The sequence below is a fragment of the Mixophyes fleayi genome, chromosome 4 (assembly GCF_038048845.1).
Source record: "Mixophyes fleayi isolate aMixFle1 chromosome 4, aMixFle1.hap1, whole genome shotgun sequence".
Taxonomy (NCBI): Eukaryota; Metazoa; Chordata; class Amphibia; order Anura; family Limnodynastidae; genus Mixophyes; species Mixophyes fleayi.
Genome location: NC_134405.1, coordinates 147036747 through 147097694, shown reverse-complemented (window position 1 = coordinate 147097694; position 60948 = coordinate 147036747). Strand labels below are relative to the sequence as shown.

Here is a 60948-nt window from a genome sequence, read left to right as displayed (position 1 = left end):
GTGCTATGAATTTGTAAAAAACACATGAAAAGTAACATATACTTAAGATGTGTTCTAGTCATGTGTTTTTAACACTTTCATTTTTATTTATTTGTTGCACTTTTACCAATACAGTCAAAAACTTTAGAACATGGCATGACGTATTTCTCGTGGTAACGTGCTACAGTACAATAGATGTGAAGTTAAAATTTTAGAATGCAATGGTACGAATAGCACAATGTACTCTTAATAGACCTTAATAGACCTATATTCACGTACTTTTCATGTGTTTAACTAATTTAACTGTTGTGTTTAACTTATTTAACTTGTTAACCTATAAAATTTAATTAACCAATCCAGCATTTTATCTACTGCATGGAAACATATTTTATATGTAGTCCCAGAAATGAAAAAAACTTTGGTGCACTTCACTTTTTTTTTTACTTCAAAAGGAAAATGTGCAGACTATATGTGTTGAAAATCTGCCTTTTTATATTGCAAATGTACAATTGTAGCCTTTTGCTATGATCCATAACATGACTCATCTGTAGCGGTAAGCCCCTCCAAGTTTGCATAATTGGCCTTTTTCACAATTTGAGCCAAATGCATTCACCATTTTAGTTTTGCAAACTCAGAGGCAAACTAAACTAATTATGCCTACTGACTGTATTCATCCTCAGCCTCATCAAACAACCAATTTCTGTGTATTTGCAAATGCTGCCATCGTTGCTCACATAGATGGTAACTCTTGTGCATTTCTAAGTAGCTGTGATGCAAAGGCAATTAAGTCAAATTTGAGCAAATGCGCTTGCATTGTTGGTCCCAAATAACTAAGGCAGTGAGAACTCTTCTCTTTTTGTATTAATGACATGGTCAGTTATCTGTATGAGGGTGAGGGATGTTGTATATTTTCTCAAGGTTTTATTTATTATACAAAAATGCTAAGAAAGTAAAGCAAGTTTATGTGATGATTTACCTTTGTACTTATTCACAATTTCCCCAAACGTAATGCTTTATTTTATCTACATGAACAGAAACTGCAGATGTACTAATTATAATGGATTAAAAAACACACAGTGGAAGAGAATTTCATGAAAATTGTCACTTCTACAAACCTAACCTCTGATACATTACTACAGACCCATTCATATTTTTACAGAATTCAGAAAAAATGTTCACTACTTAAGGCCATGTAGTCACAAATAAGTATAATACAGGTTACACAAAATTAGAAATACAACAAATAAAACAAATGCATATGGAATTCCAGGCAAAAGGGTAATTTTACCCATTAAACCCCCTTTCCCTTTAATTTTGGCATTGAAAAAAAGTAGTACTCTAAATAATGCTATATGAATGTCAGGATACTACATAACCTCAAACTATTCAGCAGTCAGTGAATTAATGGCAGATTTCATAATGAACAAGAGTATCATTAGCTGACCTTCACCTCTTCTGGCTTCGTAAATAGCATTTCCTATTAGTCTTACTTATTTATATGCCTGACATATAGTTTGTCCTTGTTTGATTGTTTGACTGAGCTGTTGCATTCTGTGACAAAGCAGTTGGTATATTTTCTTTTTAATATGGGCCTATTTATTGTCAGGGCTGTTGCAGGATTCAGAGATATTGATAATGTAATGTAGATATTTTATTTCTTAAAATACTTGAGTTCCATTTCTGTACATGGAAGTGTGTCAATACTCCATAATGAACAATCTACATAACACTTTTCTCAAATTATAAATGTATACTTTAATTTACATAAATATTTTTCTTTTTTCAATGCAAAGCTTTATATCATTTCCGTTTCCAAGAGTCAATGGGCTAGATTTACTAAGCTGTGGGTTTGAAAAAGTGGGGATGTTGCCTATAGCAACCAATCAGATTCTAGCTTTCATTTATTTTGTACCTTCTACAAAATGATAGCTAGAATCTGATTGGTTGCTACAGGCAACATCCCCACTTTTCAAACCCGCAGCTTAGTAAATCTAGCCCTATGGGTTTAAATGCAAGCTAAGTCTAAAATGTGTGGACTACAGCTAGAAGGCTTTTGAGAAATGTACACCTTTTATATTACAGCCATGTTTATTTTATTATAATGTGTTTTTCTGTAGTATATTATTGTTATCTGGAAAATATAAATATAAATTGGCCTAACTATATTGCTTTTTATTCAATGTAAGACTATATCTGTAGCAATTTGTTGTGCAACTAGTGTCGCACACAACAATTGGCACTTGTGTTTTTTTGTGTAACTGAAACAGAATGCAACATGGGTATAAAAAATGTTAATGCAATATCTATGCCAGGTCCTCGTAAGATATTCATTTAACTGAGAGATGGCATCAGACTCCGGAAATCTAACCTGTTCTAGTGACTGTAAGGCTCTAAAGGTAAAAGTTTATTTTCATATGAGAGAGAGAAAAATCTCAGTGTCATTTTACATATGATTTGACAGAAGGTAAGGTGACCTATTGGTAATGGAAACATTAGTAATGTGTTTTGCTTCTTTGTGTTTTGTGAAAACTGAAACTTGATTTATGCATCATTCTAACTAATACATATATTATAATATTGCACTAAGTAAATAGTTTCATGGATTGTAAATGTGTATTATAAAATAAGTATGAATATCTTTATTACTGTAGAAAGTGGACAAGCCATTATACTTGTCCACTGCCCTTTTAAAAATTGTATAGTACAGTATATCCAAGTGAAAAATTGAACATTAACCAGTGGTATTTAAAAATTGGGATTTAATAATATTTTTGTGGAACTAATTGAATATTTGCCTAAGAAACTTGTCATTGAAATAGTTATAAAAAAAACCAGAAAACATTTCCTATTTAATGAAATAACATTTGTTTAACCACTTAATTGCTTAAACAATTTTCATTGCTGCATTAACCATTTTCTGGTGCGTGGCACACTTATTTTTAATTAACTTGGATGTTAGTCCATGGTTGTACAGTATGGACTATGTTTTAGATCCCATTATAAAATCTTATAATTGTAAAACATTGCTTAATAATTTCAGTTCTTTATTGCAAAGCCCAAACTTTGAGCATATCATAAATCCAATTATACAACTCCTTATTTATAAAGGTTACTGCTGAACAATTCTGCTGTCAGCACAGCATTTGGAGAGCTGTCCTCTTGATGCAGGGACATAAATACCCTTGTTTTCCGGTGGCCAGACATCACAGGTTGTAAGAATCAAATTTGTTTTATATACAATAATGTTTAAATTAATGCGGTCACTTCTCAGGAGCACTTTGGTTATGTATGGGCATAGCTGGAGGTAGGATGGACCTTTTCTTTACAAGTCTGGCACTCCGATGAATATGTTGGCCCAGGTTTGGCTTATATTGTTGACTAACCATTTAATGCACTTTGTACTGCTGGATTTTCCAGTCTGTCTTATTGTTCTTTACTTGATTTATAAATGAGTGTCCTCTTCATCTAGATCTTCTCTTGTTAGGTTGTCAAGTGGAACAATCCAGCTGTCCCCAAGCTCTCCATTCGGGCCACCCTTTTTCTCCTGCATCTCTGGAGAGGTCTCCATGACTTCCAGGGTTGGATTATCATGATAACCATTTTCCATGGTCTGAAGCTCTTCTGTAAGTCTCTGGAAAAATTCAGGAAGAAAATCAATAATTTGTAAACCAATACAGTAAGCAAAATATTTGACATTGCAAGTTTGTGTGTCTTGAACAACCTTACAAATTAAAAAGTTAAGATATCAATAATAATATCAAGTAGTTAGTATATTATGAAACCAATGCAACAATAGGCAATAAATAGGCTTCTAGGGATGGTTCACCACATATTAATGTAATGGTCACCTTCCATTTCTGGAGGCATTAAATAATGTGCATTGGGACAGTTTAACAAATTATTTAAAGGAATAGAGTTGTGTTATGAACTATTTGAAACTTTTTGGTAACAATAAAATCAATTTTCAAGATAGTTCTGGTTTCTGAGTATGATTTGCAGCATTATTTAGCACACATTTCCATTACATAGGACTATCAGAAACTTGTGTATGCTTCATACAATCTCCTCAGCTTGTTCAACAGTAAAGCTGGGTACACACTACACTGTTTTCGTCCAATTATCGGCTCAAACAGCAGACATACGACCGTTCGTTCAAAAGTCGGGTCAGTGTGTGCAGTGACACGATGGTCGAAAGTCTGCCCAAATGGACGATTATCGCCTCATTTGGTTGGTCGTACCGTTTAATATTTTCGTTCCAACCTCGTTTCCGTTGTGTAGTGTGTATAAACTTCCGACCGATCCACAACAGTGAGTATGAAATTACAGTCATTGCTCACGACAACATGACTGTAAAAAGTCGCTAAAGGGACGTCCTCTCTTCCCTTTATCATCCTAAACAAGGCTAGTGTGTATGCAGTCCATGGACCGAGCGATCGGAACATCGATCGCATGTAAAATCGCGCGGCATAAAAAGTTGGTCGAAATTTCTGTAGTGTGTACCCAGCTTTAGTCTGTTTTGCAGAAAGTTAGTATTTGTGAACCTGTTAATTAAACAAACATTGTAAATACCTGTAAAAGTCAGGTTTACCTGTTCTCTCTTCCAGGTTTTCCTCTGGTGCCAACACCCATAAATAGCTGCAATGATCAGTAGAAGCACAGCTAGGCAGACAATGGCACTTATAAGGGGAATGCTCACATTATCTTCGTCTTTGTTATTTAACGAATCATATAAAAACAATGACTTGTTTTCCTGAAAATAAAATGGTGAAGACATGTTCTGTTACATGCAAAGGCATAATACATAAAGCAGACCCTAGCATGTGAAATGCTGAACCTAACATGCTTGCTAGAGGACATGTTTGCTGAGCTATAATAAAGCTTTGCTTATTGAAGACAATGGTACAAATTAACATTTATTTACTTAAGCTCGAGAGTTTTCAAGTGTCCTAGCCACATTAGCATTTTCCCCAGACTAGGGGTGGATTGCAGTGCCTGTCGGGGAACTGTGCAGCTAGGACTGTTAAGGCAGCAGCTACTGCTGCCATAATAGCTCCGGTGGAAGCTGTTCCCGGATCCGACTGTGTGCAGGGGATGGTGGCACCCTTAATTGTCACAGTTGTGGTGCTTAAGGGAGCCTCACTCTGCGTACAGCACAGACAGAAAAAAGTCTGACAGACTGTCAGTCAGAATGTATTATGATTCACTAGGATCATACAACTGACTAGACCAGCGGTTCCCAAAGTGTGTGCCGTGGCCAGGAAGAGAAAAAATACCCACAAACTTGCCAATCCGGTGGTACCTGGTACCCAGCATCCTCCTCGCTTCTCACTGTATGTCTTCACATCCAACATATTCAGTGAGAAGCGGCGGGAGAGAGGAGGATGCTGGGTCCTGGGCGCCGCCGGATTGGTAAGAAGACAGAAAAGAAGACAAAAGAAAGAAGGCCAAGTAGGGTAAGTAAAGAAAGCGGAGGGGACATAGTGATAGTAAACAGCAATAGAGCTGCAAAATAATGAAGGAGGGAGCAGAGTGCGAGTGAAGAGGGGCAGAGTGTGTGGATGAAGGAGGGCACAGAGTCTGTGGATGAAGGAGGGCACAGAGTCTGTGGATGAAGGAGGGCACAGAGTGTGTGGATGAAGGAGGGCACAGAGTCTGTGGATGAAGGAGGGCACAGAGTGTGTGGATGAAGGAGGGCACAGAGTGTGTGGTTGAAGGAGGGCACAGTGTGATGATTTTTGTACATTTTGTTTTCTTTGATCTTATTCCTCTTAATATTAGCTGTAAATTATTCTTTGACAGATATATAACTGAAAAAAATATATAAAAATATTCTTTTCCCTTGGATTATGTGTATTATTTTTGCAAACAACTTATTAAGTATTTCTGTCCTGACCTAAATATTTATTATGTTATTTTGACCCAACTACTTATAAAATGGTACTGCCTGGTAATTATTTTAGAGGGGTGCCTTGAAAAAATTATGGAGACTCTAAGGGTGCCGCAAACTGAAAAAGTTTGGGAACCACTGGACTAGACTGTTGGAGAACTGATCACTTTAGTTGTATTGACGGGTACAACTCTGTAAAAGAGTTGGGAGAATTTTATGTGAATGAGAATTTCACCTAATTTTCCTGTAATGCTATGAACAACTGCTCCATGTAAAAATATGGTGTTGATGTTTGCGATAAAGAACAGAAAGGACTGTCTGTGTTACTGTTATGTGTGGAGAGAGCCAAGTCTCTAAGTGCGATCACACTAGCCACATCTCATCTAGAGGTGGGTGGGATCTATAGATTGTTTCTTTGCACAGACATGTTTATTGTACTACACTATTGTTGAGTGTCCTCCATTAGTTTATTTTTGTATATGCTGTATTCTAAGTAGTGTATAAAACTACATATATACACAATGAAACACTGTAAATTTACAAATCAACAGAGGTTTTTTTACCAACTGAAAATGGAAGAAAATATTTTACCTGGTTTTTGATGCCTTTTAATTGTTCATATAAATCTTCTGGATCTAGGCGATCTTAAAGAAACAGAAATTGGTTATATAATGTAACTACAGTGTCGGGTACGTTTTGCTCTAAAGTGAACCTAACAGTAATAATTCCATTCTATAATCTCCCAGAGCATGTTTTCAAGATAAAAGTCTGTTCCCGCAATATATATAGTCAAATCTGGTGAGCGACGTAGATTTCTTGACTTAAACACCAGAAAACAGTAGTTTTTACAAGTTGGCCATACTTACAATCCTATCATTCAATGGAATAAGCCTTTTATTCTTTTAATAAAATAGTTAAAAAAAAATACACTTGTTGGGCGGAAACAAGGGAAAAGGAGGCCTGTATTTATTTGTTTAAAGCTTATCAGAACTGAACATATTAAAGATAATGTTTTTGGGAAGAGATTTTATTTATAAATGGCAGACTTAAGCTGGGTACACACTACAGAAATTTCAACCAACTTTTTAGGCCGAGCGATTTTACATGCGATCGATGATCTGATCGCTCGGTCCATGGACTGCATACACACTAGCCTTGTTTAGGACGATAAAGGGAAGAGTGGACGTCCCTTTAGTGACTTTTTACAGCCATGTTGTCGTGAGCAATGACTGTAATTTCGTACTCACTGTAGTGGATCGGTCGGAAGTTTATACACACTACACAGCGGAAACGAGATTGGAACGAAAATATTAAACGGTACGACCAACCAAATGAGGCGATAATCGTCCATTTGGGCAGACTTTCGACCATCGTGTCACTGCACACACTGACCCGACTTTTGAACGAGTGGTCGTATGTCGGCTGTTTTGAGACGATTATTGGACGAAAACAGTGTAGTGTGTACCCAGCTTTACTGTCTGTAAAACCACTGAAGGATACTGTTCCAGCCTTCATGGGTATATTTAAAAGGTGTGCAAACCTGCACATCCATGCTGCTTTCCTGCCTCTGACACACTTTGATGTATTTAACAAGATAGCACGTTATAGGAGGAGTGCCACATGGAAACGCAGGTCCACAGATTCTTGAATACTTGCTATGCGTAGAGTATTTTAATCATTAAGAAAAGTTCAAAAATGGTATGTTTTGCCTATACTCATGACTAATATAGTGTTGCTATTTTTTGTTTTTATGGTTTTGACTGTTTTCCTCTATAAAATGCCCAATTAGGAAATGTACTTCAACACACTACCAAATAAAACTCTATTTATTCTGATTAAGCAAATGTTATATTGGTCTTGTTAGGCTTTCAAATAAGTTAATCATAAAAATAAATGCAGCCCAATCATGCAAACGAAATGTTAAGTTGTTAAGAACCCCTAGTTGTAAAAGGATTAGCAAAGTTTGTAGTTGTATGCTGTGGTACTCACTTTCCACAAAGGCATCTACTATCGCTACTTGATCATGGCTGTGAAAGCCCAACACTATTTTGCAATTATCCTTGTTTGGCTGGTATCCTGGCTTTACCGCTTTGCACAGATGCATGAACGTATTCTCTTCATCCTCTTTGTCCTTTGCAACCTTTTCGGAATTATTTGTCTGGAAAACAGTTTTTTTGCTTTCAGCTAAGAACAACGCAATGCAGAAGTGTAAACAGATTTTTTTTTGTAATGGCATATTACATATTGACTTACAGTATAAACATTATGAACCTGTGCCATCAACAAGCTCACAGACCCTATAAGGTTTCTTGTTTGTTGCAGGACCCATTGTTTGTTTTTGCATTAAGCTAGTTCACATCTATACACTATTCAGTTTTCTGGAGTACCATTCACAAGCTTCTTTTGACACAATCATGTGTTGTATTTCTCCCTTATAGCTAGTATCTGATTGGTTGCTATGGGCAACATCTCCACTTTTCCTTTTCCGAAGGTTTGATAAATCTACCCCTTACTCATTAAAAAAACACATCAAAAATATATATCCTTTTGAAGCATTTTTGGTGTTTTCACTTAAAAACACCAAATGTATAAATAGTGAATGAGTCCTCAATATGTTAGCTTTTAAATACTTGACTGTTCACTACAAGAATGTCAATTCTGGGTCATTGTTCCTCTAATTCCCACCATAACCACTTATGATTGTAATGCACCTCATGCATTTATTTCTGGAAAATATGCTAATGCATCATACTGAGATTGGCTAAGAACGTAGGCATTCCTTTCAATTTGCTGCACCATTCTCTCCATCAAAAGTTTGCCCCCTCTGCACAGGAAAAGTTGCCATTATATAAAATAATCAGGGGCTGGCTGGCAACTTTTAGTCTGGGGGGCAAACAGTGCAAGTGATCCAGGCTTTTCAGCCAGTGCAGCACATAAAAAAAAATGGCGGTAACAAACCCATGCAGGCATTCCATCAGTTTGAAGCTTAGGAATAGGATGTTTCTTCTAAGAGTCTCAGGGTATGTTTAAAGGTGCCCATATTTCTACATTAGGGGAATCAAACTATATGTATCAAGGGGATACCTACTAGAATTTATTTTTGTGTATCAAATTGATGGACCAGGGTATTTTATGGAATGCAACATTTTTTTTAAATCAAGGTAAATAGATCTAATAAAACAATTTTAGGGTTCATCAGGTAGGAGGCACCCTATATGTATGCATGCTAGATCAGTGTTGGCTAACCTGTGACACTCCAGGTGTTGTGAAACTACAAGTCCCAGCATGCTTTGCCAATATATAGCAGCTTATTGCTGGAAGGGTATGCTGGGACTTGTAGTTTAACAAAACCTGGAGTGTCACAGGTTAGCCAACACTGTGCTAGACAGTAGATGTAGACTATTCATTCCTTTATTCTGCATAGGGGACAGAAAAATACTGAAACTTTAAAATAAGTCAAAGCCCATGTACATTTTAACTATTTTTATTATTTTTATTTAGTAATTCCCCTTAGCTTTGCTACTTATACCATTAATCATTAAATAAAATAATTCCATCACTTTAATTTGTATTTTTTACTACCTTCCCACCATAATCTTTGAAGCGCAACATACAGATTTCAGTTCGCTGGGGGCTGCCCAATTAAATTACTTATCCATCCTCCAATCCCTTGCTGATTCCCGGCACTCTGTAGAGTCATCTAACAGCTTCATAAACTGTGATTGACGGATGTTTCCAGCCATTTACCAATCATTAAGTGGAGACCTCCTTCTAACCTAATTTTGACTTTCGTTAACTAGTTTACTATTTATACCTTGATATATTATGTGTGGACTCATCAGATCATGCTCCCCAACATTGCTCTAGCAGTACCCATTTGTGCTGCCGCATGCTATAATAATGAAGACCCCCTAAATTAGCAAATGTGTTTTTCCCAACTGTCCCTGAATTCCAAAGATTGTCCCAGGTTTTACTTTGAAAGGGTTTGCCCCTAGACATGCTCTATATTTTAAGGCTGATAAACTACAAATTATAGCCTTTGTATGCTAAATAATGGAAAGGATTTTTTTCACATATAATGGCCATGTTAGGGTTGTTGTATCCTATAATGTGCACTATGACTGCTATGCATAGATTAATTTACTCAACAGCAGGGCCCCTGGAAAATATAGTGGAATGAGACAATTGTACATCTCAAATGATCAAGGACTGCTGTCTATCATATGAACATTGCATGGATTTGCCAGTATATTAAAGTGAATGATACAGAATAATGAATGAAAAGCAAAAATCTCCAAAAAACTAAGTCTGTTTTTCTGATGTCATAGTAAATATAACATGTTTAAATGAAAATATTTCTGTGGTAGAAAGCTATTAAAGACCACAGGCAGTATCTACATTTTGATAATACATGTATGGCAGCCTCCGTTTTGTTTGAGTCCGTAACAGTGGCAGTGCAGAATGGCAGAGTACCAGATACAGCAATTAAACACTAATGGATCCAGGTCTTCCTGATTTATCAGTTAATATTAGATATTTTTCACACTAATTGTGTTATCTATAAAGTCAGTTATGAAAAATAAATTCTACCTTTTGTTCTTGGCCCTATGACTGTAATAACTATATAAAGTACACATATACAGTGGATATAAACACTCTACACACCCTAATTGAAATAGCACATTTTTTGTAATGTTAGGCTGAAATCAAGATAAATTATTTCAGACCTTATCTACCTTCAATGTAACCTTGCAAACCAACAAAATGCAAGTGAAAAACAAACAGACATTTGTTGGGTATGATTTGGCGACACTGAAAATGTCGACACTGTAATGTCTACGGTCATACTGTCGACATGTTCATTGTGTAGACATGATTAAAATGCTGACATTGTGAATGTCGACAAGTTGTACTGTCAACAGTCACAATGTCGACATTCAAAGTGCAATGGATGCTGCCTGTACAATACAATAAATGAATAAAAACAAAAACAGCGTGACAATCCCTCACCCCGTACACATTAAATCTAGTGCTAGCAAAAACAAGTTGTAAAAGAAAATCACAGGAACCGTACTTGGCAAAAAAATATCTAGATCGCTGGCAAATATCTCTTCACTGTAGGAACTCCTCTCACGTAATGAAAATATTACACTGTCAGGGCTATTTATAACATATGGAAATTAGTGCCTAAAGTAGATTCAGCTATAGCCAGTCTTTCAATCAGAACCACTACTCCATTGGATGCTCGTTAAAAAAATCACATGGATAGAAAAATGGAAAGCTGTTTCAAGAAATTACACAATTTTTTTGGTATTGCACTTATTCTGTGATGGTGACTTCAGTATCAAAAGCACTCAGATTGTGGAAAAATATCCTAAATAAGGGATGTAAAGGGGGAAATTAGTAGACAATATCTACTAAAATGTGTTCTACAAAAACATATTGATTTTCTTTGTGAAGCATCCCTTGACACAGTGGATCTACAATAAAAGTGTTGCCTAGCAATCCTTTCCTTTACAGGGCACTTGATTCTATGATTCAAAATATCACTTGAGATAAGTCCAATCACTTATCACAAGATAAAAGAACAGGACTAGACAACAATTCAAGGAAGCACATAGTTATCTGCTTGCGAAACAATATTTTAGATGGTGTGGTAGCAGCTCATTTAGACAGCCCTTTAAGGCTAATAGAGTATGGCGAGGGCAGCAAACACAATGACTCTCTCCAGACTCAACCTCTATTAACTTCTGTGAGTTGCAGAATTGCAAAGTTTTCAGGGGTCTGGATACTAACTACCCAGGATCAATGAATTTGAGATATTATTATCAATAGTCTGACATTGAGTTTCATCAAATAACCAGAGGCAACAAGTTCATAAAGACCCAATCCCCATCCTCCTCTCTGGAGTTGCAGGCATTACAACACAGCCTACAAACTTTGTTAAAAGCAGAAATCACCTCTACTGTACCTTTTATTCCAGAGAAGTACTGGCTTCCATTTACAACTATTCCTGGTAGAAAAATCATCTGAAGGTTTTGGAACTGTTCTCAATTTGCACAGACTCATTCAGTTTGTCCAGACATTTCCATGTGGAATCTATAAATTCCATTCTCAATGCCATAGGGAGGGGAGATTTCCTTTCCTCTATAGACTGATAAGATGCTTATTTCCACATTCTTTTTGCAACACACTGTCATCAGTGTCTCCAGGGTTTTTTTTGTCCAATTTTCAGTCCACCTGTCTTCCATTCAGCCTGCAAGAAGCTTCACCAAAATTCTGGTGTCTTTATGACTGCTCTCAGAAAGCATGGAAATAGCCCTTTGGCCATATCTGGCCATAGGAATGTCTGGCCTAGAATAGTCAAACATTGATTGTCATACTGAAAAGCTCAGGGTCTGTCAATGTGGTGCTGTCAGTAAGTGCCCAAAAGCCTCATTTTTTTTCAAGCAGTAAAGAAAATGCCCCTGTATCAAACCTTGTGTAGCACATGTTGGATTTCAATATTGTTTTAGAAGCTCAAATGTTTGATCAGTTTGAATCACTTTGAGTGTTCCTTTTACCAATTACATCTGCTTTTCACGTTAGAGAACTACATTATGGTGTAAAGAACCATTTCTAAACCTTTATACACACAAAGTGGATATTAAGAATTAACCCTTCTCCTTTTTTGTTTATACTAAGATTTCCAATTCAATCCATAGGTCATACTACCCTCTCTCCATCCACAGCCAACTATTGAAAACGATGAACACACTCTAAATCTAATTCTTAGAGCTGTCTGTTTTCCTTTCCAGAACAGATAAGTTTAGGAAGATGGAACAATGATTTGACTTTCCACAAGGTTCTCATAAGGAACATTCTCCATCCAAACCTACTCTTGCAGATGTATTTGAGATATCATTGCACAGGTTTATAAAAGTAACTGGTGTAAAGTGCCTGAAAGTTTAGAGGCACATTCTACAAGGGTGGAAACAACCTCCTGGGCAAGAACATATAACATCTGCAAAGCAGCTGGATTGCCATGCATTCACATTTTCACCAGACCTAATCTACTGCATGTCACATCGTCTGCTGATGCACAGCAGGAAAAGTTTTTTAAATAAGTTTTGTTTTTTTTTAATAAAAAGAAGAGACGAGCAATTCTGATTCAGGGAAACTTGACAGATCCAAATATTGGGGTACCGAGTCTAAGTGAATCATGACTCTGTTTCTCCCACCATATTCATATCTGAAAACAAGACAAAAAGTAATTGGATCTCACATGTTTTGGATCTTCTATGCTGCCGCTTTAGAACTGATAGCATGGGGAGAGGTCATTTACTGCAATTGTGTGCTGATTAAGTGGGTTGGAGAGGGTGAAAACCGTGTGCTGGACTACCTGTGATTTTACTGCAGAAATCTTTACCGTTTATTTACAGATTAGTCTCCTAGAATTATGTGGTGATAAAGTGGATGTGAAAGTGAAGAATAAACAGTTAGTTACTACTGGTAGCAATACTAGTATGTTAGTAAACTAATTGAGTGGATAAAAAACAGGGTGATGTGGGAAGAAAGTGTAAAAAGCGGTGCTTCAAATCCAAACACTGATTGTCAATCTCAGAGAAACACCAGCTCTTGATGTAATCATTAAGGGAAAAGTTACTGATGAATGCCGTGATTTGTCTTTTCAATAAAAAAAAAAAAGGAAAATAGTGGACATTCATAACCACCAGTAGTGGCAAGAAAAGGCTCAGGCCATGGCCACTTTTTACTAGTAGTGGTCCTGCTACTACTGTTACACTTACTAGAATGCCCATTGTAAGAGTGAGTGCCCAACATGGCCATGGTCTTTTGTAACTTCCTATACACCACCTTCTTGCTCTGAGTGTAGGTCTATCATGTCCAAAACAACCACATCAGTGCCTGACCAGAACACTGATTCTGAAGAGCAAATTGGGTGCTCACAGAATCCGGAGGAGAGTCCAAGGGTGTCTATGAGTGCTATATGTGAGTCTGACAATTCAGATTCTGACACTGTAATTATAGAGCAGCCACCTTCCAAAATTTCACAACCGTTTGGAAATGTGAGGACGATTTAGGTATAGAAATTGAGGATGCTATTTTGGAAAAATGGAATATATACCTCATGCAATCTTCACCATCAACACCTTCATTACCAACCTCTTCATTGACTTCCCCAATGCAATCCATTATTCCCAAAAAGAATCCTTACACGCTATGGCTGCTGCTGCTGCTGGGGATGAAACTTCTATACAAAAGGGGACCAAGAGGAATAAGCATAGTTTTTAACAATAATTGTCTGTGAAACAATTATTTGTAATTGGAACCAATTACAACAGCCAGCATCTTGTTAGACAGCAGATCACTAAAGCCATAACAGCTATGTTAGCATTGCATATGCATCCCATTTCTGCAATTAATGCATCAGGTTTTAGCAGATTAGTTGAGGTCATGTGTCCAAACTACCAAATTCCATCTCTATTCCATTTCTCCTGTACAGCAATTTCTCAGCTGGTTAAACAAAAAGTAATTAATTCACTAGAAAATGTCATTGTACTGACTATCCACTTAACTACGGCTATGTAGACAAGCAGTACTGTTCAAACAAAAGACATGACCGGACACCCCACTGGGTAGCTGTATTGCCTTCAGCAGTAGGACCTGTAACATCATCTCTCAAAGCTAGGTCGTTCACAGGCAAGCTACTCTCTGTATCACTGACTTCACTAAGGAACATACCAAAGACAATCTGTTGCAAAAACTGAGGAATGTACCAGCAAAAAGGCTCACCAAGACTCTGCTCATGTCTCATTGTTGATCATAATGTAGTGAACATTGAGTGTGCATTAAGATTGGGTAAATGAAAACACGTACCATGCTTAGCGCACACTAAACTTGTTGGTTCATAATTTCTAAAAACAAATTAGAGGTCAGTGTAGGGGAGATAAGGTCTGTCGTCCTTAAAATTTATTTTCCATTTTCTAGAAAATTGTAGCTACATGAAACAAGAATTAACTGCCATGCCACCAAGTGATGCATGAGGTAGTAACGAGGTTGAATTCCACACTTTATATGCTTCTGTGACTGGAAGAACAGCAACATCAAGACCTACACATCAAGCCAAGATATAGGGAAAGGGGGGACGTTACCTAACGCCAGTACTCTAGAGAATTCTTTTGGTCTTTTGCAAGCTACTCAAACCATCAAATTGTAACAAATAACGTGTGTTCAGACAATGTCAGCCTGAGTTATATCCTTAATCAAACTAATGGAAAAGCAGCTAGAGAAGCTGAAGGAGGATATGAAGGTTAGTGATTCTGTGAAGAACGTTGGCCTTGTAGATGTTCTTTATTTGGCTTCAACAGGACCCTGGGGTTTTTGTAGCATCTTGAAACTGCATCACTACATTTTGGCAACCATGCTTGATCCTAGGTTTAAGTAAGTCATATGTGATGTCTTTCTTTCCAACTGACACAGATCTTCAGATGCAAACAGCTCCTTGTGAGCAAGCTGTCGCTCAAGTCACACATGTCCTGCTTCAGCTTCTTCTATAAATGGTACTGCCAGAAAAAAACTTCCCATTTAGAAGAGTCACACTGATGATCAGTTAACATAGTGTACCAATGTGAAAGATTATTATGACATCTGGTCAGCCTTAACAGAAATGCCTAAATATATTGACACCTTTAGCACGTCTCAATCTGAAAGACTTTATATTGGTAGAATGGTGGAGGTCTACTAATTACAAATTAGCATCTCTGACACTTCCCTTTCAATTCTGGGAGAAAAAAAGGCAACTTGGAGTCCCTTGTACAAACTAGCGTTGGTGTTCTTAAGCTGCCCCGCCCTCCAGTGTGTACTCTGAAATAGTGTTTAGCACAGCCAGGAGCATTGCGAGAGATCCTCATAGGAAGATATGTCCCAAAACGTGAACTAAAAATTGCATGAGGAATGCAAATTACATACAGAATGTCGAACGCTGGATTTCAGTGGGGATGGGTTAGTATTTTGTGATGATGATATTGCCATCAGTGATAAGGATGATGATGAGGGTAATGACATGTTCAACATCGATGAAGACGACCACTGTTAGCCTAAAGCCCATTAGTAAATTGTTAAAATTCCTATCTATTCTACAGTTCAACAAGGCACAATAAAAATGTTTTCTTTTGTGGTGATTCAAGCAAATCAACTACTTCAGCCACAAAAATAGGATTTCCAGTCACTGAAATACTTGTTTTATTAAACTATGCATGTCCTTTTTAATATATAACATAATTCCCAAAGGCACTTCCATCTTGCACTATTTCACATTATCTGCTTTCTGACATTGATGTATCTTATTTTCTAAAATTACTTTAATTACTGCCGCTCTTCTTTCTGTTCTCAATGTGTCACACATGCTGTCTAATGTTAAGAATAAAAACATGTCCATTGTCTTCCTCTAACCATTTTAATTCTGGGTGAGACTCACCTTGGTGTATCCTCTTTTCTAAAATGACAATTTATTAATTCTGGTGCTATCCGTCTAATGAGGTTTTATTACTGCCTCTGCCTCTGTTACATACGCTGTATAACATTGAGAATAAAATAGGATGATTTTCTTAAACAATTTCACTTGTGGGTTGGCCCCACGGATATCTTCTTTTCTAAAATGAGCATCCTATCGGCTAGTGCTCTATCTGTATGTTTTAAAGGTGTTTTTTACTTTATTAAACTGCCAACCTATCTGCGGCTGCTGTGCTACTTTGTTTCACAGGTATCTGATATTTTCTTTAACTGCCATGTGTTTGTGCCACTGCTCTGCCAGCTTGCTGCAGTCTTTGTCCAGTAATGGTGAAAATATTGACAGTTGGTCATTAGAAATACTGTAAATGAATGTTAATGATATAAATACTAATGTAGGAAAAAAAACGCTCAAAATAACGTAGTACCTGTTTTCCACCATTTTTAATGAAATCCAGATATCCAAAACCAAAAACAAACAGGGGTCTGCGCACATTTATGAATGATTAGTGTTTGTTCTTAAGCACACCTTATTTGATTATACTGCTTGGTTACATCCCACTGTAATGGCTGCCATGGTGTATGAAAAATAAATATAAGAATTATACTTGCTGTTAATTTTAATTTCATTGAAATAATCAATGACAGGTTTATATTTCCACCCACGTTCTCTGCTTATATTTTCGCAGGACAGCTTGGGAAGTTTCTCAAAGACCTAAAAATAAAACCTAAAGGTAGGAGGAATTAACTTATATACCTTAATGTGTTTTTTTTCCTGGCTCTCGGAGTTAACCTCATTGCAGTGGCTGCCATGGAGTATAAATTAAATTGGTACAAGGTATAATTTTCTTATTTCAAAGGCATTACATGTACCATGGAACACTGAAGACTATCATCAAGAAGTGGAGACAATGTGGCACAACATGGATATTGGTAAGACCAGGACATCCATCCAATGTTGATGTACAAGGAGAAAACCGATCTGGGAGGCTACCATAAGGTCTACAGCAACATTTAATGAACTGCAGGAACTTCTGTCAAGAACTGGTCAGTCCCTGCATGTTATAACAATCTCCTGTATTCTGCACATATCTGGGCTATCGGGTAAGGTGGGAAGACGGGAACTATTTCTCACAAAAAAGAACATCCAAGCCTAAATGTTGAAAAAATACATTCTATCACACAACAATTTGTGAGGAAAGAAGTCTTATAGGCTGAAGAGACCAAGGTTGAACTTTTGACTTTCATTCTAAAACGCGCATATACAACACTGCTCATCACCCACCATATCTACTGTGAAGCATAGTGATGGTGGCAGCGTCATGCTTTGGGTCTGCTTCTCTTCAGCTGGGACAAGGGCTCTTGTCGGGATAAGATGGCACAAAGAATAGCTCCAAATATCAAGATATTGTGGCACAAAAGCTGCTGGCCTCTGTCAGGAAGCTGAAGAGGAATTTCACCATTCAACATGATGATGATCCAAAGCACACTTCCAAGACATCCAAGGGATAACTTCAAAAAAGGCAGCTGTAAGTCTTGGAAAGGCCCAGACAGAGCTCAGACCTCATTCACATGTGCAGGAAATCCCCTCGCAGTTTGATAAGCCTTCAACTTTTTTACAGGGAAGAGTGGGATAGAATGGTCTAGATGTGCAAACTGATAGACTTATTCAAAAAGAATCACAGCTATAATAAAAGTAAAAGTTGCTTCCACAAAGTGTTTGTTTAGGGGTGTGCATACTTATGCAACCGGAATTGTAGGTTTTTTGCTTTCATTTTTTCCTGAAATTTGTCTTTGTTTTTCACTTGAATTTTGTTGGTTTCAAAATCATATTTAAGGTGGAAAAAGGTATAATGTGATGATTCTTGATTTCAGGCTTTACATCAAAAAACTTGCAATGTCAATAAGGGTGTATAGACTTGTTATATCAATTGTATCATATCATTATAATAAAAACTATGTAGGTCACTTTCACATTCGCCTGCTTTTTGTTCTACATATTGTGCAATTTATATTTGCCCTAATATGCTACATAGAGAAAGCATTAGCAACTAAGAAAAAACACATTTGCTTGGGTTGAGTAAACAAAACTGAGAAGATATTACCAGTAAAATTGGCACATCACACACACAAGAAAACTGATCTGATCATTGACTGACACAAATCTTTGCTCATTTAGGTGTTCAGACTATTGTTATGTTATTACAAAAGGAAGCAAAGTAGATTCATTTTATGGCTGCTGGCTATTATATTACAGGTAAGAATTGATCAAACTACACATCACGAAAAGAAGAGGGAGTGCGCATGCAAAAAGATTAGGTGCCAAATGTGAATGGGAGCAACAGGAAATTGCCAATTTTGAAACTGAAAACCAAATGGGTCTTGGCTTTCAGTTTATCAACGCCACAAAAAGCTATCTAATTCTTTCTTTTGGTAACAAATACAGTAAAACAGTTACTGGAACCTATTCCAAATATTTCGGATGGTAAAATCTGAAAATGGTACATGATACCAGGGCACACCAGAGTTAGAGAAATAGCAAGCATTGCTACAAACTCAAAGGGGTAAATGTATCATACCCCGGTTTCTTCAACTCCCGCGAGTTTGGCGAGATGACAGCTAAAATTTAAAGCGGCGCTGCCTTGTAAAGGGAAACTTGAATTTACAAGGCAGCGCCGCTTTAAATTTTAGCTGTCATCTCGCCGAACTCGCGGGAGTTGAAGAAACCGGGGTATGATATATTTACCCCAAAGTGTGCAAATAGTGAGTCAAGAAATAAAGGTATAGACACATTCTGTGACCTTTTTAATTTTTCACTTTGTATAAGTGTGTAAATTGCCATTGCAAATATCTAGGTCTTCAGTGGGGAAAAAGAGAATAGAAGAGTAGAGGTTGTTTGTTCCCTGCATTTTCAGTATGGTACTTACACAAATTCTTGAGAACTTCATGTTAATCTTCACAGGTGATCCGCTAAAATAATTTTGACATGTGACCTAGAGAGAAATTAAGTTTTTAGTAGTGCCTTGATTATGTAATTGATTTATTTGCATTTCATCTGAGATTTCTAGCTAATACTCAACCTGTTATGTTTATGCTGTCAAGTAAATAAAATATTTAGCATATGTTGAGAGGACTAAATTTACTAGCCATGGGGTGCCCAATTTTCTAGGCACTGGCAACTGGGCTTCCAAATGGCAAATGTGCCGTGTGTGTGTGTGTATATATATATATATATATATATATATATATATATATATATATATATATATTGTATGTGTGTTTAATATGGCTATGGTAAAGATATTTATATAGTTATTGGGAGTGAAGATGATATATTTATAATAATACTGGGTTTGTGTCCTCCATTTTATCCTGTTTAAATTCTATAATGGTATAATGCATAAACTATTTACCACAATTGTATCTTTATACGTGTGTTCTGCATTAAAAACAGGTGACATAGTCCTGGATGAAGTGACTGGAGTGGTCAAGCTATAGGTTGTAACATCTGCTGTACTCTTGCTTGTAGTGGTAGAAAACATCATCGCTGGATGTGGTGACACCGTTAGTTTTAATGTTGGTGCATTAATGTTTGTGCTATTTGTGCTATTTGTAGCATCGGTCACATTGCTTTGCTGTGATGTTACAGGTGCTGTAGGTGAAGCTGTAGAAGGTATTCCAGTTGCAGCGCTATGTGGCTGTGATGTTGCTGTAAGAAGCCAGAAAACACATGGAACCTTAGTTATAGTAACTATGGTATGTATAAAAATATTCAACAAAGCTCTTTGTTTCTGTATAAAGTATTGGTAAAATTAAAAGAAATGTAAAAATGTCCCACTTTTTACAAATGTATGACATCAGCTTTGATTTATGTTTATGTACATGTTTGCACATATGTTATGTTTTAGGTCCCGTTGACAAAAAAAACACTTTAATAGAAAAATGCATACCTACTGTACTGGTTTTGATAAGACCAGTTGCATCTTTTTTTGGTGTAGTAGAGTTATCAGGATCTGTTACATTCGACGTAACTACCTTGCTACTAAGAGTAGATTGGTGAGTTGTGCTCACAGGTCCAGGGATGGGTGTCTTTGTTGATAGTTGTTGGCTTTGTTGTGCAGTGATGTTTACTATTACAGCCTGACTAGTAGTTGGCTGTGTTAAGGATGTTCCAGTGATTGGTTTGATGGTTGTTGGAACAGTACTAGCAGTGGAACTGAGACCTGGTTTGGTGGTTTTGCTTACAGTATTAGCAATATCTGCAGTAGTTGTTTTAATAGTAGTAGCAGTATCTGCAGCAGTAGTTGGTTTAATACTAGTAGTAGCTGCAGAAGTAGGAGGAGCTTGAGGAGTAGCAGCAGCAGTAGTAACTATAGGCGTCTCTTGAGTTCCAGTTGGTGGTGCAGTAACAGTTGTTGAAGTAGCATCATGTCCTAGAAAATAGAATATTTTTTGTATATAATTTATAACTGTACATTCTATTTTGTATAATTAAATATACTTTGCGCTTGTCTGACTGTGATTTATGCAAAATTAACAACAAAAAGGTATCGTTACCATAGGTTTAGTATGTAGTGAATTACTCATTTAAAACCCCATCACAGTGGGCTGAGCTCAGACAGGAGAATAGAAAAAAATGATGCTATTAAATTGATAAACAGCTTGTAGAGTATTATAGATGATGCCATTTAGTGTCACCTGGAGGACCATAGAACCATGTTGTTCTCTTTCAAGTCAACTGCTTCAAATTATTCATTAAGGATGCACTGCTTTCAAATATTGTTTTATAAAATGGTGTTTCTATGCATTCTGTGTAGCACACTCATGGGACAATTTGGTTAATTTAGACCTAGCTGGTCAAAATCATCATGTGTGGGTCTAGTGTTATTAAAACCCTCTTGATTTGGATTTTACCTACCACCCTAGAGGGATCCCATGTGATCTACTCGTTTGGAATGACTGCCCAATGGCTGGATCTGTCCCTCATATCTACCAGTGTGTCATTGAATTGAGGCTTAGGTGGTTATTCAGCAATTTGGCTGATTGACTGACTGTACCTTAACATATGTGGCCAGGTTAAAGCTATATGATAAATTAGTTTCACAATGCAATGTCATATGTGCAATGTCAATGCAATGTTTGAATTTGAAATGGAATGCCTAATGTATTTTTCAATGTATTGTTTAAATAAAATTTAACTTTGCCATGAGAGAGACTGCACTAAAGCCGCATACTCATCCCTCACTTGCATGGAGAAGTTAGATCTGTTTTCCATGAACAAAAAGAATACATTGTACTTTTGCTTTAAAAAAAGTTATGGTTAGCAACAGAAGTTTTCAAGGGCAAGTCTTTAAATTCCTTTAATCCCCCACAACTCAAAGGCAGCTAGCAAAAATGATTATAGGTTAACATCAATCAATATATATGCAAATCTAACAGGTTTACTCTGATAAAATAAATCAGCCAGTCATGTTTCAAATATTGTGACTTGTCATTGTGCATTTTTAATCATTTGTATCAAATCTATAAATAGATGGGGGATGTGAGAATAGTATAATAGGAAATTAGGTGAACACACCCCATTCAGACAGGCAAACGGACACATTTTTATGCACAATTCTGGCAAACATTTTTTTTTTTTTTTTAAAGTGACGCACATAGAAAAGTAAGTGGCAAGAATGGGTTCAGCAATGAAAAGAATCTAGCTGTATGGTGGACAGTAGGCTTCACTTATAAGATTTTTCTACTTTGTGTGGAATGAGTGGAGGAGGTCCTTATAGTAGAATCTCATCACAAATAAAGTGGTAGAAGCACTGAAGTCATATTTAATGTCAAGTGTACAAACAATATAAACAATGGCTCAGCACTTTCATGGGAAACACTTCACAATATAATGTTTGTTTTCTTATATATATTATTATGATTTTTCTCAGCGGAGACAGGAACAAGTAAGCTATGAGTCTGGGTTAAAATAATAGATTTACAGTTCTAATCAAAGTTGAGTCAACTAGTTGGGGAGAAATTATTCACATTCAAGTCACACCTAGTTTCCCATGTAAGTATATATAATGCAGTATTTCCAATATTACCATTGCAATCATACTGAAGTCATACGTTAATTAAGATTCTACACTTCTTTTCTTAACATACTCTAGTTACCATCATACCTGTCATAATACTTACTATAGTTTTTACAGAATTGTTGTTGATTGATTTTGTTTGGACTGGGTGTAAAATCATATAGGCAACTTAACATATTTCAAGTCTTATCAACCAATCAGAAACGGAAAAACCTTGCAGACTTTTCATTCAGCCTCCCACCAAATACCCAGGCATTACGATGGACAAATGTCTAGCCTTAGATGGACGTTTCTTTTTCTCTATGTGATGATGTACACAGGGCTGTTAAGAAAGGTTATTGATGGTAATTGTTAAGTAAGTAATAATAATTAAAGTAAGAGCATCCATAATGCCCAATAAAAATAAAAAGGTCTACATTGCTTAATACAGCCTGGGATGGTTCCCATTAATAACAAAGAAACTGCAGCACAAAATCCCCCTGTCATAGGTGTACCTGCCCAGGCCAGTCAGCACATTGTTTGCGCATCTACGGCAGATGCGCAACTTCCCTTTCAAAGATTAACTGCCCCGAATTCAAAAGTGCTTTTTTTCTTTCTTCCGCCCCTGGGATGTGAATACCAGGGTAATGAGGAATTTTGGATCCACTGAATGCTGCATGACCTTAATGCCCCAACTATCCTTGCGGTCAGACAGCCACACACACTTGGGACTATCCCCCCAGAATCAGGATAATTGGCTACTATTGCCCATGTATTTTACAGCAATAGGAAGAGTTGGAGAGCAGTCTAGCACTGCCTCAAATAATAGCCACTCCCCTTGCATACACTCTGGTGACGTGGCATGGAAACCCCCTATAGAAATCCTGTTTGTCTCTGCTTTACATAATTTGATGGTGTACATGTGATTTTAATACTCCCCTTCAATTGATTTTACCTCCAAAGTGCAGTCAATCAGAAAAAAGACAAAGGGGTAAATTTATCAAGCTACAGGTTTGAAAGAGTGGAAATGTTGCCTTTAGCAACCAATCAGAAACTAGCTGTCATTTATTTAGTACATTCTACAAAATGACAGCTAGAATCTGATTGGTTGCTATAGGCAACACCTCCACTTTTTCAAACCTGCAGTTTAGTAAATTTACCCCTAAGAATGAGTACTAAGAATTTCATCAAATTGCATAAAGAGGGCTTTTATTGTGAAGTTGGTCAATTCTGAAAAATAGGGTGAAATGTTAAACACCTGGGACTGAGGATGATGACAATATTTCACTTAACTCTTACCCTGGGTACCACTGCCATTATAGTAGTGACCAGCAAGCACATGTCTGCTTTGGGGCATAGTAGCATTCTCTCTACCTGTGGGGATCCTGAGTGTGGGATGCCTACGGTTCTGCTATTTCGGACAGGCTATGAGTTCCTGGGAAAAACTCAGGATCCCCACAGGTAGATGAAATAAATGGTGATGATGATGTTGAAAAGCTTTCCCTGGGTTGAGTGCTTATTTAAGTAAAATAGTTCTAGCTGCACTTTATCTGGATAGAAAATTACTTAAGTATTCGTTCTGTAATTCTCTGTCTACATCAATGATATATCTTAAAGGAATGATCACAATGCATTTCGACATTTGTTTGATTAACATGTAATTATATTCAGGAAAGTTATGTCTCAGCAATCAAAACTGAACATGCACAGGGAAGATGTGTATTTGTTTCAACATTACCATTAAGCAAAATGAATGATGATGTCAGCATGGTATGCTCCCCTACAGAGATAACAGGCAGTTATTCCTCACTTGTTGAATGGAGCTGTCCTTATCACCCTAGCACACATTCACCATGAAAAACTGTGCATTGTGTCCTTATCAGGTGTGTTAGATGACATTTACAACTATCTATTGACACAATGTAACAACTCCTCTTTGAGTACAAAAAATGCAATCAATATCTATTCAGGAAGAATGCCTTTTTGTCCATTTTACTGTTGCAAAATAAAGTTTATTGTATAATTATTACGTTTGAATACTTACCAAGGGCACCAAAAACAAAATTATAGAGGTAGCAGGAAATATATCACTAAGGAGCATATTTAATTCTTTAGTTTCCCCACGGCGTTAAAACTATTACCGTTATTACGATAATAGTAAGCTGGATTACAACTCGCAGCTCCCTGAGCCGCAAGCTGAAATCCAGCGAGAAAACTACCATAATAATAGGTAATAGTGCGCGTGCCGCAAGATTTTTGGCTATAACGCCAATAATTGAATATGCCCCATAGAGTCCTAATATCGTGGGGGACCATTATCTATATGATTAGCCCTTCTTTGTACCTCTTAGGCAGGTGTTTCCTAGACCCAGTCCTCAGGAGCTCCAACAGTGCATGTTTTTCCATATCTCCTTGCTGGAGCACAGGTGTAATCATTACTGACTGACACATTGTAACAGATCCACAGGTGGTATAATTTTTTTTGTGACCTGGAAAACTGCACTGTTATGGGTCCCTGAGGACTGGGTTTGGGAAACACTGTTTTAGGCACTATCTGCACCCAGTGAAATGGAATACTCTATTTAATTGCATTTTCTATTTCATTTAAGAAGTTTACTATATTCCTCCCTTTCCGATAATACTAGGTACATAGTATAGTGTATAGTGATAGTACTTGGGTGGCCCCTCCCTGTTTAGTAGGGTCCCAGCACTGAACTATTGTTCTCTGTTGATAACATTCAGGATAATTCGTCTCTCTCCTTAGCAGGAGAGATCCTTTGCAGCAGGTTTAATTGTAAACCTTTTTAAAACACACATTTTTTTGGAAAGGTCTTTGAGGCATAGAATATTATTATTCAAAAAGTGATGTAAGTTTTCCTGAAAATACAAAATTCTATCAACTTTGAATCTAAACAGAAAAACTGTAAACTAGTTAGTCTAGGTCGGCTCTATGAAACACTCTTAAGAATACTTGGGAGTATAATAATCATTACTTTTACTTTCATCTCGTTTGCATGCCATGATGTCAGTTGGTAAACCAAGCTTTGTTTAGTATGGTGTAATATGGTGTAATATGGTGTAAAACATTGTAATACATTGTGGTGGAAGTTCAGAATAGAGAAACAAATAGTTTGCTTTATTTAAAAATCATTTTCTAGGTTTAGCTGGGAACTAGTGTTTACAAATGTTGTTTATACTTTGTACATAAATCTAGTATAGACTACATACAAAAAAACATAACAAGCATTTTAATAGTAACCGGGATGTTTGTAAAAATGTCTAACATATAACTGTAGGTTCAGCTTTTTTTTACGTGTCGTATAGAGAGATAGAGTCAGGGCCGTAACTATGGCTGTGCGATAGGGGCGACCGCCCAGGGCGCAACGCTGATGGGGGGCGCAATTTAGGAATATTTTAGGTTAATTTGGTTAAAATTGAGGGCTGGGGGGGGCGGCATTTGTCTTTTTCGTCCCAGGCAATAGAATTTACAGTGGAAGTTACAGCTCTGGATAGGGGGGCGGGGGGGTCTTCAGCTGTCTAATGGAGTTGGAGAGGTAATACTTTGCTACAAAGTTACAGTGGAGTGTCAGGTTAAAACTGATCAATGTAATTGACCCATACCTCAGGTGGTCACGTCCCTATGCAATGTGGCTATGAACAGGGGAGGTCTGGCAAATTTTAGCCCGGGAGGCAAGACTAAACTAGGCAGCCTTTTAGGATCATTTTAAAGGAAAAAATGCAGATGGACCAGGGACGCAGCCCAAAGTAGCCCACCATGGGACTGGCCCAGCCTGCCCCTGGCTATGAACCCTATGTGCACTGGGCATACTGATTTTCAGAAGACATAGTTTGGGAGGTATCATTTTACCTCCATGGTTCTGAAATTGATATCTGTAAATGTAATTTTTCATGTTTAGTGATCATTTGAAGTATGAACAGTTATTTTGTTTGTAAAGCCACTGTTTGACATTAATGTTTATATCATAGCCTTTGTATTACTGAATTATATATATTAAATTGAGCTTTTATACCTGTATGGAATTCCATCAAGGAATGTAATAAATATGTGTGAGGCGCTTTACATGTCTGTAATGGAGTTGGGAATTATGAAAATTTTATCTAACGTATTGGTTGTACGGCATGGAGCAAATCTAAGTCTTTGTTTGCTGCTTGTGTCTATGGATCCAGATAACAAGAAGACAGTCACATCATACAGCTTACCTGTGATATGCCTGGTTCTAAGTACTGTCTTGTATGTGTCCATGTTTAAGTGTTTTATAATAAAAGGTGCAACTGTTCTGCAGCATGGAAGCGCTCCCTCTCTGTGTTTTGTTTTAGGTTTGTGCTCATCAGGGGCTGGCTGGCAGACTTTATCCCGGGGGAGCAAGCACACAGCACTGGTCCATAAGTTGCAACCCTTCCTTAAAGGGTGGTTTTCGGTACAATATATATTAAATAATATAAAAAGAGGTTATTTTAGTATTGCTTAACCCAGCGATACTTTATTATTATAAATGATAAATCTTAAATAATGAAAACGAATAATCCAACAAAAAACAAACCTCACTTTATATTGCATTTTATTTTATATGGTCTTTCTCCCTACGGCACTTTTTTTTCTTTTTACACATACCTGGTTGATTATAATTGGGCATAAATCATATAGCAATAGATTATATAATAATTTTCTATTACAATACTGAACAAAGGGGCTCATTTATCAAAATGCAAAAAACCCTTTTACTTTAAAAACCTGGGGGTATATTTACTAAACTGCTATTTGCTTCTGCCAGCAAAAGGCCTTGTTTTCTGCCTCACACTATCTACTACCAGGACTATTATTTGTTTTAGGGGTAACGTAAAACAAATAATATGAGGCTTTCTACTGGGAGGAGGAACAGAGCACTAGGTGTCAATCTGAAACCCTGGCACAGAGCTGGATTAAGACTCTGAGGGCCCTGGGGTACTTTAGACAGGGGGGGTGGGGGGCTATGATGTAACATGGTTATGATATTAGACATAAACACAGGTAATACTGTTTGCACTACAGATAGGTGCACATAGTTCTGCCTTCACGAGTAGTACAGTGTGAAGCAAGACATACCTCCCAACTGTCCTTCCAGTTAGACCAAATCCTGAATAAGTGAGACAGTCACCCAAATTCGGAATTGCCCCACCAGATTCAGGACAGTTGGTAGACTGTCAGTTGGTAAACTACCTGTTCTTGTCACTTTCACCACCTGTGGCTGCTGGTTTCTTTTAGATCAGTTGCTGTTTGTCTTGATCCTGGAATGTTGGAGGCCCTATATGGAAAAAAAAATGGGTACATGTAATTTAGAAAACTCTAATTTGCCCTGGTGTTAAATCAAAGTAGCGCCCACATTTTATAATTAGGCATCCCTCCAGCCCCAACATTACAATAATAGTATTCACGTTTGATAAGTAGATCTATTTCCCTCCAACCAATCCTGACATTAAATTAATAGCATACACATTTAATAAATAAACCTATTTTCCTCTCTCCAAACAGCCCCAGCAATAATTTAAATAGCATTCATGTTTAATAAATATAACCATTTCTCACAACCATCCCAGGCATTAAATAACTCATAATCACATTTTATAAATAGTCCTCATTTTCCCCAAACAGCCCCACAATCAATTAATAGCTTTCAAACCACCCCAGCATTAAATTAAAGATTAAATTACCCCATCTTAAATTCATAGGCCCCACTATTAAATTATACACATACATACTATATTAATGTACACACACACACACACACACACACACACACACACTATTAACATACTTCTACACCCACCCCCACATACCTGGTTGCATCCACGTGCGCCTTGCAGTCTCTTCTTTTCTTCACCTGTCACGTGGTGCGCGTCCCATGTGACTACAATAAAGGCGCGCACATAGTGGAAGGGACAGAGGGGAATGGATCGCAAGGGTCCACGGCAAATGGGAGAAGGTAGCTGGTCCCAAGTGAGGGGCCAGCCACCCCTCCCCAGCCACCAAATAGAAGCTATAGAGACCGCCCCTAAATAAACTTTTTTTGCCCGACCCAGGGGGCATCTGCCCCCAGCCCAGCCCGACCCTGGTGTGGAGATTGGTGGGAGCCTGAACTTGCCATAATGCACTGACAAACAACTAGAAGTATCCTATTGTTGGGCAATTACAAAAAATTGTTACTGACTGTGGCTCTCCTGCATTGTGAAACAAGTCTCTGCTTTTCCTGCTAGCGGGAATGTGAGACTTGTAATTCTACCAGAAACCTTCCAGGCAGAGGCTAACATGGCCTGCTGGGACTTGTAGTTCTGTATCAGTTTAATACCCACAATTTTGTTTATCTTTGCTCTATAAACTGTATCATACAATATCCCTTTAATACCAAGACAAGCTGAAATATTTGTAGCAATAATTGTGTTAGCTCCATTCGTTGTAGGAAGCAGTTTAATTTTTAGAAAAAAGTACATATCTCTCACAGATGTTGCTTTAAGTGAGGAAATCCGCCAGCCTCTCAAGAAACTGGCAAGAGCCCAGATCTCAAGCAAATTGTATTGTGATTGAGATTTCAAATATTTATACAGACCATTCACAGGTTCCATGTTGAGGTACCTTTCAAAATCCCTTGGGTCAACAACAGAAAAAACTGTTTAACATGCCATTGTTAGCTCCTGCAGAAGGTTAATCTCAATGTAAAAATAAAGGAAGTGTAAGACTGGGAAAAGCGAAACACTGCAGTCTTTTCTTGTTATTTAGCTAGACAACAACGTACCAGGTGACCGGGATAAAAAATGACATTGCTGGTGTCACTTTCTTAAAATCAATGTACAGAACATTTATAGAATCAGCTTATTTTCAGCGCTTGCTTTCATGTCTGGGCAGCATGGTGGCTTAGTGGTTAGCACTTCAGTCTCACAGCACTGGGGTCACGAGTTCGATTCCCGACCATGGCCTTATCTGTGTGGAGTTTGTATGTTCTCCCTGTGTTTGTGTGGGTTTCCTCCGGGTGCTCCGGTTTCCTCCCACACGCCAAAAACATACTGGTAGGTTAATTGGCTGCTATCAAATTGACCCCAGTCTCTGTGTGTGTGTGTATGTTAGGGAATTTAGACTGTAAGCTCCAATGGGGCAGGGACTGATGTGAGTGAGTTCTCTGTACAGTGCTGCGAAATTAGTAGCGCTATATAAATAGCAGATGATGATGATGTCTTTCCATTGTGGTGCGTTTTTCCTAAACCTAGGAACAGCTGATGTATTTATCCATCTGTGCATACTAAATATATGTCACTCAGTTGAATTGCTTATTAATGAAATATATAAAAAAAATCTGAAACTAGTCACACTTACATGTGTGCACCTTTATGTAAGCAGCTCATTTTCTTTAACAACTAAAGACTGTGCTAACAAGTTTTAGCTGTGTAACATCTAACAACTAACATTCACTAATACTTCTTTCCAACAGCACTTTTGTGTGGCCTGAAGCCTGTGCAGAAGTGGACGTATATAATTGTCAAATTATAAAGATGGCTCCTGTGTGCATCACCAATGCCAGGTACCGGATGTCAACTATAGACTTAGGGGCCTATTTATCATTAATGTTGCCTCTGTCGGCAATAAAAATTATTTTTTGCCCATATTCATTTAAAAGAGAAAATAATACATTTCAGTGGCAGCTGAGCATTTATCAGCTTCCTCAGTTATACTGACCTGGTGTGTTAAGAGTTACTAAGCTAAGAGTAATTGGAATATATTTTCTAAAGACAGTAGCATTATTTATTTTAAAGAGACCAGCACAAAAAATATTATTTTTTTTCCAGTAGTTCCCTTTAATGCCATCCTGAGATACTTGATAATAGACTGCCCCATGAGGAAGCCGACCGTAACGCCACTACTCGATTTTGATGGCAAAAGGTCTTCGCCCACAAACTGGTATAATGTTATGTGTACACATGGCTGGTATAATATGAAATGGGGTGGGCGCATCTGATATGACCTGATTTACTGTATTCTCTGGGGAAACCACTTAATATCAGTGAAGAAACGTGTCCCTATATCATTCTTTTAACTGTGATCCAAGCACCTGAACCTGATTGTGCTTACTGGATGGATTAGCTGAATGAGAGACCTAATTATCTTTTGTATTCCACTTTCATTATATTCTAATCCTCTCCACAAAGTCCTGAGTGGGGTAAGATCATTGCGGTGAGCAAAAAACATTTAACTGCAGAAGATAAACTCGATATGCAGCTCTAGTAGGCGGAGTACCAAGGCGCTAACGGGACTTCATGAGTCAGACGTTCCAATTAAGATCTATACTTCACAAATGATATATGGATTGTTATTACACATGAATGATCGTGACTGTAAAAGTCATTGTGATCCACATAAGACTGTGATATTGATGTATGGATTATATCTAATACGATCGTGTTTTGAAAAGTGTGCAAATGGTCCCTTGATCTTATATAATCAACAATCCAGGATTATGGCATAAAGTACTGAGATTTTTTTCCCCTATATGTGCACTATAGGATAGATTTTGACATATAATATATTATTACAACTGGTCCGGATCATTAGTTTTATGAGCTATGTTTTTTATATATATTCTTATTTATATATGTGATATTGATTTTCAATTTATTGTTTTTAGAGAATAAAATAAATTTTATTATATATCAATATAATTCTACAGTGGTATTTTTACCTGAGATTGGATCTATTTTGCGCTTTTCTGTTTTATTTGCTGATTTACTGTAGGCTGCAGTTTTGTAGCCCGAATGTAAGCGTAAAATTACAGTTGCAAAATTGCAGCCTTTTGTGTGTATTTTGAATGAAGTGCATCTAGGAGTGAAGTAAAGATATGGCAGTCCCTACCATCACCGAGATGTCTGCTGTATTAAAAATGTAATTGAAATGTGTGCCCACTTGTAAAATAAGTACTTGGCACTAGTGCTTTAGACTGGACTGGTTACTGATAAAGCAGGGGAACAATGTGTGGGGACCCCCGTGCAAGTAGCAACCAGTACCGCCCTGTCCCAGGCTGTACTGGTCACTCTAAAGCAGGGAGACCAGTAGATCACGACCCCTGTCATAATGTGAAATCAGCCCCATCATCCTGGCACCTCTGGACAGTAGGTGCCAGGGTAATGGTCAAAAGCTATAGAGTTGTTAACAACTTTTGTGAAACTGCAAATCCTGGAAACCACTGAGGTTCTGGGCATCCTGGTATTTGTGTGAACTGGAACAAATATGAATGAACTTAATTGATCTCAAAAAGACATGTTCCATGGTTCGTTTTATAAGTGCCAGTATGCCCAAGCAGTTATTAACTGCCAGGACTTGCTGGGACTTGTAGTTTAACTAATTTTTTTTTTGCTTATTTTTTTTACTTCTCACCATTACCCTGGCACACACCACCCCATTTTTGCAGACACTATTCCATTACTGTATTCTACCTGTGCCGACTGGGCTGAGGCTGTTTTCACATTATGACAGGAGGACACCATGCTGTGGCTCTCCTTGCTATAGAGTGACCAGCCTGGTGCTTGCTGGTTGCCACTTTTTCAGGAGGCACTTGTTGTCCCTCTGCCTGAGGTAGTCAGATTGAGTATAGCAGTTGGCAGAAGAACATGGTAGACAGAGAAGGAGCAGACATAAGGTTGATGGCATATATTAAGCAATTGGAAGATAAGGGATAGCAAACAGTACAGATCACCAGAAAGAGAGACATCATATGAAAAATGGTTTTGGACTAGCTTAGTTGTTCTCTGTGGTTGTATAGCGTTTTGATATAATTATTAAGGTTTCCAAGATTGCGTTAAAGCAGAGGAGTTGAAGTTCTGGGGTCTTTAGCTATGTCATTGACCTTGATCCAAACACAGAAGGCACATCCCTTTCTCTCCTGGGCTGTTTGTTAAAACAAAAAGGAGTTCTACCTCAGTAACAAAGTGGTTTGACAACAGCACTAGTTTTGGGGTGCCTTAGTGAAGGATGCACCACAATAACAAAAAAGCATTAGCACTATTCTGGTGGGGCTGTAGCTGGTTCTACCCACCTGCTCTTTTACTGGATAATCACACTAGTGCTGCTTTATGTTCAGTGCGTGCCTGCACAAGGAGAATTGTAAACATTTCCATTATCATCATTAAGTATGTGCACTGAAATGTCATGGTTAGTCTTTGGTAATATCAAGTTCCAGCACTGTCTGAGGAAAAGGGGTTGCCCTGGAGGGGGTTATTCCTGGTCACATGGGCCTGTGTACTATGTTTGACATTTGGTAACTTCTTTATAGGTTGAATTGTGTGGCAGGCTGTATAATATTCTGGAAACTGGCTATATCATATTTATAATCATTACTTTAAATATGGCACCAGCTGGCAGATTGAACAGATATGGAACTCATTGTTCACAAAGCAGACTGGCTGTGTGCCAATTTGTGCTACATGCTTCATTGTCTGCGTTTTATTTTTATGGTTCTTCTTTTGTGTAAAACAAATTTCAGAAGTTGGGGCTGGACTGTGCATTTTGAAGCTTCACCCTGGGATCGAAACTGTCTTGAAACTGTCCTGACTAGGCCCAGGTTACACTGCATTTATTAGATGGAACAGAAGACACTCAAGAGTTTCAGTTGGTTTATTATCAGTTTACCTCCTTGTAAAAATAAATAAATCTCGACCACATAATTTTGTGAGAATGAAAAAGTACACACATCTAGTATTACAAGAAGTTTATTTATATTTTTATATTAATTTCTTGGGTTTCAATTGTATAAAAATAACTAGGGAGAATATGACTTGGACAGAGGACAGATGGCACTGAGCATGGGCACCTTATGATACCTCGCAATGTATCAGCCCTAAAAAAATATTATAATGGAATATATGTTTTGTTTTGCAGTGGTGCTCAAAGTACAGTAAGAGATGGACATTTCTAAATTAAAATGAACTAGTCACATATACATAAGTTCTTGGTTGATTAATAAGCTTTCAAAGGCTATCCATTGCACTACTTTTATTTACATTTAGGTAATTGTTCACTTATTTATACCCCTTTGTGAAACATGAAATATTTTCCTACATTTCTACAAGGAGAGGGTTTCCACTTCTTCATAACCAAATCAAAATAACCCCACAAAAAATAATTTGACAGAACACCAGTTTCACTGCTTGTACACGGCAATTCATAAGTGTGGTCATTACATCGGCATATATAACACAGTGGATCCTTTGGAGAGCAGTTCTGTTGGGTGGTAAGAATTTAAGACTTTGCCATGCGGCCCCATGTCCAGGGTTTACTCTACTAGAATTTGGTTTTCTATAAACAACTTTCATGATTCAAACAATACCTGCTTTAATTTATCATGTTTTAATTAGAGTTTGAACACTCACTTTGATAATCTAGACTGTTATTGCAATCTCTACATTATGGATATGGTTCAAGAAGAGTTACTTATGACTTAGCTCATACTTATGTTTCCGGGAGAGGGGGCGTGACTGGAGGGCGGGAGGGGGCGGGATGAGGCCAATCGCATCATTTTGGCCCCGCCCCCCCAAAAACGTAATTTGCGTCACGGCGGGGCCAAAATTACGCGATTGGCCTCGTCCCACCCCCTCCCGCCCTCCAAAATGGCGTGATTCACCGAGAATTGCGTCAAATGACGCGATTCTCAGTGAGATTGGGATGCGGGAGAAATGCCAGCTTGCAAGGGAGCCCGGGAGACTGACCCGAATTTCGGGAGTCTCCCGGACTTTCCGGGAGAGTTGGCATGTATGACTTAGCTGCAGCTTTATATTTCATCTAGATATATATGTATATATACACACGTTACAGTTTTTGAATTGATCTTTTTTGTGTGTTTTTAGCAATAAACTAGTCCATTTTGACATTTATTTTTAAACCATCTTCTCCATGCACGCAATTTACTAAAAAACAAATTTGATATTTATATTTCCTATAGTATGGTTGCATTGTTTAGGTGGGTGTAGAGCCCCCTTAAAGAGGAAGTAATTACCTATTTAATTTTATCTGTTGAATGTGCTTTCTCCTGATTTTGTTTCAAGTTCTTAGTGCGATATAGATATATATTGTACTTCAAATAAGATAACTCTGTTTTCTTTTTTGCGTGTGATGATATTTTGATTACTAGGCTGCATGCTCATATACTGTGTATTTGTTCAGTACAGCAAATGGCTGCCTTCAATGGTGTGGTGGGCGCTCTACCTTTTTAAATGTATGTAATTGTTAGGCAAATCATTGATTTGTGCTGTGTGTACCTCATGTTTCACTGTGTCAGTAATCTTCTCAATATGAAGCAAAACACGGAATGCTTCCCCCCCCCCCACTATGTCTAATGAGTTCTGTTATAAGATTGTGGCAGTTGTCTTTTCAACCTTTTTTTTCTGCCTATACAAAAGAGGCATAAATCCACAAGAAGGAAAATCCCCTTACCCTGTCACACTGCTAGATGCCTTTTATACTCTATATGACTGACTCACCATTAAGCCCTGATTGAGCCTTTGTGCATTCTGGTAATTAGTAATGGTAAAGAGATTAAAAACCATTGGTAAAATTGCTGCAATTAAAAAAGAAAAAGTTTTCATTTTTTTTCTTTCCAATCTGCCTCCAATATTTCAAACTTATGACAAAAAGTCTGCTTAGAACATACATAAGTGTGAACCACATTTAGCTTTTCGGAACTGCCTGTAAAATTTGGAAAGCGTAAAAACGTCAATTAAAAGTCCGGCTTACTACTACTTTATGCAGCAAACCCACGAGAACAAATATCCCCTTACCCTGTTAAATTCTACTTTTATCCTAAAATACTGCAAATGACATCAGCTTAGAACCGCTCCCACCATAGAATTTTGGCTCAATCATGGCATTGCGCCATGCCGGAGAGTGACCAAAATTTTGTGATTCACTGCGTCACATCCCCAACTTGAACTGCCTTCCGGGTTCTCCTAGAAGGGAGAATCAGAAAGTTGGCAAGTATGCTGCCATGTTAGTCTACAAGTTGGGTGACTTTAATGGGGAGATGTGAATTGTTATACATTACATTGTGTGCATCCTGCTGCATTTGTCGCAAATTGCGTTGCACCCTCCTGCTGGTTCATTCACCAAAAACCTACTTACATATTACAAAATGATATGTGTACATGGACAGTTCTATCGGAAAAAGATATTTTATAATATACCTACCTATTCATCAGCGCAGTGGGAATTGGAAATTCACCAAGACTGAAAGAGAAGCTACAGATAAGACATATTTCATTTTTGTGACTTTTTGTAGAATTCAGTATACTACTGTTATAATGTAGCACAGGTTTTATGCAAAATGCAGTTAATTTTGTGCTGCCAAATCATCAGAGTTTGTGCTGAAAAACACATATATAGACGGAAACCTCAATGTCTAAGGCACTGGTTCCCAGCTCCAGTCCTCAGGGACCCCTAACAGTGCATGTTTTCCATATCTCTTTGCTGGAGCACAGGTGTAATCATTATTGACTGACACATTTTGAAAGATCCACAGGTGGTATAATTATTTCACTTGTGACCTGGGAAATCTGCACTGTTAGGGGTCCCTGAGGACTGGAGTTGGGAAACACTGGAAGGGATGATCAATGCATAAGGGGTAATCATATAGTTATCCACAGTCTATTAATAGCCTCGGTGTCTATAAAGATGTATCTGTTAACTAAGGATGTTATGTTTGGAACAGTAGCAGAATCTTATAGTTGCTCAGTACATACACAGTGTAATAAATAAAATAGAAGTTGTAATTCTAGTATTTGCTGCTTAATTTATATATGTGCAGTATACAAATAATTGAATGCCATGAATAGGGACTACATCTAAAAATACACAGCTGGATATCTATGCCTCATTGTTTTAGAAGAGGAAAGGTTAACATTCCATTCCGGTCTGTCAGTGATGTCAGATGAAAATCATCTAAGAGTGAGTTATACTAATAGTAAACTGGGTGTGTATTATCTGAAATGGATATTTTCACTAAAAAAGTAACATCTCATAAATATCAACTTGCTGATGTCATCAAACTGCTTCCTGACTCACAGTAAGATAATTCCATTGGGCCTCTACAGAACAAAAGGTATTTCATTAGTACTTTTAGGTTTATTAGTAATAATATTAGTAATATTTGGTTTATTGATGAAAATCTTGAGATCTGACAAATGGTAGTTGGAATAGGACAAACCTAAATTAACACTTTGCTAATCACAGAAACCAATTGATTTCTGTATTGTTATATACATACACACATCTTTCAACTGGACAATGATGCACACTGCCTTGAACATTTTTAGGATTTGTTGACATTGACCTACAAAGTATTGAGTACAGTCCTTAAAACTGTCATACAATCCGTTCAATGTCTCCACCTGTGTAAGGAATTATAACATCACATGTTGAAAATTCATTGGTAACTATAAATAGCCCTCTGCTTATGTCCTACAGCATTGTAGAGACTTTCCCACAAAAAAATAAATAAAGAGCAGATATATGATTATAGAGAGAGAGAGACATCTAGGGAAGAATACAAAACCAGTACAAACACATGAAACATCTCTTTGAGAGCAATGGACTCCACTGTACAGAGTGGAAGTCGTTTGAAACTATAACCGGGGCAGCACAGTGGCCTAGTGGTTAGCACTTCTGCCTCACAGCACTGGGGTCATGAGTTTGATTCCCGATCATGGCCTTATTTGTGTGGAGTTTGTATGTTCTCCCTGTGTTTGCGTGGGTTTCCTCCGGGTGCTCCGGTTTCCTCCCACACTCCAAAAACATACTGGTAGGTTTATTGGCTGCTATCAAAATTGACCCTAGTCTCTCCTTCTCTGTCTATGTGTGTGAGTCTGTGTCTATATTAGGGAATTTAGACTGTAAGCTCCAATGGTGCAAGGACTGATGTGAATGAGTTATCTGTACAGCGCTGCGGAATTAGTGGCGCTATATAAATAAATGGTGATGATAACCACACAGCCTAGTGTAAACTGCCCCCCCCCCCCCCCCCAGACAAGAAGGGCACTATGAAGCCAATTGTGACAGTGAATGAGCCACAGACATAGGTGGCTGTGATGGAAAATAACATACATGGGTCAACAATCTTTAAGGAATACCCAAAAAAAGGGTATTCATGGGAGGGTTGTAATAGAGAAAGTCATGTCCTACAAGAACCCCCCCCCCCCCCCCCCCCGCCCCCCCTCCTTGTTGACTAGTGCATGTTCTTGGCCTGAATGCCAAGTAAATAAATCATGGCACAATTCAAACACTGCACACCAGCTAATTAACACCATCCCCACAGCAATGTATGACAGCGGTAACATCAGTGTGGTTTTTTAAGCAGCAGGGGCTGGTTATCTTGTCAGGATTAATGGGAAGATTAAAGGTGCACATGAAAGACAAATCCTGAACAGGAAGCTGTTCTCCTCCTATAAAAGCTCAAACTAAGACAAAACTGTGAACAGTACAAAATACACAGTAAGAGTGACATAAAATGAGTCCTGACCTTAATCCCATGAAGCCTGCTGTCCTGCTCCATGTATTTATGTCCTCTCTGAGCTATTTCTCTATTATGATATTCACAATTAAGTTATATTTTAGTTTTTTTTTAAATGTGTTTTACTTTATTTTTTATTATTATTCTTAACTCTATGAACATGCATGTGCGATTTACATACAAAGGAGTGTGTGGGTTGAGGGATTACAAATGTAGACCCCCACACCTATTGACCCGAACACTGTTGCTGGTGTTGCAGAGGTGGAACAAGTGCTGGTTCACCCCATCTTTGACGCTTCTGCATGGAATGGATGGTTCTTTTGTCTAAATATGCAGTATGGGATAGGTAGCGATCCCCAGGCACCACTTGGTTTCTGTGGGATGACTTTGAAGTACTATATGACAAGACGGCTTGAGCCACATAGGGCAAGGACTATTGTCTTCCTGGCATGTTTGCGCAGGACACACTTTAATGTGCTATAGTTTGTCACAGAGTCCAACCTTGCCAGCTCTGCCTCATCATAACATGCTCCAATAGTGGAGAAGGCACTTCTCCTATCACAGTTCAGAGGTAAGTGTGCTCTATAGCCACCCAGTATATAGCAGTAGGTAGGTGGAGATGCTAGTCTCCTTCTGGTGTACCAGGTGTTTTGTCAGAGATCCCACTGTTCCTTCATCATAGTCATCACTACTAGAATGGAGAACAAAGGGCCAGAGAGGCATAAGAAATGACAGTAAGTCATAGGGAAGAAATTTCCTTTGTCCTGGATGGAGCAATGTCATGTAACATATTGAGAATGCCAATGTGTACATCTGTGGCATAGTGTTCACCAGAGGTGTGCAGGATCCATACATGCGCCACTTGATCTTGTACCAGGATTTATGCATGTACTATCTTGTACCAGGATTTATGCATGTACTATCTTGATAACAACCACTAGTTAGAGTTTCAGGTGGTTACCCAAAAGCCTCTACAATCAGCTAAGAAGCTTTTTGCCTGTTTTCTCTTCTTGAAGATTCTAGATCTGATTTGAGTCACCTTTGATGATATTAGACTGTGCCAATATTTAAATTTGTTGTCCTACTTTCCCTCTCTGATCCTGTTGTGACTGCTGGGCTGTCAAGAGTTCACAAGTCTGTTGATAACTAATTTCCTTCTGGTAAGAATGCAATTTGACACGTCACTGTAGTTCTTTTTCATTTGGGATTGTGGTATGATATGCATAACTACATTATACTGTTGTATCAGATGTTCTAGTTAGTTTCCACAACCTGCCAATGCATTTGCACTTCTTTAAACTCTCTGTTGTTAAAAACCTTTCTTCATCTAACCCCCCCCCCCAAGTTTACCAATTGCCATGTATCGTTTAATTTATTTAAGCTATGTACAATATCATTAATTTAAGAATGCAAAACTGCAATTACTTTAGTCAAAAGGGCAATCTTTATATATATATATATATATATATATATATATATATATACACACATACACATGTATAATTTAAATATATATTTACATTTTTTATTATTTTTCTTCTCCATGCACATGGGCCGCTGTTGCTCTCCCCTCCACCTATGATTCATTCTTTGCATTCACCGGCTTTGGGTATCTCCCACCATGCTGCTGTTTGACGTCACTGGTTGTGAACAGAGTGCCACAAAGATGCCATCAATCAGTGACCTGGAGGAGCATCCCATCCTCTCCCTGCTGCTTGTTTATGAGGTAAGAAGTGGCAGGGGAAGGGTGAATTAATAACAGGTCATAGAGGGGAGAATTAACTAAAGGGGATGGGAGAGAAATAACTACAGGGGAGGAAGAATTAATTACTGAGAAGAGGAATGAGTTGCAGAAAGATGAATTTGGGTGGGAGGGTGAATGGGTGGGAAAGAATTATAGGGCAGGGAAATTAATTAAAGGGAAGGAATTAATTTCATGGAGGGAGGGAGAATTAATTTAGGAACTGAACTCGCCTGTGGTGCTTGCAATATAAAAATCCTTCATTAAATAAATTGTAATTGAGAAAAGTCTTATTTCTTCTGTTTTGTGTCACTGTGTGTACTGCAATTGTCTGAGAAGGTCAGGCAGAACATTGTAGCCAATCATTGACAATCGAATATTACAAATCAATCTCCCAAGACTTTTTTTGCTTCCACTGTACATAAGGTTGTTGGGAAGTTATAGGTCCATGGCACTGTAGGCAACCTCTCTGGGCATAGCCACAAGGGAAATCTTGATTGAAGATTGCGGCACAGGTTTTGTTGGTAAACAAAGTGCCAAGTGGGAAACAGATTCAGGTTGACCTTCAGACACAAGGCATGCCAGTTTCAGCTTGCGCCATTCATTGTCAACGCAATGAAAAGGGGTTATATGGCAGGAGGGCCTCACTGCTGAGAGATAGAGACCCGAGAAAGCCCAGTTTGCAAAAACACATCAGAACTAGTAAAATTCCTTCTGGGAGAATGTCCTGTGGACGATGAGACCAAATCTGAGCCATTCGGTAAAGCTGAGCATCGTTAGTAAGATCAAATAAAGTGAGAGCATATTTTGCATGCTAGCAATGAAAATTGCATATCTGAAGCAATATGTGCTGGGGGTTCAGGACATCTGTCAACATTGGGGAAATCAACTGGAGAGAAAAGTGCAAACTAACTTGGCCATATCTGGCTCAACCATGGCCTTATCTGTGTGGAGTTTGTATGTCCTCCATGTTTTGGTATAGGTTTCCTACAGGTGCTCTGGTTTCCTCCCACAATCCAAAAAAAAACATACTAGTAGGTTAATTGGCTGCTATTAAATTATTCTGTCTGTGTACATGTTAGGGAATTTAGACTGTAAGTTTTTATGGGGCAGGAACTGATGTGAGTGAGTTTTCTGTGGAGCATTGCGGAATTGAATTTTATGGATTTCAGCTATTGTCCTTCTTATTAATTGCTGTGCTACCACAACTAATCCCAACACTAAGAAGTAGAATCAATTGGCTGTCAGCCACTCAGTTCTATTAATATAGAATGTAAATTCTATATTGGGCAGCACGGTGGCTTATTGGTTAGCACTTAAAAAAATAAATAAACATATTAGTAGGATAATTGGCTGCTATCATATTGACTCTAGTCTCTGTGTATGTGTGTGTGCTAGGGAATTTAGACTGTAAGCTCCAATGGGGCAGGGACTGATGTGATTGAGTTACCTTTACCGCGCTACGGAATTAGTGGCGTTATATAAATGACAATGGTGATGAATTCCACTAAATGCATATTTAAAAATACAGTGTGCCACTGCACAGGTTAGCAAGGTGAAAAATGGAAGTTTTGCACCTCTGCGAAACAGCTTGGTACACCAAAAAACTCTATTTGTGTGAAATTTCATTGCACATCACAATGCTCTGAAGACCTGAAATTCCAAAATATCATTTGGTGCCAAGAATATTTTTTTTCTCACCTGAAGAGGAAGACATATTTTTCATATACAAAGGAACAAAGTCCTTATGCAATTGTAAACTTAATTATACACTTAAATAACTCTGACCATAAACAAGGACACATGGGCTCTACTCTGTACCAAAGTTAGCATATTAAAAAATCTCATTTAAAAATAACATTTATTTTTTTCTTGAACTTTAAATCCTAAATGACCTCCACATGTTCTTTTATGTGAAGGTAGGTGACAGAAAAGTTAAAAGTTGGCGTCCAGGATAATGAAATTTGTTTATTCACAATAGGCAGGTCCTCAATCTTATTTTGTGCATGGCTGACTTTTTATACAATTGAAGGGAGTTTGCCAAAGGGAGGTAACTAACTGAATTCATTTCCTGGATGTGTTGTAAAAATAATCTTTGAAAATGAGAGGGGGCAAGAGGTGAATAAGGGCACAGAAATAACTGGGATGTACAGTGGAATTCACTAGAGTCCAGAAGTCACCAGGGACAATTTGCACTTTCTTAAATAAAGAAGCATTAACTGAAAGGACAGATGTGAGCTAAACCATATCCACAGTCCTAAAATAATGTACAAATACAAAAAAATGACAAAAGACCATTTCATTTGCGTAGACCACAGTTGGTGTTCACTTCCTTTAAAAGATACTTAATCACAGAATCTCTGGACATTGGTATAGTACATAAAAGGAAGACTTATTCTGGTCTATGGATAAGTCAGGAAAGAGCCAGGATGTTAGTAGGTGGAGCAGTGGTGGGACAACAATGAAGGGAGGCATAGACATTCTGGAGTAGGGTACCAGACATTATGGCCCAGGGAATACAATCATATTAATCAGCAGGTTTTGTTAATTAGAATTCCCACTTACAATGTGGGACCTGTAGAATTCTTAGCTGTGTTATCATTGTCCTTGTATACAGCATTGTGTTGCGTTTCACATACCTCTTTATGTAAGTCATGTATTTTATGTTGGGAGTCTGCTGTTACGTATGTTTTATACAAGACTAATATGGACCTGTCACATCCTAATGTTCTAAATATCTGATCACACTAAAAAAATAATTGGCTAGGTGGGTTAACATCCAGTTGCAGTTATATTGCTTAAGTATTGCAATGCCTACAATGTGAGTACATTTGCCCAGTCTTGCAGTTTGAGATGGTGTTGCCATCACTTTGGCCTCTATTTATCATTACCTGGTGATATCAGAGATTTTCTATCATTACTTTTCGCAGCGATAGAGCATCTCTAACAATAACATTTTTACTAGGACAGCTGAGTAAGAGATACTTTCTGGTTTCAGTAAGGCTGCACTTACTGCTTCGCCAGGCCAGTGTGGGAGCATATCTGCATGCATGAACTGGATTGCTGGTTCATGCATGTGCATTGGAGCTGGAAGCCTGAACTTTGGCTTCCTGTTCCACTTTAAAAAAAAAAAAAAAAATGAATAAGACCTAGAAATAGGAAAAATATTTTCATATATTTAAATTAATAAAAAATGTTTTATTTAAAATAAAATAAAGCTTTTTTCTTGAGATGGTGATAGCTGTAGGAGGACAGCAGCAGTACCCCATGTGAAAGAAAGCCTTGGTGAAAGCTATCACTGGTGATATCTGGAGATAGCCTTCACCAGCCTGTAGACTTTGGTAAATCGGGAGAGGTCCTAAATAAAAAAAAAAAGACCTGTTTTTGACAGAGAAAGGAACTTTCTCCCTATCATAAATAGGTCCGTTTGGTGAGAAGATGTGTTTATCCACTGCCTAATTTTAGTCCATCTTCCTCCTTAAAACAACTTTGCAATAGGGCTGACATTTAACTACATGTTTCTCACTTGTTTTGTGATTTATAACAAGGTAAAAAAGGGGACAAAGGAGCTGGGTTTTATTCATGTGTTAGGTCTGTAATTATAATATCTTCAAAAACAGTCAAATATTTTTCTAGGCGCCAGAAGGAAACCTATTCATTAAATGTACTCATTTTATTTAAACCCCCTTTTAAATGATGGAAGGGATGATTCCAGCATAAAGTAAGCATCACAGATTAGATACATAGAGATAATGTTCTGGATACATTGCTCTACAGCTCCTTTTTTGGCTGTGACACAATGCATGCACTGTATAACCCAGGTCTTATGAGGAGCACAAAAATCTTACTTTCGACAGTTGCTGAAGACGTTCTGTCACTTGTGCTAAAGTATTCCTCAAGCCATTTTTAATGGATTTTTGAATAACATTTCAATTTTTTAATGAACATATTTCAGTGTGGTGTCTGAAAAAATGACTATTTACTATTTCGGAGTTTATTGATTTAGGATTATTGCTGAAACCTTTTTCCAAGACACAAACAGGATTTTTAAAGATCTTATCACAATGCCCATGTTTTCTCCCAATTTTCCTTCTAGACTTTTACAATAAAGTGTAACGCAACACCAAAAATGTTACAGAAACGAAAAACAGGAAAATCTAATGTGTAATTTTAAAAAACATTCTATCATACAAATTTGCACATTTTTATTTTTGCTTTGCTATATATTCTTGCGTGCTATTTTAGTTTCTGGTTTGCCAAAACAGACAGTGGACTCACTGCAGACTTTGTTTTAAAGCAGTAGTTTGTGAACATTTTCTCTGACCCTAAAACAGTTCCTGGTTTCCCGGAGCCTATGGAAATTGGGTGGTGTTCCACAGGAAAGGACATTAACTGGGTGTATTAGGGATGTCATTTGTCCTGATTTTTCAGTGGGGAATTTTTGGGAGATGTGGAAGAGAGGATTGGCACTGTATAGATTTTCATTGGGTTAGCTCATGTTTCAGTCATCATCCTTACGTATAGTTCGGGTGTTTGTTTTGTAATTGTGATATACATTCCTCTTGCAACTTCTCTTTCAATGGGTTTGTATTATGAGTTGGTTTATTGCTTACACATGTAATGGTATGTTTAGAAATCATTCAATGACTTATACACACTTATGTGATTTTGTAGTATGCTTTTGACATTGGCAATAGAAAGCAAAAACTGTTTCCACCTATAATATACTTACAATAAAAAGCAAGAGTTGTATTCTGTAATACAAGGCCAGATTTCCACTGTTGTTTGATTTGTGTTTAAAGACGCAAGTTCAAGCTCCAGTAAAACTGCTTGTCAAAAGCATTTAATGTCAGTTCATTTGAGGTCTAACTCTCCTCATCTGATATTTGTACAGTCACTTTTGGATTCCTGCAAATTTCTTTGCTCACCCAAAGAGATGAATGTTTGATGTAGGTTAAACACAAGGCTTAGACAATAGAGAGTACAGTCCTATCAAAACAAACTTTTGGCCTTGTCGATAAACACAAGGAAGTGGCCCGGGATCTTCTACCAGCATGTCGCAACGGAAAACCGGGTGTGATGATAATTTTGTGTGCGTGGTTTTATATAGATACTGAAATACATGAAAAGTTTGTCTAAAAGCTACAACACTGCCTTATATGACTAATAGTCAATGCAGACTATTCTAGTATGCAGAGAACATCCAGATTATTGATATATAATGGAGAAAGCATTCTAGTGACCGCTATACAATACAGAGATCATGTTAATGAACAATGTGCAATACAGAGATCATCTTAATAAACAATGTACAATACAGAGAACATTCTAGTATCCATTACACAAGACACAATGCAATCTCATGACTACTGTTCAATGACAAACACATAAAATGTAGACACCCACATCTCTGTTGGTTTTACAATGCAGGTCCCCCAAATATCTGATGACTTTACTATACAAACCCCAGACCTATGGTGGCTTAACTATACAGCACCTCCCAATATTTGTTGGTGACCCAAATGAATTGCCCAACCTGCGGTCCCACGCTGTCCCCCAGCACATTTTAGATGAACTTTGACTGTCCCAGGACACCTTCATATCCAGTTAACAGCTCCCAGCACTCTGAGTGGTGGACAGATCTAGCCCCATTAACCATTCAGTGTGTGGGGACCTCTGAATAATCTGATTGATGAATGGCCAGAGCAGAGAGAAACCAGTTGTGGTTTATTAGGACAAACTGGTCTCTGGTATAATGTTTAAATTTATACTTTGTTTGCGCTATTCATTTCAAAGCTTAACTTAATTACACTATTCATTTGTGTTTCTATATGCTACAACGTATGCACACACATAGTAGAATATAGAAGTATTTATTAAATCTTTCTTTCTTTCTTGGATGGAGGAGTATTTTGTTCCCCTTCATTAACAGCAAACACACATCATACAGCCTGAAGTTAATGAATAAACAACTGCCTAGATGCCAGTTACACTGGAAATACTGATCTTGAGAGTTATTTCAGTATAGTATTATGGTGAAAGTACTGTTATGAGCTGGTTTCTTTAATTATATTTTTCACTGTATGAGCTTAGTACATTTCTCCAACACACATCACTGCTTAGCTGCTCTCTTTCCATGCTGGCTTTATATCAACTTCTACTAATGTTTTATAGTTCAGCATCCCACACTTGTGAACATTTTAAACTGACATCACAGCCAAAATACTTTACTGGTGCCAAGCTGTACCAGGAAGGTCCTGGATGTATATTACAGGAGAGAACAGGGTTCATGCTATGAACAACCTCAGAAATCTCATAAATTCCCTTTTTATTTTCTCTTTATTTTCAGAAACATTTAATTTGTCAAACTTTGACATATCTGTGCCTCACAGTGCACCAGAATTATTTGTGATAGAACAGGCATGTTGTTTTTTTATCATTCCCACCATTATTCATAGATAACGTGAGCTACATTTTCCAGTCTCTATTTCCAAAGTGCTATAGTTCAAAAGGCTTTTGGGATTATCCAGATCAAAATGCATAGTCTGTGCCAGTCTCATTTGTTTACATATTGACCCTTTCTCTGTCAGTGTAGCCTGTAACTACTTCACTGATAGTGTATTATTGTATACATAGAGAATGGTCAGTTAGGGGGGAGGAAAGCTAAAATGTCTTGCCTTATGGAAACAGAAAATATTATTGAGTCACAACATTCCCGCTTGGGGAATTGAGACATTATAGGCCATGTCCCTGATCCACCCAGGCAATGCTCTGACCCGCCCTAACCACGCCTCTAAAACCTGAAGTCACAAATTGGTTTGTTCTGCCTAAAATGGAATTGTTTATACCTCCCAACTGTTGTAGGACAGTCCTAATTGTAGGACAATGACCCACCATCCCAACTGTCAATATTTGTTGTGAGGTATGTCCACCACGCAAGTCATTGGTAGACACCAGAAAGAAAGCAAAGGGATGACAGCTGGGTTAAGTAGACTTTAGCAATTATAAAACATGAGGAAAATGCAGCACAACAGAAAAAACAAGGTTACCTATGAAATATGCCTGCTTTTTACTATTGGTTATGTGACTGAAGATGCACTCTATGCAAAGGAACATGGTGGTAGTTGCAAGGGTGCACATATATTGACTGTTCTCCCTTGGCAGATTGGGGGGCGATAATTAGGCATTGCTAGCTTTGTCTATTATGCAGGATATTATTCAGTGCAAATTCAAATACAAAGTGGTGAATTTCAGAGACTAGGCGAAACTTAAGGCATTTTATTTCATGTGCAAGCTCACAGAGCTTTAACATAGTGTGTAAACAGGCCTGTTGTTTTAGGGTTTTTCCTCTCTAGAATATTCATGTGTAAGCTTGTGGGCAGTTGCTGCAACTAAAAGCAATATGTATCTTATGAGAGCATTCAGACTTTCATCCCCTATTCCATGGAATGTAGAGTACACTGTCAAAACAGGTCCCCAACATTCCAGTATCCTGTCAAGCAGCAGCATTAAGTGAAAGCTGCAAAAACAGGTAGAAGAGAGCAGCAAATGTGCAATTCTGATAGGACAGTTCTGATTTTGAAGACTGTCCAGCAGCTATACTTCACAGTGCAGTACATAGACCATGCTCAGTCATGTGCTGCACCTCCCCTGTACCTCTGCTATTAGGTGCTGAGCGCCTCCAATCAGGACTCGGTTCCTGGCTTTCTGTCAGTCTTTTGGTGCTCATCCTCATGTGACAGAGGCCGAGTGATTCACAGTGAGTTCATTGAGTGGGCATCAGCATCGTTATCTGACTCCAATCAGTACCCAAGACTACAGGATAATCAGAGTGAGTTACCACTAAATATAGCATTTAATATGACAAAAAGTCACAATCCTTATTGAATAAAAAATGGTGATGACAAATTGAGATACAGAAATATAAATGTAATAGCTCATTAAAATAATAGACATATAGAAACAGTACTAGCACCCTCATGTACTCTTTTTGTTTTTTTTGTAATCTGCCATTTGGGGAAAGATGGGATAATTCATCAATGAAGACTGCCCTCCTCAAGTGACCATTTCTGAAAACATTTCAGCACTTTTTAAATATTTTTATTTCTTGCCCAAGTTCCCTTTCTCTGTGACATGCCTGAGAGAGGTGTACTGGTATACTAATCTGTTTTACAACAAGAACAGTTCTTGTAATGTGTAAATATTATAACTCTCTTCTGAAATAATGCAGATATATGGCATTAGGACCACAAAACATGGGGTTGATTTTCTACACATATGAATCACATCTGAAACACCAGGCACCTCTGAATGAACAATCAAATCTAGGCGACATAAAACAGGCCTTATACATTAAAATACATGAATTGCTTACAACCAGTGATTTGCTGGAAACCATGCTATTTAAAGCAAGTTAATTTTTTAGAATTGATCATGACTACATTCATCATCATCTTAATTTATATATTGATATAGATAGATATTTTCTAATTATCTTGATTAGGCTGTAATCATAATAGTATTTTAGGGTAAGTACTATAAATAAAGTGGTATTGTGGAAAGGTGCCGAGGAATGCCATGGGAAATGCGTTTTGGCATAGATATGTGGAAAGGGGGGAGGGAGAGATAACCATTATCTTGCCTAGGGCCCCATGTAACTTGTAGTCTAGCTGTACTTGGACCAGCTCTGTATAGTGTTACAAAATTTATAAGAAAAATCCACCTCCTATATGAAACACATTTCATACATCCAAAGTTCGGTACAGATATGTTATTACACTGGAAGTTTAACTAAAGGCACCGCAAATGTGTTAATTGATAAATACATAATATCTGACAATTAAATGAATCATTTCACATTAGCCTCCTTGCTTGTATGAATTGTTTAATAAAATAAGAATTCATATAAGCTGTAAAACAGCCACACTAGGGCAATGGTGATTCATAGAGGAGGACAGACTAAAAGTACACAGTGAGTGCTTAGACTTTACTTGCGTTAAGCACCTGGGAGCCACATGCACTTGGTTACCATGCCACACCAAACATAAACATCAAGCCAATGTATGCATACTGCGGCATCTACATCAAGTGTATGCATTTGGCAACATAGTGGCACTTTGCGATTGATGCATACTTAGTGAATAATGTAAATGTAACACTGTTTTTGTCCTTTTTCTAACCGCTTGCTGTCTTTTGAAAAGGATGCACAGGACTTTGTTACAGACGTATGGCGAACACATGAACTGTGGTTATAGATGCATTTCCCAGGGCAATAAGAAATATTTGTACAAAATATATAATGGAATTTTCGCTTGAAACTGTGTGAGAGATGACATTTGCAAGATACAAAAAAAAGACTTTAAGGACATTGTAACAATGGGGTGACTATCAAAATAAAAAAATAAAAAATAAAATCATGTTTTTTTTATATAATTTTTTTTTCTTGGGATGTAAGGTTAGAGATAGGGCTGAATTGGTGGCAGGGAATATAGATTCTAAGCTCCACTGTGGCAGGGATTGATGTGAATAATTAAATATACTCTGTAATGTGTTACATAATATGCATGCGCTAAATAACTTGATAAATAAATACATGTATCGCAGGAACTTCACACCTCTATGAAACGGCCTGTTCTGCATGAAATTCTACCACAACTTTGCTTATATCTAGTTTGGGTCTAGTTTAGAGTGTTCTAATTCAAGTGAAACCAAGAATTGAACCCTAATGACTTATTTTGTTTGAAAATAAGAGATTGATATGCACGCAAGTGTGCTCTCTTCCTCCTGAACATGCATGCAACTAACACAATGTAAACTGATCCAATATTAATGGAATATCAGTATTAATGGTTGGTGTCAAGTTGTGTATGGAATTTATTTAGCAGAATAAAATATTTTCTGTGGCTGAAACCTGTTTTGTGCTTTTGTGTCTATTCTACTAGGTAAATGACACTGATATCACAAACGACAATAACTGTGCACTTTAAGACTTCAGATTGGACAAAGATGATATAAGATATCAATTTGACACTTTCTCAGATATAATGAAAATATACATAGAACATTCATTATTATTGAGCAAAATGAGAATCTTCTTACAATGTGAATTTCAATCACTGTAGACACAACACAGTTCTAAATATAGCTCTAGCTGCACATATCCTTTTATTCGAATTGTGATACAATGTTATGAGGTAATATCCATCTTAATGAACACACACATCCTGTCAGTCTCAAAAGAGAGGCTGTAGACAAGATAGGAATGTTTCATTTGATGTTAGGACAATTCCAAGACAATTCCAAGTGCAGGAAATTGATGACACTCTTTTCTCTGGGTAGGTGATGCATGTGTTTTTTGGAACAAATGTGATTTTTGTTATTCACAGAGATCGGGCGGGGCTATCTTTTTGTAAGCTGGTGATAAGAAAGGTGATGTAAGAATCGGTTAGAAAAAGTCAATACATGGTGTCAGGTGCATTTTAAAAGTGAATTATAACTATTATTTTTTTCTATAGCAGCAATACAAAATCATTCCATTAATGAGTCATTTTTATTCTGCAGAAATATCACAAAAAACACTTTCATTAATAAGGGAAACTGCAAATAAAATATCTTCTTTAAAAGAAAAGTATACCTTGTTTATAGTAGATTTTTTCACTTTTCTTAAATATAATAAATGTTTATTAAAATTGTCCTTTCAATGTTCTAACAGATAACTTCCAAATCATAAATATGTTGCAAAGCTAGAACCCCTTTTCTTTCCAGACCTATAGGAATAAGTAGTGCTTGCATCTACCTCGCCCAACAGAAAATGAGTGGGCCAAAATCCTGGGCTCTTACCTATCCAGTATGGGATTAACTAATCTAAATCTATTTTCTGCATGGGCTGCTCTTTACATAGAACTTGTCTGTGCCATCATGTGTCCTTTCTTAAAAATAGAGTATATTTCTGTTCCTTAACTTCTCCTTCCTCATAACTTACCTCCCAGAAGTGTATCTACTGGGACTGTTGAATGATCTCGTTCCCTTTAAATAATGACACTCTCCTTCTGTCCCATGTTATCCTATGCTAGGGAAGCAATTGCTTGCACATAGAACCAACAAGCCTTCTCTTTCTTAGTGGTTTAAGTTGGTTAATTGCTCTTTACTATCCATCTACCCATATCTTGGTGAAATTCATAAGAAAAGGAAAAGGTTTGACAGTGTTCAAACAATAATTTTGTGAACTGACCTTATGTTTGTTAAAGAAATCTATTTCCTCTGTTATAATGCAATTTGCAGAATAAGTAATATGTGTGTCCCCTCTCTTTATTATTGATAAAAAAAAGGCCTAACCAAAATGAAGAAATTTATAGGAAAGGAGCAAGTGCCTCGCTGCTTCTAATCCTTATGAAACACACATGTGAAATTGCAATATTTGCATACATCATTTTTGGTGCATGGTCATGTTTATAACCTGTGTGAATGGACAATGGATGTCAATATATGGACCAGTAATCACTATAGTGCATTCTATTTTCACTTGAAAAGTGCTGGAGTGGATTGCTGCTGAATCAGAGCAAAATGTCGCTGTGAAAGAAGACCCTCCTTATAGAGGTAAAATGTTATGTAGAAGACAATGATTCAAACAGACATGTCTATGTGCAAAAGCATGTAGCCGAAACTGAAGAAGTGATCTATTTTGTATAGGTCAAGAACCCTTGAAATGACTTCGAATAACCATAATAATTTACAATAAGGGATGTGTTGATTTTTATAACATACATGTTTTCCTAATGAACACTTGAATGACAACATAACTCACTGTTTATACAGATTGTTTACAGGAGTTAATATATACATTAATATGACTTGTGACATTCATCTTTTTAAAAGCCCAGGAACAGTGCATTTGTACCCACATGTGCAAAAAAAAAGGTGCAAAAGCCAAAAAAAGGACACAAGAGTGCGGCACTATCCCATCTCTGAAGTGAAAGGGCCCTAATCGCCGACCCACGAAACCAAAAGGTCCCTTAGGGGCAAGGGTCTTCAGACTCCCTTCTCCGCAAGGCTAGCAGAGCTAGTTTTGCCCCTGAGATCCGCCAAAGCTTTACCCAGGGCACGACAACTTGCCCATTCCCTGGAAGGGAGGGCATAGATGGGTTCAGGGGACCTGGAAACTCACGGTCACACAGCCCCACCTAGATCTTTGGGAATATGGAGTAGATAAGGGCTTACACACACCTCTAACAATCTGAAACGAAAAACAAATACGTGAAAGTGACAAACAAGAAGTGCCATAAATAAATAAATGCCGAGTGGTTACGACCTCAGCTAAATGGCTGGGCTATTATAAAAATATTACCACCCAGCCGAAGACCAGGGCAAAAAGGAAGGTGTGTGTAAAAGAAAGTGGTATAATGTGTTAGATAGCAATAAAATCAAGTGTTACAATGCATCATCTGTGATTCATAGCACCCACGGGTCACCAGTCCAGGGCAGATTAGTCCCAGGCTTTCAACGTCGCTTCCCGGCCCCCAGCCAAGGTCACAAGCACAGCTCTGCCACAACTGCACTTAGCCAAAGGGCACTTGCAATATTTATATCATACTTTTGTGGTTAGTTCAGTGGTTTCAATTACTAAATTATCAGTTTGTTTCCAGTAAGTGTCCCCCACTTCTCCTCCAGTTTTCTTTCACTAAGTAGTACCATCACGAACCTTATCGGTAAACAAAATAAAATAATTTATTTATTTTTAATTAATATCTATTAAATCTATTCAGCAGGGCTAAAATACTTTACAAAGTGTAAAAATAATAACTATTATACACCAGCACAGTCATTTTGCTAAACATAGCACAAAACAATAGGGAAGGAAATCCCTGCCCTACAGTTTTTACAACACACATGGGAAATTGGGACACGTACACATACTGAAGGTGAAAAAATGAAATATTTGATGTATGCATCAGGGACACATTTATGGAAACTCCTAAAAGGCTAGTGCCTGAGGTAGCACTTCTTTTAGGAGGGCATAAAGATGAGTACACACTGGTGGGAAAATGTGGGTAACCAAATCATATGGACTTTATACGGTCAGTGAAATATATGAAAAGTTGTATTTTAAAGACCTATAATTAGATGCCAAGTAGACCGTCCTAGGCTGTATTCAATGCAAAACCTAATCTAGTGACAAACTTCAAGTACAGATTGTATACAATACAGAGAGACCCTCCTAGTGACCTTTATACAATATAAAGAGCATTGTAATGACAGAATTATCAATATATTATAATTTAATACAAAATAGCACACCATATCATTTCAGCAGGTTTCTGTGTTTATTCCAAAACTTCAAGGCACTTAGGACCACATTATCAAGGTATAACAAACAAGTCCAATAGTCCTCCATACATATCCACAGTGACTATCATGTTTATCCCATACAAGGCTACCAAAGCACAGCCATTAATTACTATTGTGATAATTAAAAGCTACATATTAGGTACAGAGGGTAAAAACATATTCTATGCAATGAAAATGATGGGTTTATGCTGTATACATGTGCACAGTCATCACATACACAGTGATAATAATTGTCCTGGCAGCACTGTTTCAAATGATTGTATTCACTTGTGCACGTTTCATTAATTCAAAGGAGCTCAGCTTGGCTTCACTAATTTCTATGCTGTATACATGTGTACTGTTGTTTAAAAGACAATAAGGCAAACATAGCACCAAAACCATATACAATTTGTATAAACTGAAAGAAAACTTGCAAATAAACGCTAATATTATATATATATAGATATATATAAAAAAACAAATCATATCGCTTACAATATATATCCAGAAAATACATCCCAAGTCATCATCATTTCATCATCATCATTTATTTATATAGCGCCACTGATTCCGCAGCGCTGTACAGAGAACTCACTCACATCAGTCCCTGCCCCATCGGAGCTTACAGTCTAAATTAGTCAGATGTCTGTCTCTTATCCAAGAAACAAGAGAGAAAATGGTGATAAGTCCATTAGGATAAATTGTGTTTAACATATGGATCCAGTTCCCTGTCATTATATCTTATAACAGTTATTATAACTACCACATAGCAGTTTACCAATGTGATCAACCACCATATCTCTTAATTCATGTACTTGATGCTTTTGCGTTCACAACGATTTATACTAAGGGGCGTAGTATTTCTTTTGTGTTGTGTTTTCTGGTTATGAATGACATGAGTGGGCAAATATCCTCTTGCCCAGTTGCCAGTCGCCCTCTGCTTCACATCATTTGCCATCTGGAAATCCAGCATTGTAAACTACTGCATGGTTTACTTAATAGTATTAGAATATGTAAAGTAGCTACAATACACTATCTACCCTTTCTAGGAGTTCCTATATTATAGATACTTAGGAGAAAACTCACATTTTCCAAGGGACCAGAATGAATGGTATAAAGAGTGTTTGAGGAAAAGAACTGAAAACTAGAACTTAAATTAAAATAAGGTAAAACACATCAGGCTTACAAATGTATTTCTCTATCATCCATAAACCTAAAACACGCCCAGCATCACACAGACAGAAAGCACTTGTCTCATTTCACTGACATTGCACAGACTGACAGAAAACACTGACCCCATGACACTGACACCACAAAGGCACAGAAACTATGCAGGTCTGTAGGTTCTTCAATGGAATATAACTGCTGAAAGTCCAGGTCTCTGGGGCTTAGTACTTTCTCTGAATGTAACATTTACATAGCAGTAAGGTGACACTGTAAATAATATGCAAAATCTGGGAATTAAAATCAGGCTATTAACATCAACAGACCTGGGCATCCAGGTCCACCTACCAAATATATTAAAAATTGCAAAAAAAAACAATCTAAAAATTAAATAAGAAAAAACAGGGAACAAAAATATTTATTTTAATATATTCCAATATAAAAACGGCTTTATTTTATTTTCATCCAATAATAATCCTCTGCTATTGCCATCCTGAGATATGCATGTTAAATAGAGAGATCTGCGATACCCATTAATATCTATCACTGGCTCGGGGGACTTAGGTAGGGAGAAGCCCTATCTCCAGTGAAAACACCAGTTTTTGTGGGGGAAATAAGGTGTTTCTTCCTGTAATTAATAGACCCCCTTATAGACGAAACGTGTCAGCGAATGAGAAAATACTGTTTTTGACCTAACCAGGACATCGTACGGGATTATCTGCGTTCCACATGCGGGTCATTGCAGCCCCGAACAGGAACAGCGGTGGAAGAGCGGAGTCTACTCTCACCAAGCTTGTGCTTCATATAAGAATATTTGCTTATAAGACCCCAACATGTTGATTTCAAATCACGTGTTTACAACAGTCTAATTGTACATCCTCATGGGAGGAGATCTATCACAATATTATAAGCTCAATCCATGGAAGGTAAAAAATCTTTCAACAAGCACAGTGAAAAAAAGTATACAGTTCACAAAACGCAGAGATATACACAAGCACATTCTACACCTCACCTATCTCCATATCTAACAAAACATCCATGTTTCAATTCTATAACACCATCAGCAACCTGCTACCAGTTTCTTTATGTGACAGGACTGAACTGTTTTTATACATAGTAGTAGTAGTAGTAGTAGTAATAGATGGCATTTGGAGATGTCTGAATACATTAGGCCTTGGGTATTCTTTGATCCACCCTGTAATTGAGCTAAATTCTACAGTTGGAATTATTTGGCTTTGCAGTTTTGGGTGAAATATCCCAAGTAAAACTGAAGCCTAAAAGATTACTTACCTGGGATCTGGTGGTCAGTCTCTCTGGCGGGTTCCCTGATATCTTATATGTGTCCTTCAGTGGGAGCAGCAACAAGTGAGCCAGGCAGCTGACGGCTGTGCACAACGCATCTTGGGCCCCTACATAATTAATCTCTGGATCTGAGATTTACTTACAATATTCCACCCAACACTTAATTTACATATTTTGTTTAAATTATGTTATATAGAAGTGGTGTAAGAGGGAAGATAAGTAAAAATGTTATGTTCAAAAGGTTGTGATTGCATTGTAATGGGACTATTGCGACTGCAAACTATGGGACTCATTATAGGTGGAATAGTGTTACATTTTGTGTGTATCTCCATTGTTAGCTTTCTTTTAATTGCATCATATGAGATCTGGTAATCATGAGCAGGACATTTTTTCTGGGGAGGGTCATCTCTGCACTGGACCCCTACTATCTTAGTACAGCACTGCTGTACAATTTACTTTAAAATAGAGATGCATAGAAATATGCTTCCAAAAAGTAGGCAAATAAGAATCCAATATTATAACCAGAATACCGCTTAAAATTATCGTTCAAAAAACAAAAACAAAAAAGCCTAATGATACTAATGTGGCATAGAGTTTGAGGACGTTTGATTTCCAGCTTTACACATTATTATTGTTCCCCCTAGCTTGACCCATCTGGAAATTAAAACTAATTAAATTAAATTAAAACTAATTAAAGTTAAAACCTAAAGATTAATGGAAAATGATTTTGATAAGACACGTTTTTGGTGATGCTTAAATGTTTGCCAGCAGAAAAAAATCATTAAATGACTATGCAGTTTTAATCAGCATTCTTTATATTGCCACTGATACCATCTAAGACACTAATACTTTTACCATCTGTATATATTGATAAAGCAGTACATATCCAATAATATAATCCTATAATTCTTAGAGACTTGAATTATATGTCCAAGTGGCTGAAGCAAATTCCTTAAGTCTGTCTGACTGTTATATGAAAATTCAAAATACATGTAATACCAAATAAAGTAGAAAAAGGAAGCTAATCGGTAACTATAGCACCATACATATGTTCTGCTGTGTGAAAATATAAATAAGTAGCTATTTTAAAAATGGAATAAAACCATTAATACTTTAATTACAACAGAGTAATGCAGTCTGTGTTTTTTTCAGCAGCTATGGAACTACAAGTACCAGCTTCACATGTCGGCATCTGTAGGTCTTTCCACAACAACTGGAGAACAACAGCTTAACTGTAGTCTTTAGGTCTGTTGCCCTGTATACAGATGGACAGTACAGGAGAATGCACTTTGCGACAAGTTACTGGATGTGTAACTGAAGATAATGAATGGAATAGTTACTTTGATGGAGTTTTGCGAAAGATCCACTTCTGCAAAACTCCATCAGTTACTACTTGTGTTATAGTCTTGTAGTTAATGTATATGTTACAAAAATTAGACGAGCCACTGATCTGTAAATTGCAACCTTTATATATTAAATATTTGTCTTATGAAGTTCATGAAGTATATTGTATGTCAATTCCAGGGTTACCTAGGGCTATGCTTACTTAGACTAAATGTAATGTGACACAGTTATGAATGATCTTCACAGACACACTTTCCAGAAAATCAATGATTATTTGCAGCCAGTTCCACCCCGGCCAGTGTGACCGATATGCTCGTCAGGAGGGGAGGGGATGGGTTCATGTAGCGGGAAGCTTTAATGAATTCAAGGGACATAAATGCACTTACCAACAGCACAGAGTAATCCCAGCAATAGGCGCAGTGTGATCATGATTTGTCCGACTTCTGTGTTCACAGAGAAACTGTTCTGGTTATCTTATTTAGGGACCAGCTGATGTGGCTTTCTTATCTTATCCGTGCTGGGGAATGGTGCAGCACTATAGCAGGTACTGTCCAGGGAATGAAGCAACCCCTCTACAGATTACAGCCTGCTTCTCACGGACTGTCTGGATTCAGCCTCTGACACCCTGCAGCCCCTGTCCTTTTTCTGTCTTGTAGTATTTGTCTGACTTTCTCTGGCTGGGATTCCCTATTTGTTCAGTGATGCGGCTGTAAATCCCCCACTGCCCTGTATTACTGATCTCTAACTAAATTACTGGCTGGGGTGGGTAAAAGGGGGGCTTTGACATGGACAAATTCAATCTTTTCGCTCCAATAGGAAAGTTGGGTGGACCTGCCCAAAAAACAATAACATAGGAAACTCCTCCTTCTGCAGTGCAAACCAAGATATCTGCAGGATGCGAGTTCAATGGAAATTACTCCATGAAAGGAATTGGTGAGGAAGTCCTGTGCTAAAACAATAATTAGGCTGGATAGGGTGCTGCAAAGAGTTCAACTTGGAAACAGAAAAACAATAAGGATTTTTTTCACCATTTGTTACCATGGTATTTGGGAAGGATAGCTGTGGGTGAAGGCTGTCTTTGCAAACCTTGATAATCTGGACCAGACAGCTGGACAGTTGGGGTTATATGGAGAGGGATTAACTAGAGCCCATTTGTTTACTAATTCCTCTAGTGCATCAGAAATTTCCATAAGAAAAAACACATTAACGACTTTCTAATTGTAAGAATAAAAAAGATTAAATGTCAGCAAACAAAAAACAATAAATAATTATAAACAAACAACATTATTAAAAGTCAAGTGTAGACCACAATTAACAGTGGTATCTCCAAATGTAAAAAAAGTAATATATATATCTATGTGTGGTTTCTGTTTCATTTAAAAAGTTAAAATACTGATTCATTTCTGTAAATATCCACATTTGATCAAAAACAAATTACCCTGGTACCTACTTTAGATCAATTGAGTAAATCAAATTAAATAATAAACTGTATTTCACATTTTTTTTAAAATCAAGAGTAGTATTTTTAGAGTGCTGTAAGCTATTTGTATCCTATACCCCATGTTTAGAAAAATAGATAAGGTTCACTGGGCACCATAGATAAAGGGGTTGGGAACTAATTACAGACGAATTCCTGCTGACGTGAAAATGCCGACATTCCATTTACCTGACATTCAGAAAATACCAACAGTCACAATGCCAAAATCACGATGCCAACATTAAATGGGGAATGCCTGTGGGTCCACTCCCTAAAGTTACCTAGCCCCATGCTGAAAGCACTAGAGCAGGGTTGTCCAACCCGCGGGCCGCATGTGGCCCAGCACTCATGTAAATGTGGCCCAGAAGGAGTTTTGGTTGTGGCAAGGGGACAGCACTGTTAATGGAAAAAAAAATACTTACCTTGCGGTCACGCGGTAACGTCAGCTGGTACTCCGGCTCCCTCCCTTGTCTCCTCCTCCGTGCGGTGCTCGCAGTGAATGTCCGGCGTGATGTCATCACGCCCAACATTCATTGCGGAGCGCAGCACAGAGGAGACACCCGCGCGAGAAGAACAATCAGCAGCACAGGATTGGAGAAAAGAAGAGAAGATGACAGGAGAACAAGCCAATTACAAGGTAACTTAAGGGGGATTTTTTTTATTATTTCAAGAGACGCTGACAAGTGAATAAAACTCACCTGGTCCTGGAGCATCATGGACCTTATCTCCCTGCTACATACTTCTACTTGTATTACTAATGGGGCATTATATATTATTCTCTTTGGCCCATTATAAGTTGTTATCCCTTAACTAACATAGTGGTGTAATTATCAAAACAGGTGACAATTTGGGGTCACAGTGATGTATATGTCAGGTACCGCAGGCCTGGTCAGGGCACCCTGATATACAATGCCTGGCTTAAATGCACTTTATTGATATTGCATCAAAACAATACAAAAAGTGATTATAGTATAATAACTAGAGAGGATTTTTTGAACAGGGCGATTGAAAGGTAAGTATAGGGGGATTTGAAAAAAAGTGATATATATATATATATATATATATATATATATATATATATATATATATATCACTTTTTTTCTCATATATATATATATATATGTTAACTATGTTTTCAATGGTTTTTTGGATGATCAGCTATCGTTATTGTTAGTGTAGTGTTAGTGTATGTGCGGCCCAAACCAACTCGTCGTCTTCCAATGTGGCCCAGGGAAGCTAAAAGGTTGGACACCCCTGCACTAGAGCTCTTTCCACGCCCTGGGGCTGTGGGGTAATTATTAAATTAGAACAAACACTGTTTTGAGTTGGTGCACTACAGGTCCCAGAAAACCCAGGCTGCCATTAACAGTCTGAGCAAGCACCAGCATACCCATGGCTGCCATGGCAGGCTGGCACTTGGGGGACCACAAGTGCCAGCATGCCCTGGCACCCAGGGCCAGCTGAGACCTGTAATGCACCTAGTCAAAATGTAAATAAAGGACACCCCTTGTTTAAACCACATTAGTTTATAAAAAAAAAATACCTCATTCATACTCACCAATCTTGTCTTCATCTGTGCGATCCATATGTTGTGATTCCCCAAGTGCAAGCATGCCTTGGCAGCCATGGATATGCTGGTGCTTGTAGTACTTCAAGCACCAGCATACCCAGACTGTTAATGGCAGCCTGGCCTTGGTGAGACTTGTATTGCACAACCAAATATTATTTATTCTTAACTTTAGCTATTTAATACACTTCCTTCATGCTCATCTGGAATCCCAGACACACATTTTTTTTTCATTGGATTGTTGCTTTAACAATCTTATGTTAAGAAAATTATAAATGGAATTGAAAAACAAGTGTGAACATTGTCCTCCACAGCTAGATTTATTAAATGCGGACCATTCTGACAATCAATTGAGGGGCATGGTTATTGGACATGTTCTTAAACCACTTTGTGGTGGGGATTTGGTGAAGCCCTTTTACAGCTAGAGGCATATTGCATTTTAGAATGTAAAAAATTCAACCCAGGGGAATGAGTGCAACATTGTCCCTTAAATGTTTTTTTTATATAAACATGAATCCATTTTTCATGAGTTAGTATCTATTTGTAAATTGTTGCTTTCATAGGTCCAGGGTCGGACTGGGCCGCCGGGGGCCGGGCTATGCCCCTGTAGGCCCTGACACTGATGCTCCCCTCTTTGTTGATGGGGGAGCAGGTAACTTAAAAAAAAAAAAACTAGAAAAAAAAATTATCACATGACCGCGGTGCTGGCGCCCCTGCTCTCTGCTCCATTCTCACTGCATGTCGGGCATGTCATCACGCCTGAGGTTCAGTGAGGAGCTGCACAGAGAGGAGTCGGCAAGAAGACAGAAGACAGAAGAAGAGAAGAAAGAAGCCGATAGAAAAGGTAAGTGCAAGAACGGAAGCAAGGGGCAGTAAAGGCAGCATGGCAGAGAGTGAAGGGGGAGCACAGACAGCATGGCAGAGAGTGAAGGGGCAAAGGCAGCATGGCAGAGTGTGAGACGGGGCAAAGGCAGCATGGCAGAGAGTGAGAAGGGGCAAAGGCAGCATGGCACAGGGTGAAAAGGGGTAAAGGCAGCATGGCAGAGTGTGGAAAGGGGCAAAG

General features: G+C 37.8%; 1 protein-coding gene across 1 annotated transcript; it reads right to left on the bottom strand.

Annotated features, from left to right (window-relative positions):
* Positions 1-1976: 1976 nt before the first annotated feature.
* On the bottom strand, positions 1977-57586 carry PODXL (podocalyxin like). The gene is made up of 8 exons (XM_075208551.1): positions 57228-57586; positions 20326-20808; positions 19789-20084; positions 19303-19368; positions 7856-8024; positions 6458-6510; positions 4568-4729; positions 1977-3610 (listed from the first exon to the last, which is right to left on the bottom strand). The coding sequence occupies exons 1-8, from the start codon at positions 57268-57270 to the stop codon at positions 3422-3424; spliced, it is 1461 nt and encodes a 486-aa protein (XP_075064652.1). The 5' UTR covers positions 57271-57586; the 3' UTR covers positions 1977-3421.
* Positions 57587-60948: the final 3362 nt, after the last annotated feature.

Bases quoted from the DNA above. Each gene is read 5' to 3' on its own strand.
- PODXL (XM_075208551.1), bottom strand. From the start codon at position 57,270: ATGATCACACTGCGCCTATTGCTGGGATTACTCTGTGCTGTTG. The intron at 6,511-7,855 runs GTGAGTACCACA...TGTTTCTTTAAG, and splicing joins AGTAGATGCCTTTGTGGAAA to ATCGCCTAGATCCAGAAGAT. The intron at 4,730-6,457 runs GTAAAATATTTT...TTTTATTTTCAG, and splicing joins TAAAAGGCATCAAAAACCAG to GAAAACAAGTCATTGTTTTT.